We start from the raw sequence: 65,215 nt of genomic DNA, 5'->3' as shown, positions 1-65,215 counted from the left end.
AAGGGTCAGACTATCGAATCAGTCTGAGCCAGTCTTGAAGATTTTGAGATTCCGGCCAAATCATGAGAAATTTTGAGCTGAAAGTTTAAGGTAAGTTTTCAGAGTAGAGCTGCTGGAGGAAAAGGCTCAAAGGAACTGGGCTGAAGGTTGAGAAGAAGGCAGAAGGGTCAGACTATCGAATCAGTCTGAGCCAGTCTTGAAGATTTTGAGATTCCGGCCAAATCATGAGAAATTTTGAGCTGAAAGTTTAAGGTAAGATTAGACATTTTAGAATAAGTTTGTAGAAGGAAGTATTTCCAAATAAGGTTCGGAACTATGAGTAATCTAAGTTGTAAGTTGATTCTGGATTCTAGGGGGTGAAAAAGGAACTCGAGAAGCTACTAGAGTGAAAAGTTCCCAAGAGTTCGAGGTGATTGGCTAAAATGTTTTCGAACTAAAATGTTTTTAAACTGTTTTGATTACAAACGTTTTACAGAAAGCATGTTTGCAAAAATAATTCTCATGCCTACTAGTTTTCTAAAGTGGTTTTCAAGCAAGTTTGAATTGTGATTTGAATGCATGCATATTGTTGAAAAACTATTTACATATGTTAATTTTATCCAGCATGCGTTACCATCTTTAAACCATGTTGTATATGTGTTATACTGTACATGCTTTAAAGAGAAAAGTTGTTTATAAATAATTTTGGTAAAATGTGATGCCAAAGTACAAGGAGAAGGCATCCACCCAACTAGATACTGAAGTATAAGGAGAAGGTATCTATTAGTACTAAAGTACGTTTGAGAAGATACCAAGCCAACGGGATACTGAAGTACATTGGAGAAGGTATCCTAGTAGCTCAATACTGAAGTACAAGGAGAAGGTATCTGAGCAGTAGTACCTAATGTGGTCACAGGTGAATAAAGTTAGAGATTGAGCAAAAGGGTTCTCTCTGGACTAGTAGTTAGTGTTGGGGATTATTTTACCAGTTATAAAGTACTTTGATTTGAGAAATGATTTTACTGTTTTATGTTTAAAACAGTTTTATATAATTTACGTTTGGAAAATATTTATGCTGCAAAAGTTTATATTTCAGATAAAACTATTTTCTGAAATTATGCATGAGAATTTACTATATTTTCTCGGTCACTCACTGGGCGTAAGCTCACCCGTTTTCAAAAATGTTACCCCCCGCCACTGCCCACAGGATAGGCGGTCAAATCCTCTGAAGATAGCTCAAGTATCTGCTCTGCCACTAAAGGACGAAAAAGACTTGTAACCGTTTGCTAGTGGTTACTGTTAATATTGTTACACATGTTACTATTATTTCAATAATAGGGACTAGGGTTTGTGGGTTTTGGAACTTATAAATCTAATGTTGTAAATACTCTAAACATATTAAGTTTCTAAGTTAATAAATGGTGGGCCTAAAGACGTCCCGTTGCATATGAATTATAATTGGTATCAGAGTTATTCCACAAGAGTTATTAGGCAGTAAGTGTCAGCCCAAGGGTTGGTAACTACTGCAGTCACGCCTTTCTCTAGGCTAAGAAGGTGGTCTGGGGCGGGGTGTGACATGAACGCCACCACAGCTTTCGTTCATGGTGAATTGGAGGAAGTGATCTACATGGCTCAACCTAATGGCTATGAGGTGAAAGGAAAGAAAGACATGGTTTTTTGTCTTCACAGGTCCATCTATGGACTGAAGCAATCATCGAGACAGTGGTATATCAGGTTTGACACCTTTATTCTGAAGCACGGGTTTCACAGGAGCTCATATGTTGCCTGCGTATACTGGAAACTATCTCAGAAAGGTACATATACTTATCTACTTCTGTATGTAGATGATATGATTCTGGGATATGCTATGAGTATGATAAGTGGTTTATGTCAAATCCTGGGAAGGAGCATTGGAATGCAGTTAAATGGGTGCTTCGATATTTGAAAGGTAGTTCCAGTGTATCATTGTGTTTTAGCAAGGATTGTGATAAATCAGCACTATAGGCTTCACAGATGCAAATTATGTTGCAGACCTTGACAAAAGAAGGTCTCTATCAGGTCACATTTTTCGTTTGTTTGGTAATGTGGTCAGTTGGAAGGTTGCTCTACAGTCATTTGTTACCTTGTTTACTATTGAGTCAGAGTATATTTCAGTGGGTGAAGTTGTGAAAGAGGCAGTGTGGTTGAAAAGGATAGTTGGTGAGTTGTTGTCGCAGGAGTTCATTCCTATCGTCCGTTGTGATAGCTAGAGTGCTATTCATCTTGCGAAGAATCCATTTCATCATGAACGGTCTAAGCATATCGATGTCAAAATTAATTTTATCAAAGAAGTTATGGCCTAGAAAGATGTTGAACTGGTCAATGTTCATACAGTTGATAATTTGTCAGATATGTTAACCAAGGTTCTTCCAGCCTATAAGTTTAAATACCTATTAGATGGGCTGAATATTAAATCTGGATGATAGGAAGATTGAAGAATCAGCTTGGCACTTAAATATTCTTGTTATGAGGGAGATTTGTAGAAAATTACAAGGTATTTAAGTGGGTTTTATCGTGTATTTTGAAAAAATTAAAGGCCCAATGGTACTCTTGTAATTAATGAGCAGTGGCATTTTTGTAATATCCATTTCTTTTCCAAAATAGGGCTGAAAATCGTGTGACTCTTGTGAGGGGCTGCTGAACTGAACAGAAAAAGAAAAGGGGAAGAAGCCGCCACAATTGAAGGGTTAAAAACACAGCCGCTTAAGAGAGGAGCGGTCTGAACCGAAAAAGTGGAAGCTGCAGCTGTCTGTGGAGCAAGGGAGAAGCGTGCGGGCGGCTTCATGGAAGACCAAAGCCGAGAGTGCCGTTGAAGCCGCCGGCTACTTGTCGAGCAGACGCGGCCGTTTGGTGTTCGGACGTGCGGCAGCGTGCAGGTAGGGCGGCGACTGATTTCTGTTTGGCGGTTCGGTCCGGTCTGTCGGGTTCGAGCGTGGTCTTGCCGGTTCGGTTTCGCCATGGTGGCTGCATTTGGCAGCGGTTGGTTCAGGACCGTTGTCAATGAGAGATACGCGTGGGTCTGTGCGTGGTCCGCCGGTCAGAGGCGGGTAGCACACTGTTTTGGGCTGTTTTGCAGCGGGTTGTTCTTCAGAGGCGACGTTGTGTGTGGATCTCTCGGTTTCAGTGCATACTGATGAAATTACAGATTGGTAATTTCGTTGATTATCTGTAATTTGTAAAATTTCTTTATTGCTCATTAATAAATTAATTCAAGCTGGTTCTCAAAGTGGATGTAGACCAAACTGGTCGAACCACTATATATGTTGGTGTTCTTTACTGCTTTCGATTTATTTCTACTAATTGTTTGCGTTCTATTTGGCCATCTAAGTTAGGTTTAGAAACTCTCACAGCCTAAGGGAATGAAGTACATCAATACATTTCTGAAATATTCTAATCTCTTTGTTTCTCTTAATCGTACTTCTTTCACTGACTTCCCTACCTAGCGCTGAATAATTATACTTTACTTTAAGAGAAAGTTACAAATATATCAATCAAATCTAAAGTATTTGCAAATATAGTACATTGCAAAATAATTTGCAAATATGACAGAACTTAGATTTAGTTCTCAAGTCTATCAGCGATAGATCATATCATTAGTAGGAATTTATCATAGACCATATCTTTGGTAGAAATTAAGAGCAATAAAGTGTGTCACTAATAGATTTTACTTTGCAATTAATTATAAATGGTGTTATACACTTATTTATTATCCCTTGCAATTGCCCTTAATTTTTAATTTAATTTTACCTTTTCATCTTGGAATTTTAAGATTAGAACTTTTTTTAAAAAAAATTTAAAATTTATAAAGGAGTTACAAATATTGGCTTGCTATCAATGTGTCAAAGGAGTTGCTACATTTAAGTGTGTCTACTCATCCCTTGATTTCCGTTAGTTGTTACCTATTCAAAAAAAGAAAGTAGTTACAAATATTAATCTTCATTTTGTGCAACTTCTTAGACGGTATATTGCTTTCCAATTGAAATTTATTAAGTTTTTTTTTTTTTTTTTTTCCCTTTTAGAATAGGAATTCATAAAGTTATAAACATGGATTATGGCCATTATTTAATATAAACATTCATGGGTATTTTTCTGGTAATATTAGGCTTCTATATGGCGAAGAAGCCAGAGAAATATGGTACAAAAAATTAACACTTGAATCAATTAGTTATAAAACCACCTTCATGTCTCTTAACTAAAATGGACATTTTGATTTTGTCAAACCTGAAACCTGATACCTATTTTTGACTTTTGAATGTGATGACTAAATTATCAGCTTGATTGACGACGACATTGGCCATCATATAATGCATTATGAATTGTTGAATTTGACGTACACTTTTTCAAAATAAATTAGGTTTTAAAATATATTAAAAAAAATATGTAATGAAGTTTCCATAAGATGGGAACACTTGCATGCTCTTTATATATCAATGATCTAGTTGGCCTAGATTTTTAATACACTTTCTTTTAATTCTTTTCTTTAATAAATTTTAGCCAAGCTAATACGGATTTAATTATATAAAATATTCCTAAATTTTGAGAGTGATTTCTATTATAAAAAATTTCAAGTGAACATTTGAACATTGAAATTGATAAAAAAAAAAAATACTATCCTTTAGAGGGATAAAGCTATATGAATGAATAAAGCTATATGAATGAATAAGCAATGACAATTAGATGTTTGAAAAATTAGAACAGATGATATCATTATTTTGGAAAAAGATGTGAAAGTTGATGTGTCTACAAATTTATTGATTAATGATAGCTTTTAAATAGAAAAAGAGGGTAAAAAACCAAACTTAATTAATTCTTAGCTTTGTACGCCTTTACATTATTACAATTAGTTGTCAATTTTTGTCCTTATTTTAACCAAGAATTTGTTTTTTTAAAAAAAATGGAAGAATGTAAATGTTTAAGGGTCATAATGGATCATTTCAAATTCTAAAGACGACATTGAAATATAATGTAAATTAGATAATTTAAGTTTAAATATAAACATCAATGAAATCATTTCTATGCATATCCTAGTTTTATGGGGTTGTTTCAACTTTTCGTCCAAGATTGGCCAGATATGGACATAATCATTATTTAATGTGTATCTATATATTGCCTTTAAGTTAAACTTCTCTTTTGAATTTTGTATAGGAAAAATGTTAGCACCCATCCTTATGCAGTCCTCTATTGCATCTAATAAAAATTTATCACGTGACAATTAATTTTTAAAAAGATTTTTAAAAAATTATTTTTTTTGTGTAGAGAGAAATTGAGAGGATGGACTTGGTGCAACCTAGACTGCACCTAAGTATTATACTTTGTTATCAACTTTTAATGATTGATTGATACTTTGAAAAAAATTGGGAAAAGAAAATTTTAAGAAAAAAACTATTTATATTTGTAAATAAATATTACAAACTTTTTAAAGAAGTTAAAAACGTTTTATTTAAGTTAATTTTATAACTTTTTTTTGTTTGTGTTTATGATTTTTTTACAATATATTGAAAATATTGATTCACTCATCATATCAATTTTGAATTTATAAAAATATAGAAACATTATGAAAATATCAACAAGTTGATGAAAATTTAATACTATGTTTACATTATTTAATTAATGGCTAGTTTTCTAAAAGAAAATAATTTCTTGTTTAGAAGAAGATATATACGTAGTGTGGAGGTACACCCGAGTATCCCAACTAAGTTTACATAACCCTAACATCTTCATCATATTCTACTTTTTCCTTCATTGATACTCCATAAACACATGGGAAAATAGTTACAAAAAGGTTAGAGGGAAGCCCGATTAATTACATAAGAGCAACTTGATTGAGAGCGATCGAGGTACAATTGTAGCTTTGAAAAGCTTAGATCTAAATGACTAACAATGCTCTTGAGCACTTAGGCCTTAGGCTTCTCACTAAAGTATGTTATACCAATTATCAATGAGTTATGCTTATGTTGGTATAAGACAACGGTTGACTTTTTATTCTTGAGTACAATTGCAAGGTGGGAGATTAAATCTCCAACCTCTAGGGATAAATGTCATGTCAATATCATTGAGCCAAGCTCATTTTTAACAATGACGATTGATTTTAATTTGGTCTTAGACGGCGTAATAATTTTGGAAAGATTTATTCGAAAATTTATTATTTAATTAGATTTCTTTTTAGTTAGTTTAAAATTTAAGCTTGTATCTAAGAAATCATGGTCGTATCACATTTAATGTAACTAATGTAGTATCAGTCATTAATTTTTCCCATGAATTTATTAATACACGTGTGTATACATGACATTAGTCGTCACCCTGAGTTCAACCCAACAAATTAAGGTATTAATTCTCTAATCAAGATATTAGAGATTCAAATGCTATCAACATCTCATTGTTGAACTAAAAAAAAGGAATGAAATTCACTCTATCACAAGAATCTAAATCAATTTGTACCCCCTTCATGAAACAAACCAATAAAGAATAATCAACACAAAATCTAGTCACACAAGTGATCATATTTTGGGCTCCCCTATGATCCATTTAGGCATAACCACACATGCCATAGACACACAAACTTCCTCTATTGCACTTATTGTTGCAACCTCCACAATGCTTTCTATTGATCATTGGATTCACACACTTTCCTTTACAACATACCTCCGAGTACTTGCATTTCTTGCCACACCTTCCACAATTATATTTGTCTGTCTTCAAATCTACACACTTCTTCTGGCAGCAGTTGCGGCCAGGGCTGCCTTTGACACGACACACTTTTATGTTTCTATCGCATGTCATTGTCGCTTGGTAAGGCCTAAACCTGTAAGGGAAGAAACCCCTCCTCCCTTGAAGCGATGTTAGCTTAATTAAATCTTCCATTTCATGTAGACTACTCAAATTTTCATCGTTCTCTTTGGCTGCATGAGATGAGAAAAGAGATGTAAACAAGGCCACCACGAATAATAACTTTACAAAACACATCATTTTCTTGGGAATGAGGATTGGATAATAGGTAATTGGAGGCAAGAATATATGAAAAAATGTAAGAGAGAAGAATGGTTTGAGATTATTGTTAGAGATGAAGATGGGTATATATAGTTGTAGTTGAAGGAAAATAATGATAGTGGATGAGTCTAAAACAGCGACCATGAAGAATTGGGTTAAAACGTGTTAGGTTTTGTTATGTGTGCATTCTTTTTAGGCAAAGGAAAGATGTGGACTCCATGTGGCTGTTTTTGCTAAAAAAAAATTAAAAAGACGCTAAACATGCACTAACTTTTACATTTATTTTATTTCATTATGTCTTTGACTTATTCATCGTTTTTATATTGTTTGAATTCTTCTCTTTGGTTTGCTTCTCTTTATACTAACTTTTTTGACCTTGTAATTTGCAGGGTATTTGAGTTTTCTTTTCACACACATTTTTTTAGTTTTCTTTTCTTCTTAAATTTCAATGGTTCACAAAAAGAACATGCATGTTAAAAAATTTAGCCACAGTTTCTAGATTTGCAAATATAACATAATAATAATAATAACAATAATAATATAATTTTTTATGATTTTAATATTTCAATTTTATTGTCATTTTTTATCATATTTTATAATTGATATATTGCAAATATAACAAAATCTTAACTTCTATTAATATCTATCATTGATTGTGATCTATTACGGATAGACTTATCTATGATTGATATGTTTTACATTCAGGCTATCAAAGGTATCGAACAAGGGAGTCCTCTCTCTCCCTTTGTGATTTGTAGTGGACCATTTGACTAGCCTTATTAAAGACGCTCAACAAAAGGGTCTTATCAAATGCTGGAAGCATATGATGGATACCAACAAATAGATAAATAACCAAAAATTATTTGAGAGGAAACAAAAGCACTTTTATTTGAAAGAATCTTAAAACATTGTTCACACTTTTAATTGAACTCTCTTTGTGTACTCTTCTCTATATATTTGGTTGCTTTTACAATACCAAATATCAATCTTATTTATAGGATTACTATGGACAAATCTAAATCTATAACTCTCACCTTAATTAAACACATAACAAACCTTTAAAGTCCTATATTTAATTTATTAGTATATCTAATTCTCTCCAATACATGACCTTACCAATTCTCATCAATTAAATTACTTAATTAACACACATTTTTTAACTCATCTCTAACTTATTTAATTAAAACATGTTTAATTTTCAACATCCCCTAAACATGTTTTCTAAAAACTCCAAACAATGTTCTCGACCTATTAAACACATTAACTTTGAGTAGCTTTGTGAAAATATCTGCAATTTGATCTTTAGTCTTCACGTATTCAACTTGAATCTCCTTTTTTGAAATGCAATCTCTCATAAGGTGAAATATTGTATCTATGTACTTACTGCAATCGTGAAACACTGTATACTTCACTAGGGCAATTGTTGACTTATTATCTACATAGATCACAGTTGCATTATCTCTCAAAATTTCAACTGTCTTCACCAAATTTTTACTACTACAAGATTGGACTTTAATGTCGGTTTAAAACTGACATTATAGGGGTACAATGTCGATTAAAAACTAACATCAAAGATCGTGTAATAAAAGGTCTTTAAAATAAAATTTTCATCCAAATCAACTCCATAAGGTTTCGATAGCAAATCCCTACATATCGACCATGAAGTATACGTATATATTCTACATTGAACAAGTAGAGTATTCATGCTAAGTTGCACACAAGAATAGAATTCAAAATAAATGAATCACAAAATTGTTAAATGATTAAAAATAAGTTGAAGACAAATAAGAGGAGTGTTCAAAAATGTCTTCCCAAGTTTCTCCGATATCAAATTTTGGAACCTAGAGACTATTCTCCCACTTACAAAGTAGATAAAACAACAATCTAAATAAATAAGTAAAAAAAACATAACATAATATTACCCTCGCTGAAAAGTAGTAGAAAAATTAGTGTGATAATAAGTAAATGCAAGCTTGCAAAACATAAAACTATGATGATAATGTAAAATAAATATACAAATCTTATGTAATTTAAGCATATAAAATACAAGTGAGCTTTAGAGTAGTTTTGAATGAGTTTAAAATGACTTACAAGTATTGTTTTTATGTGAAAATCTTGCCTATAAATACTTATAAGAAAAAGTACCAATTAAAGTACTCCAAAAACACCTTAAAATGCATTGAGTAGTTTAGAATTTTCCTTACCTAAAAAATGCTTCTAAAATAATCGAAAGGGTAATTTTACCCAAAACAACCTTAAACCTCAATTCATATACCTCAAACCAAGTCTAAATTATAACTAAAGCATATCCATGTATTAATGACTGACCTACAGAACCTAAATCTAATCCGAAAGGGTTTAAAAATAGTTTTTAACAACTAAAACTCACCAAAATAGGACTCACGTCCATTGCTTTCTTCTGAATTCAAACTGAATTGTGTAAATAAACACTTCAAGCTACTAAACAAAAGAGGAAAAAAAAAACCCAACAACAATCAATCTAAATGCATCGACAGAAGCTTAAATAGAGTAAAGAATATGTACAAAAAAGGATTCTCTGAGATTTGAAACATCCATTTCTTCCATTCTTTCAGTTAACCATAATATAGAAACTGGAGGCTACATAAACATCTAACCTTCACTAAAAGATAATACAATCATACTAAAGCAGTTCATTACTGATGACTAATCCAAATCCATGGAAGTTATTGTTCTAGCCTTGCTCCAACTCTCTTGGCAACTCCCAACATATTCAATGTGCCAATGACATTTGTCTTTCTTGTCTAAACACCATATTTGCAATATGAACACAACCAATTTGATCTTCCAAAGAGTTTGTTCAAACAATTAAAATTAAAATGTGCTTCAATAAATATTAATACAACCAATTTGATCTCCTAAATATGAATATAACCAATTCTAACATAACAATAATAAAAACACACTTCCAGAACTATTCAATCAAATTTCTTCCAAAGCTTCTCATTCAATTGTCAAGAACACATCCAGTGTGATAGGATCTATCCATTGGCAACAATCACTATGCCGAATTTAATCAAAAAATGTACAATACCAAGCCAAGATAAACAAACAAAAAGACTTCAATCCAAATTACTAACGTTATCATATTCTTGTTCATAATAAAAAAAAAATAAATAAATAAAATGATTTACCGAGGGTCCAGATGGAAACTTGGAAGGTGAGTATTTTCCTATAAGCATACCCAATCCTAAAGGACTGTAAGCGATTAAGCGGATGCCCAAGCAACCACATGTCTTCTTGATCTCCAATTAATCGTCGCCTATGCTTAGTAAAGAAAATTGCACCTAAAATGAAATAGTTAAGGGTTCCCCATGAAGTCATTGCACCTAAAATCACAACTTCTTAGAACTAAAACTTTGTGGCAGAAAAAAGGTCGTAACACAAAATGCTAATGATCTAATTTTACAACATTTAGCATTTGAAAACGTACAAAAACCGTCTTAGGTTAGCTCAGTTCAAATCTTATGGTGGGTATCTCCCAAGAATATTAAAATCTTACAAATTTCTTAACAACCAAATGTTGCAGGGTGGTTGTAGGTTTAAGTGATTGGCGTGGTGCATGGTGGTTGGTAACTAGCTACTTGTTCTTACTAAATATACCTGAGCTGAGCATAAGGCAACTCCTCGGTCTTTTAAGCCGTCATATATCTTTACCAGTTGCTTCGGTCCATAGTTGCTTACGCCAACTGTTTGACCTAATCCCTGTAAATTACTTAACTTTATGAGTATAACATCAAAAGCAATGCAAGTTTAGAATGAAGATAAGTAAATTTGAGAAGAATCATACATTGCCACAAGTTCATCCCAAAGAGCCATCTGTTGCAAAGGAGCATAGTTTGTTGTTGACCAATGTAATTGTCCTATACCAATTTGCTCAATCTACATTTGATCCAAAGATCCCCTAAATAAAGTTCATTGTCAACTAACATGTGTGGTGTGGCAATAACATATGTAAATTTTGTTTTCGTGGTCATGACAAAAGCCCATCAAGAAAAATACCTTTCTTGATACAATAAAAGTTTATATTTAACTTTACATGCATGAATATCAAGAGAAATACCTTTCTTGACATTAAAAAAAAAAAAAAAGTAACCTCTATCTGAATAATGAATTTTAATTTTTGAATTCTTTGATGGCAGAAAAAGGTCAAGAAAAACACTTCTTGATGGGCAATGCCCATCAAGAAAGATATATTACTCGACGGACAATTTAAATCAATAAATCTAGCCGCGCAATCCAAGCTTAAATTCCTATGTGATTTTAAAATTAAGGGTTAACAAGAAGAATAGAAAATTTTAACTTTTCCCTTGTAAAAATGATAAATCAACATGTCATTCGTAAAAATGGCAAAATGAATTAAAAATAAGAAAATAAACGAATTTGTTAAAGTCTAAACTACCTTCAATTGACTTATTAAGAACTATTCATAATTACACTATAATTAAAACAAACATCAAGAGACTATTGGTTGGCCAGAATTTAAGCATCGCACCGACTTTTTCTCCAACCAAGTTGCTGCCATTTTTCTCTCCAAAATCGACTCATTTACCAATAGTGACAACACCTCCAACTTCAATTTTGTCTTCATTCCTTGCTTTGTTGAGCATGGCTCCGTCTTTTTCTACCAAAACTTCACCATCAACTTCGACTTCGGCTCCTTCTCTACCGCCTTTGCTACTTCAGAGCCATTAGTGATCACTCCAGTTTCATCTTCTTCCATCTCAACTACTTTGACACAGGCTTCATCACCAACTTCAATCCCTAACAATGGTGTTGTCGTGGATAGAATCACTGTCTCTGAATCTATCATCACAGCCATAATCTCTTATACTCTACTACTTTAAATGCGATTAACTTGTCTTCACTCTTCACTCTAAAATTTCAAACTAACTAAAAAAAACTTATATTTGATTGTATAAATTCTTCAAACTAATTAAAAAAATCAAAATGTAAAAACATTAAATAAGTTGAAAAAAGATTGAAAAAAAAAACAAAGCAAACAAATAAAATGATATTTGAAAAAAAAATGGTTTAGTTTTGATATTTGAAAAAACAAATAACAATGTGATATTATGATTTAAAATAGGGGAGATATTTTAGGAGAAAATAAAGATGTATGATAAAAGAATAAAGGTTTTGTAGTCTAAAAGGTCTTTTGAAAGTTTTTTTGGGAAACTTACAATGAGATATTTACGTGACTTACAAATACATTATAATTAATCTCCAACAAATACATTAAACTTAAAAACAAATATATTGCAACTGAAAATCAATTAGCCAAACTATCCAAATCGTGTTTAAACTTATCCAATAGTTTTGTAACAATATTTTTTCTTGTTTTAGACAAAAAAAATAATCACTTTTGAAAGTTTGGAGTATGAAAATTCCAATTAAAAAATTGTTAATTGAAATTACTAATCAATTATGATGTGGTGTTGATGAAAATTATGGAGATCTCATGAATGTAAGAGAAACAAACAATATTCGACGACATACTTCCTTGATCGAATCTGTCAAGGTGGGTTTAAGACCCTCAAAACAAATTTGTTAATACCAACACTTGGCCTACCTTTTTACAAGGGCTCGATAGGAATCACTTTGAAAAGATGAGACTTTGCATCTTGAACTCTTGCTTGATGGCGAGCATTTCATCTATGCACCAGTGGATTTGATCGATTAAGTCAAGCTCCAAAGTAGACTAGTTGTAAATTGAGAACAAAAAATAAAATCAGCAAAAAAAGATGAAAATTGAAAACAAAAATAGATAAGATAAAATTTGAAATTGAAGATAAGATAAGATATAATATTCGAAAAAAAAAATACATTTGAATTTTAAAATTTGAAAAGTGTAAGGAGATAATTTTATAGAAAATCAAGATTCATGCTTAAAAAATCTACAAATAGCATAATTAGTTGTAATGTAACTAAAATGAAATTTCTATTTTTGCTATTGGTCCCAATGGAATCTTTAAAACAAAAAATGATATGATTCAAAATTTTAAAATAAGACTAATTAATAAAAATGTGATGTTTTATGATATTTCATGTTTAAAGCAAATTTATAATAAAGATAACATTAAAAACAATTTAAAAAAACGTATGTTTTAGTTATGATTAATAGAAAATCTAATATAAATATAAAAAGTTAGGAAAACTAATATAATATAAAATTCAAAAATCCAAAATAAGATAATCATATAAACAATTTAAAAATAGATGATTTAGTTAGATCAAGAAAAAGTACAATATAAACATAAAAAGTTCCTTTAGAAAAGGATTTAGAAAAATTCAAAAGATTTTTTTTTGGAGATAGAAGATAGTTGTGATACAAATTTTAATTATTTTCTAATTAAATCACAAAATTTATGTCATATTTTTCGCGAAAAGAGGTACTTAGTTTCCATTGAAAAAAATCTCAAAAAAGAAATCAATAGTGTACGCATTATAAATTTGATAAATTAATTATAATGTAATTAAGAAATATGCAGAATTAATTACAGTGTTGTAAAAAGGCTGGTGAAAGTATTTTAGTATTAATGGAAAACGATCTACGTGTGTGTCACGTAATTTGCCATATCTTAAAAGAATTCTATAGTTTACTCATTCTCCAAATGATAGTGTAATTGCTGGTATATGCTTGAATATTCCGACTATTAATGATTTGAAAAGCCCAACAAGAAATGCCCCAAAACCGTTTGGCTCTATGTTGAGGTCCAAAACGTTGTTTTGGGCTTCAAATTTCAATTCCTCTTTAGAATTGATTTTTCGCCATCGTGAAGATCAGACGGCCATCAGCTAACACATTCAGCCCTAACACATTTTCAATCTACCGCCGCCCATCAAGTTTCTTCAGCCCTAACGCATTTTCAATCTTCCCTTTCTTTATTTTGATTCAGAGGACGATCACAAGATGAAAAACCTCATCATGAAATCTATCTTCCTTCTCTTTCTCTTCTCCACCCTAAATGCACTAAAATCTCAAGGAGATTTAGATGAATGTTCTTTTGTTGATGCTATTGATTCTTTGTTTTCAACTATGCAGGACATGACGCATAAGGAGGAGTAGGAGGAAGGGGAAGAAGAAGTACTAGAGAAAATTGAAGAAACAAAACAGGTTGATGCAGTAGCAGGAATAGCAATTCCAGTAGCAGATCGTGAAATATCAAAACCACTCAAGCCATCGCTAATTGAACTACCTGAGCTCGAACTGAAGCCACTACCAACACATTTAAAATATGCATATCTAAGTCAAGATAACACATTACCAGTAATCATTGCTATTGAGCTAACGAAACAAGATGAAAATTTGTTGCTGATAATTCTAGTTAAGTGCAAGCAAGCGATTGGTTGGATTATAGTTGGCATCAAGGAATCAGTCTCTCCTTTTGTATGCATCCAATCAACTTGGAAGAAGAAGCGAAGAATTCAGTTGAGAGTCAAGGCAACTAAATCCAAGTATGAAAGAAGTTGTCCTATCAAGTGGCTAAACGTCGGAGTGATCTACCCATTTCAGATAGTACATGGATTAAGTCTCGTATAGTGTGTATCAAAAAAAGGCAAAGTGACTGTAGTGACGAATGAGAACAACGAGCTCATCTCGATGCCAATAGTAACAAGGTAGTGGGTCTGCATGGGCTACTACAAGCTTAACAAGATTAGGAAGAAGGATCACTTTCCGTTGTCTTTCATAGACCAAATGTTAGATCAGTTTGCTTGCAAAGAATACTATTGTTTCCTTGATGGGTATTCGGGATATAATCAAATCACGATTGTGCCAGAGGATTAGAGTAAGACAACGTTCACATGCCTTTATGACACCTTTGCCTTTCGACAAATGTTTTTTGGGCTATGCAATGCGCCAGCAACATTTCAACAATGCATCATTGTGGTATTTTCTAACTTGATAGAGCGAACGGTCGAGATTTTTATGGATGATATTTCGGAGCATGGCAAAACTTTCTACAACTATTTAAAGAATTTGGAGTAGGTATTGGAGCACTGCAAGGAAACCAATCTGGTTTAAAATGGGAAAATGTCACTTTATGGTGATGAAAGGAATCGTATTGAGGTATAAAATATCAAAATAAGAGCTAAAGGTGGACAAGGCTAAAGTTGAGCTTATCACAAAGCTCCGTAGCCCCACAACTGTAAAAGATGTCAGAAGTATCCTAGGCCATGCAAGTTTCTACAGACAACCTTTATGTAGAATCAATGACAGACCTTTCTGTGTCTGTCAATGATTCTAAGTCATGCTTCCTCTGAAAAACTTTGCAAGTTAGTTTCTCTTGGCAATTTAAATAATGTTTCAAAATTTGATTGTTTTCACTGTTTTAATTGTAAACTTGCGAAACAGTCTGCATTATCTTTTTCGACTTCATTATCTTCTTGTGACCTTTTGGGCTAATTCATTATGATATTTGGGGTCTTGCTCCCACTCCCACTGTCAATGACTATCAATATTTCGTCTTATTCATGGATGATTATTCTCGATTTACTTGGATAAAGCCAACAGAACACTCTTGTTCAATGTCCATGCCCTCACACCTCTCAACAAAATAGTTGAGCCATATTTTGGATTTTGTTTGTGCCCAACTTATCTGTCATTTTGTCTTGAAAAGTTTTGGAGTGAGGCTGTTCTCGCTTCTTTTTACATCATCAATCGTCTTCCATCATCTGTTATTCAAAATATCTGTCTTTTTGAACATTTCTACGATAGTGCTCCTTCATACTCTCACCTTAAGGTTTTTGGTTGTACTTTTTTTGTTCTTCTACATCCTCATGAGCATACAAAACTTGAACCTCGTGTCTATTTATGTTGTTTCCTTGGTTATGGAAATGAACATAGAGGCCTTGGTTGTTGGGATCCTATCTCTAAATAGTCACGTATTTCTCATCATTTTTTTTGGAGCATCGAATGTTTTTCCAATATCTCCTCTTTCCATACTTCTTTATCTAATTCACAAACTTTCTTTATTGGTCCTTCCAATTCCCTATTTCCTAAACATGACCCACCAGCCCTCGTCTCTACTCCCTCAAACCCACATCGAATTTCAATGATGCTTTTTCAATTTATCCCCCACCCATCTCTCAACTTACTCAGCTTCTATCCCTGCTCACCCGACATCTATGAAGCACGGACACTTCATATGAGAGGTGATATCAGTGTCGGACACTTGTTGGACATGGATTCGTCTGGACACGTGTCCGACACTCCAATTTGCTTTTTTTTATTTTTTATTTTTTTGAATTTCGGAGACGCTGGGACACGCTGAAAAAAAAAATAAAGAAGAAAGATGTTTAAAATTTGGGCCCAAATTTAAAGCCCATTAACTTCCTTTTCCAAAAATATAAAAAAAATCATCCCCCACCTTGTCTTGCACTTCATGAAAACGAGCAGTGGTAGCACAAACGATGCCTTCCCAGTTCTTCACACCGGAGAAGAAGTTGCTGCCAAGCCAACACTGCTTGTTGGTTTTTGCTTGCCATCGATATTATCAAATATCAAGTATGTTTTTTTTAGCTACTGCCTACTACTGTTTACCCATCCATCATCAAAAACCATTTTATTTTTTTAGCCACTGGCCACTGCCTTTTACCCACTCATCCATTTTATTCTTTTCAGCTACTATCATATCAGTACGCCGTTTACCCTTCCATCTTCAAATCCTTTTACCTGTTTTATTTTTTTTAAGCTATTGTCGTTTACCAGGGATCCAATATATTTTTCTTTTCATGTTTTTTTGTTTTCCTATCTTCAATGTTGAAACTCTTATATTAACTCGACAGTTAGAAATTTTATGTTTTTTTAGTGTAGTTCATTTAGTATTTTATGTTAAATGTACATATATTCTAAAAAATTAATTAAAATAATAGTGTATCCCCAATGTATTCGTGTCCTAGTATTTAAGATATTGACGTATTGTTGTATCCTGTCGTATTCGTGTTTGTGTTTCTTACCTTGACATCAACATCTATCTCCACTACAAAATTTGAACCAACATCGTTATCCTAGTTCGTCACTCGATTCGTGTAAATCAACCTCCTCATCTTCAAGACTTTCATTCGCTACTACAAAACTGGGTTTCAATGTCGGTTTAAAATTGACATTATATGGGTACAATATCGATTGACAACTGACATCGAAGATCGTGTTATAAAATATCTTTAATGTCGATTGCCTTTAATGTCGGTTTAAAATCGACATTATAGATGACCAAGATTTCAATGGCATTTTTCAATTGGCATTGAACATCATCTTTAATGTTGGTTTTCACATATTTTTTATCAATAACTATCTGTTATTAAATGTCTGTCATGATTTTGTTATTGAAAAAATAAAAATACAAATACCCTTTTTTTGCTTACGCAGTGCAAATCAGTAATGGTTTTATTTTATCGGTACATGCACAAAATAAAATATTAATTGCTATTGTATATACAACTCAACTTTAAACAATAATTAATAATTCACAAGAAAGAAATTGACAAATTGTTTAATTAACCTATCAACAAGTTATATTGACAAATATATACATAAAGCTCTAAAGTTTAAAGATTTAGAGAGTTAGTTGTCTACTTTTGAGGGTCATATATATACATCCAGCAAAAAAAGAACAAAACTAAAATAATTACACAATTGAATCTTGTCATACCAACAAAATCCTGAAATATGGAGGTTTTCCCACAAAAAAAAAAAAAAAAAAAATTACTTTTTTAGTATATTGAAAACTACGATTAAAAGGTAAACATCATTGCAAATGTTGAATAGATTATTTAAAAACATGAAGCCATAAACTTATCAACAACAAAACTATTTATAACTCACATTTTTCCAATATCAAAATTAAAGACAACTTATGGCCAACATTATTTTCAATACATTTATTAAAGTCTTTTAGCACACTAATTATAAATCCAAAAACAATATGACTATCAACCATAACCAAACTCACTAACAAAGACATTTACCTAACAACTCTTTTTTTCAACAAACCAATGACTATCAAACAACTATTATTATCAATAGAAACCATAAACAATTTAACAACCCAAGTATGAAATTAGGAATTTGATGTTAAAGCCAAAGACAAAACTAAAAACACGAAGCCATAAACTTATAAACAACAAAACTCTTCATAAGCCACATATTTCAATATTAGAATTATAGACAATTTATCACCAATATTATTTTCAATACAATCATTCAAGTCTTCTAACACACTAATTATCAATCCAAAAACAAATATATGACTACTACAATTGTAGGAAAGCCATATCAATTCATTTATAGAAAAAATTTGAAAGACATTACAAAAGTAAATTTAGAGAATGAGAATGGGGAGGCTTACTTTTGTGTTGGCCACGATAGTTGGTCTTCTCAGTTGCAGCAAAATACATAAACAAGAAACATATAACCCTCATCAATGTTTGCATTTCTCTAAAAACAAACATGAACAAACATTTATACAAATAAACAAGCCAAAAAGAAAGTATCTCAATGGGAAAAAGAAATTCACACCATGAAAACAAGCTACTGGATTTTGACTTCCTACTGTTCTTCTATTACAACCAAATATAACACACATGGAAACAAATCAAGGTTACCGCAGAATACCTTCACTCGAAGCAAATTATTCATTTTATGCCCTCAGTCGAAGAGACCGCACAATTGAGAACAAGTTTAAGATTGTTTCACAGAAATTTCTCAAAACATTACATTGAATTGTTTTCTAAAAGCACAGGGTGTAAAACCAAATTCAATGGCCAAGATTAGACAAAAGCGTCAAAGCAAATCAAGGCTACCCCAGAATACCTTCTTTCAGTATAAATGTTTAAAAGCCATTGGTATTCAAATACCTTTTCTATACTAAAATTTAAACCTTTTTTTATTAAAGCCAATTATATAACCCAAAAGAAGACTCATACTTTGAACATATTGATAACATGATCTCAAACCATTTTCCTTTTGAAATTCTCACTAAAATATCAGTAATATTCCTAAGTATATTTTTTTCAAAGATAAACGTCAAGAACAAATTACAAGATACTATTTTGTAATACGTATGCACTAACACAAATGTAAGAATAGTAAAAACGCACACAAACTGGATCGATACTCAAAGACATTAAAAAAAATACTCGAAGGTCCAATTATCAAACTAAGAAAAGGTCATGAAACTAACCACTTGACGCTTATGCTTCCTTATCATTCATACTCATTCAACATGGAAACCTTTGAAATAGTAAAAAACTATTTATAAAATGGAAAAAAGTAATAAAGATCTCAGAACCACATGCAACCATCAATCAGTCAAAGGCATGACTCCACTCAGGAAGAACAATAAGCATTGTATATTTATAAAGCCATCTTGATCGGATGAAAAGTGATTAAAAGTATCCTCAAAAGTTGTACCTTCATCACGAGAGCACTTCGATATCTGAAACAGAAAATGGAAGTCTAAATCAGACTAATGCATATTAGACTTTTCCCAGATATTAATAATCAAAAGGAAGCCCCAACGGACAAAGAAACATAATCATACCATGAAGAATTCATAGACATGATACTCGAAAACTGAATGATTTGGAGAATAAAGATCAGCAACAAACTTGTTCAGAGCCGAGACAAAATTTCTGGATACTACACAACAAAAGAAACAATCATTCGATCAGAGTACTAAGAGAATAATCGCGTGCATCAATTCATTAGCATAAACAAAATTTTCTGTTCAAATCAAGTACATGCTAGAATAAGTAGACATCTTATCACATGCAATGGTTGTGGAAACGTTTGTCATTATTAAGCTTTATTTGTGGTATTTAGTGTGACTTTTGGGTTTTGTAACTTTTAGTTTTTTGTAACCAATAGTGATTTTTAAGTTATAAAAGTTATGTGAGTTATGAGATTTTTGTAACCATTGACATTCCTATGGTTATGTTTGTAAGCCTATATAAAGGCATGCTTAGTTGAATGGAAAATATATCTCTCATTTTTCATATTTGTCCCCCACGTTTTTTTTTCCTAACATAGTGGTATCAAAGCTAGTAGAAAATATTGAGAAAAATGGCCAACGGTGGGATAAGTTCACTTCAATTACCAATGCTTACCAAGCTCAACTATGACAATTGGAGCATCAAGATAAAAGCGTTACTAGGAGCACAAGATGTGTGGGAGATCATGGAGAACGGTTTCCAAGAGACAGAAGCTGGAGCCAATCAAGCGCAAAGAGATGCGTTAAAGGAGACAAGAAAGAAGGACAAGAAGGCCCTTTATATCTTGTATAAATCGTTGGACGAAGAAACGTTTGAGACTATCGCCTATGCGAAGACGTCAAAGGCGGCATGGGACAAGCTCCACTCGACTCATAGAGGAGCCGATTGTGTGAAAAAGGTACAGTTGCAAACCTTACGTGGTGAGTTTGAATCTTTACAAATGAAGGAGATGGAGGTGATAGCGAAATATCGCACAAAAGTAATGGCTGTCGTCAACCAATGAAGACAGAATGGTGAAGAAATCACCGATGTTCGTGTCATGGAGAAGGTTCTACGAAGCCTAAATACAAAGTTCGAGATTATCGCCACGACGATCGAGGAGACATAGGATCTCGAGAACATGACAATTGAACAATTTATATGCTCGTTACAAGCCTATGAGGAAAAAAAGAAAAAGAGGATGGAGCATATAGAGACCGTTGAACAACTTCTCCAACTCAAAATCAAAGAGGAGAATAGTCGTGGACGTGGAAGAGGTCGTGGTGGTTGAGGCCATGGTGGAAGAAGTGAAGCTAACACTGATGTTTCTCAAAACTCGTCTGAATCCTCAAGAGGAAGAGGAGGTCGAGGTCGTGGAAGACGTGGTGGAAGGTCCGGGAGAGATAAATCTCAAGTAAAATGTTATAATTGAAACAAATATGGATATTATGCGAATGAGTGTTACTCATCTCAAACAGAGTCGATTGATCGAAAGCATCAAGACCGATCAACCGCTAGCACATCAAAAGCCCATCAAGGGCAATCCAATTATGTAGAGGAGAATGGAACCTTATTTATGGTTTCAAAGGGAGAAGAAGAGAGTCAAGATAGTATGTGGTATCTTGACATAGGAGCCTTGAATCACATGTGTGGAAAACGTGAGATGTTTGTGGAGTTGAACGAGATGGAGAAAGGTAATATAGCCTTTGGAGACAATTCTTTGGCTGCCATCAAAAGAATAGGTAAAATTCTCATTCGGTTAAAAAATTGAGAAAATCAATATATCACAAATATTTATTACATTCCCAATGTAAAAAATAATATATTGAGTGTAGGACAATTGTTAGAGAAAGGTTTTTATGTTCAAATGAAAAACAATTGTTCGTATTTGAGGGATAATCATGAGACTTATTGCTAAAGTCTCCATGACCAAAAACTGAATGTTTCCTTTGAATATATGTAATGATGTTCCAAAATGCTTGAAGACGTGTTATGAAGATCTCTCTTGGCTATGACATCTACCATTTCAATTTTGGAAGTTTAGAAGATTTATCGAAGAAGAAGATGGTGCGAGGTTTACCACACATTCACAAGCCAAACCAAGTGTGTGAAGGGTGTTTGCTTGGCAAACATCATTAAAGTAGTTTTCCGAAGGAGTCTATGACAAGAGCAAAGAAGCCTCTAGAACTAATCCATGCCGATGTGTGTGGAATGATCAAACCAGTCTCATGGTAAAAGTAAATATTTCCTTCTCTTTATTGATGATTTTTCTAGAAAAACATGGGTGTAGTTTTTTAAGGAAAAATCAGAAGTATTTGAAATTTTCAAGAGATTTAAGGCACGTGTGGAGAATGAAAGTAACCTTACAATCAAGGCCATGAGAACCGATCGAGGTGGTGAATTTACATCAGATGAGTTCAAACAATTTTGTGATAAAAAAGGCATCCGACATCCGTTAACAGTCCCAAGGACATCGCAATAAAATGGCGTTGTGGAGAGGAAGAATCGGACAATCTTGAACATGGCAAGAAGCATGCTAAAGACAAAGAAGATGCCAACGGAATTTTGGGCGGAGGCCATAGCTTGTGCAATTTATTTGACAAATCGAGCACCAACCAAAAGTGTGCTTGACAAGACGCCTCAAGAAGCATGGAATGGAAGAAAGCCCGGAATTGGTCACTTCAAGGTGTTTGGGAGTGTTGCATATGCTCATGTGTCGGAAGAAAAAAGGACCAAGCTTGATGATCTAAGCGAAAAACTCATCTTCATCGGCTGTGATGCAAGTTCAAAGGGTTATCGTCTTTACAATTCTTTGAATGAGAAGGTAATTATTAGTCGTGATGTTGTTTTTGATGAGGAAGCATCTTGGGATTGGAATATACAAGAGGAGGAGTATGATTTCCTTCTATATTTTGAAGAAGACGATGAAAATGAGCCGACCAGGGATGAAATGGGTGAAGGTTTGCCCATTCCAGTGCCACTTCATTCGACCGATCGATCATCATCTGAAGCTTCATTTAGCGATTCGGAGAACGAAATTGGCCCAAGAGGAACTTGAAGTCTACGGGAACTTAATGAGGTAAATGAAAATCAAAATGACATAATTCTCTATTGTCTTTTTGGTGATAGTGAGCCTATTAGTTTCCAAGAAGCCATTGTAAGCAAGAAATGGAAGGATGCAATGGATGAAGAAATTTGAGCGATGAGAAAAATGGCACATGGGAGTTGACCAAGCTTCCAAAAGGGCACAAACCGATCGGAGTGAAGTGGGTATACAAGACAAAGAGAAAAGTCAATAGTGATGTTGAGAGGCACAAGGCGAGACTAGTGGTGAAAGGGTGTAGCCAACGACATGGCATCGACTATGATGAGGTATTTGCCCCTGTTGTTCAACTATTCGTTTGATTATTGCTTTGGCATCCCATAATCATTGGAAGATATATTAAATGGATGTCAAATCGACATTCTTGAACAGAATTCTTGAGGAAGTGGTCTATGTGGAACAACCATTGGGTTATAAAGTCAAGGGTGAAGAAGATAAAGTACTTCGATTGAAGAAGGCACTTTATAGTTTAAAGCAAGCACCAAAAGCATGGAATTCGAAGATTGAGAAGTACTTTAAAGAGAAGTATATGAAGTGTCCTGATGACGGGCAGAAATGCATGTTATTACAGTGCTAAGTTCTTAAACAATGCTAGCTTGTGTTGATAAAATATGTTAGATTGCGTCCAAAAAGCATTAAGTTCATAACATTGCGGTCGCATGTGTTCGTCGCATAGAAACAGTTAACTTTTGTGTTTTTATGCATAATATGCATTGACGCAAAGCGAAAAGCACGATCACAAGAAATCAACGGACGAGCGCAGCATTACTGCAAGGCTTTGCGGTGATTTGTGCTCGCAAACATCTGCTCAAGAAGGATTTCCGCATAGAGTCGTCGAAACTTGATGGGCGCATCTGGGTGAAAGGCATAATTAATCATGATGAGATAGAAAGCTGATGACGATTGAATCTGAATTAAGTTGACAAGCTACTAACAATAACAACTACACTCAGTTTTTTGGTGACAAATATTCGGTGCATCAGTTAGAGTATTAAAGCCATCCCATCTGTTCAATCATAAGAGAGAGCCGTCTTTCACCCCGAAGGCTCTATAAATACCAAAGGCAACCTTCAGAAAGAAGTTCAGCCAGTTCATAGTTTAGCCTTGTCCATAGTTTTCCTTTTTATTTTAAGGCGGAGTGAGAGAAGAGAAGAGACGCCGGAAGATCGCTCAGGGCAACTCGAGAGAGAACCTAGAGGCGTAGAAAGCAGAGAGAGGGCCATTCTCGCGAGAGCGAGACTATCTTTTGAACAAGAGTAGAAAAGATAGTGTAAAAGCTTGGGAAGCAAGAGATTGCTACCAGGCTTTTTATTCTCTTTTTGCGTTGTTATTTTGTACTTCAACTTTATATTTAGACAGTGGAAGCTCTTATTTTACATCTATTCAATCTTTTAGCACGCATGAGTAGCTAAACTTATCGAATGAGTTGAGAAGAACTAAGTTAACATGACCTAGGATCTTCATCGCATGTGATTATCTTGTTTTATGTTGTGTCCAACACCCCTTTAGAGCTACTCAAGAGAGAGTCTAAAGAAAGAACCTAAAGACTCGAGAGAGCTAGGTTAGAATCTAGACTCGAGAGAGCAAGATTAGATCTGCATAAGTAAGAGATAGGGACTTAGAGATAAGCTCTGTTTGTCAACCTGCATCGCATGCACCCTAGAGATAGGTATGATATTATGTGATCGCCTTATTTATGTGTGTGTCATTTTGTCATCGCATAAATAAGAATTGAGGCTTATGTGTAGGTCCTATAGACTTATCACATATATCGCTTGTGTTCTAGCATTAGAAGCCGTAGCATTCGCATTGAGAGATGGTTTACTATTGTATGTATGTTGTATGGTCGCATAGCATGAACACATCCTAGGAAGTGTTAGCCGAATCCCTTCTCAACCCGTTCACCACATACTCATCGCATTTTCCATATTATCAACTCTTTTCAAAACTCGGCCACATTTGTTTATTTTTATTACCGCAAACAACAAACCAAACAATTAATGAGTTATCAGTTACCGCAAAGTTTTCGTGAAAAATTATCACTGCATACCGTTTTTTCAAGTCCCTGAGTTCGACCCTGGACTTACCAGGAAACTCAGTAGGGTTTACACTTAGATTCCACTGAGAAAACATGAGTGCTCAACACATTTTCATCATCGCATTTCATCCATAATTCCACCTCATAAAATAACGCATCAAGTATTTGGTGTCGTTGTCGGGGACTTCGGCAAATCAGTGTGCTAATGGTAATTTTTCTGATTTCTTTGCAGCTCTCAATCTCTTGCGAACTACGAAGATTAAGAGAACATTTCGACGCACACTAAGAGACAACTGCCAACAACAAGACAAAACCCCAAGAATGGCGGAACAACCGGAAGCAAGGGTCGCAAACGTGAATAATATATTGGCCAACCCCATCCTTCTGGCGAATGACCGCAATAGACCCATTCGGGACTATGCGTCACCCAACCTCTATGATTTCTCTCCAGGAATCATGAGGCTAATGTTAGATCGATCGATGTTTGAAATGAAGCCAATAATGTTGCAGATGATCTAGGCTGCTGGGCAGTTTGGAGGGTGGCGTGGCGAGGACCCGCATGCCCACCTTCAGAGCTTCATAGAAATCTGCAACACTTTTGTGTTCCCGATTATCTCTACTAAAGAAGTTCGACTAACTTTGTTTCCATTTTCTTTGTGTGATCAGGCAAGAAAATGGGCATATTCTCTCGAACTGAGAGATATAACTTCGTGGGAACAAGTCGTCGAAAAGTTTATGAAGAAATATTTCCCACCAACCGAGAATGCCAAAAGAAGGAAATTAATAATAAATTTTGAACAAGATGATGACAAATCGCTTAGCGATGCTTGGGCGAGGTTTAAGCGGCTGATAAGAGATTGTCCACATGGCTTACCAAACTACCTGCAGATGGAGATTTTTTACCAAGGACTGAATCTCTCTTCGCAGACCGCTGCCAATGTGGCAGCTGCTAGTGATCTGCTAGACAAAACATATGAAGAGGCTAAGAATATCCTCGATCGCATCTCTAAAAATCACGAAGATTGGAGAGAGCGATAAGAGATTAAGCATAAAAGATAATGACGCAAACAACGAGGCCATTACATCCCTGCAAAACCAGATGACTGCGATGATGAGTTTGATTCAAGGCATCGCAATTAACAACACGGAAGCGAAGAAAGGGCAAGTCAACACAATTGCTCAAATGACCGCAAGTTGTGTCATTTGCGGAGATGCTCATTCAATGGAGGAATGCCCAAGAAATCCGCAGTCAGTGTGCTTCATAAAGAATAATCCCTATTCTGATACATACAACCTCGTATGGAGAAGCCACCCAAATTTTGCATAAAAAAATTAACAACAAAACTTCCAACCAGTGGCGCAGAGAGAAGGGCCACCGAGATTTTTCCCAGAAACAAACGGTCCAACGTATAACCAAGCTAGCAGCTTACAAACACCGCAATCTTCATCCTTAGAGAGCTTGTTGAAGCAATACATCGAGAAAAATGAATTAGCGCTTCAAAATCAAGCAACGTCCATTCGAAATCTCGAAATTCAACTAGGAAAAATTGCAGACAAGCTGAAAAATAGACCACAAAGAGAGTTGCTGAGCTCAACTGAGCTTCCTCGTAACGCTGGGGGTACTGGGAAGGAACAATGCTTAGTAGTCTCCATGCTAAGCGACAACATGACTGCGGAAGAAAGGGAGGAACCCATCGCAACCAACTTGAATGCAGTGACAACCGAAGACCCGTTGACCAATAGTTCGAAAAAGCCCAAGAAAATGAACCCCAAAGTTGCATCCACCCTCAAGCCTCCAGTACATGAGATAGAAGAAGTCCAGCCACCACCAGCTCCGCAAAGATGGAAGGAAAAACAAAATGATGAAAAAAAGATCGCAACAGTGGTCGCAATGCAAAATGTGATGATCCCATCTAAAATGGGCGACCCAGGAATCTTCACGATACCATGCTCCATTGAAGAGGTCTACATTGGCCAAGCATTATGTGATCTTGGGGCGAGTATAAACGTAATGCCGCTATCAATATTCAAACAATTGAATATTGGCACACTCACGCCCACGACAGATACTCTCCTACTTGCAGACAGATCCCGAAATATATCCTGAAGAAGAGTTGAAAAATGTCGCAATCTCAATCGATAAAATTCATCTTGTCGGTAGACTTTATCATTTTGAATTGTAAAGCGGACGAAGATGCACCCATCATATTGGGACGACCATTCCTTTCAACCGGTCGCGCTCAAATTGATGTGCACAAGGGGGAGATTGTAATGAACATTCATAGGGAAAAGCTTCGAATTAAGGCAGTCAAGCTCCCAGAGGACAAAGAAAAGAGGAAAAAGCCACCATGGACGTGAAAAGACCAGCTTGGAATAAGCAGTCCCTGAGTCATTATGCGAATCAACCTCATCAGGGACGTAACTCTTTTGAATATCCTTTCTCTACATCAATACTTCATGAACTTTCATCACTGTGTTGTTATTGTTTATCTACCTGCATTTTACTTTAAAAAAAATTGTGATCGTGCTGAACGATTGCGGTAAACGATTTTGTTTTGTTTAAAAATTAGTTGACCCTCTCAATGTTTTCTATGCAAACGATCGAGGCAAACGATTGCAGAAGCGCTACACGAAGACGTAACTACTTTATTCTGTCACCCCAATCCAAAGAAGATAGATCGCCGTAAAGCAGAATGCGTCAACAAACGATGCAGGTGACAGCGCAAATTTGGGGGTTGTATTCTTCCTTAACTTTATTCCAAATTCTGCACTCTCGCATCGCATTTTAATTTTAAATATCTTATCACCGCATCCTCTTTGATTATCGCAATCATTTAACATTGATAAATTTAGTCAGCCGCCGCATGCTATCTTTTTGCCAATTATGATTTCAATGATGAAACACATGCTTCTATTTTTTCATATATACTAGAATCAACTTAATCTTAGAAAATTCACCTCATGAAATATTTCTAAAAGTTAGAGGTCTGTTAGCTTTCTTTCAAACTCTCTTTACGTAGCTTCCTAAGAACGTCGCATGACTTCTTTCAATCTTTTGGCAATGAGGACATTTTCACATTTTAAATTTGGGGGTGAAGTATTTACTTTCGACCTTGCTATTTTTAGCTTTATGAAAGAAAAAAAAAGAAAGAGAATTTTTTTTTTTTTTGAGAATAACAACTGCACTGTCAACGCAATGGGAGTACCCATGTTGATAAGAGTTAAGTTGTGAAAAGCACTTACCCGTAGTTAGATGTCCGCATGACATACGTGGGGGCAAGCCAAAACGAAAGTAAGTCCCCAGGATCAACGCATAAATAAATGACCGCAACTTCGCTGCCAAATAGGTATGAGTTTAGTCTGAGAAAGAGCGCATTGCTCGTAGTTAGATGTCCACATGACACACTTGAGAACAAGCCAAAACGAAGGCGAGGCACTTGGACAAGCACAAGGTCAAAAAAAAAAAAAATAAATAAATAAAAATATAATAATGTAAAAAATAAGCAAGGATAAAAATCATTTGACACCCCGATGGAAAAGTTTTTTTGAACTAAATCATGCGATGTCCTGGAATTTAGTAAAGTCCTTTTGAAGGTTCAACTTGTGGTCCCTAGAACTTAGAAATATTTTAGGAGGTGACTTGAATAAGAATTAAGGAAATTTTGGTGTATAGGATTTGAATGAAGTATCCTTGAGAAATCTAGGAAAAGAGATTTGTGGTCGACTTTCTAAAGGAAATCTTTAGCTTATGCTTGAGGACAAGCATTGTTTAAATTTGGGGGTGTGATAACGGGCAGAAATGCATGTTATACAGTGCTAAGTTCTTAAACAATGTTGGCTTGCGTTGATAAAATATGTTAGATTGCGTCCAAAAAGTATTAAATTCATAACATTACGATCACATGCGTTCATCACATAGAAATAGTTAACTTTTGTGTTTTTATGCAGAATATGTATTGACGCAAGGCGAAAAGCACGATCACAAGAAATCAACGAACGAGTGCAGCATTACCGCAAGCCTTTGTGGTGATTTGTGCTCGCAAACATCTGCTCAAGAAGGATTGCTGCATAGAATCACCGCAACTTGGTGGGCACATCTGGGTGAAAGGCATAATTAATCACGATGGGACAAAAAGCTGATGACGGTCGAATCCGAATTAAGTTGACAAGCCGCTAACGATAACAACTACACTCAGCTTTTTGAACAAAAGGGCTGACTCTCACGAGAGCGAGACTATCTTTTGAACAAGAGTAGAAAAGACAGTGTAAAAGCTTGGGAAGCAAGAGATTGCTACCAGGCTCTTTATTCTCTTCTTGCGTTTTTATTTTGTACTTCAACTTTATATTTAGACAATGGTAGTTCTTATTCTACATCTGTTCACTCTCTTAGCACGCATGAGTAGCTAAACTTATCGAATGAGTTGAGAAGAACTAAGTTAACATGATCTAGGATCTTCATCGCATGCGATTATCTTGTTTTATGTTGTGCCCAACACCCATTTAGAGCTACTTGAGAGATAGTGGCTTAGAAATAGGCTTTAAGTAGGATATGGTGGTATGCGGTCATATAGAGGCTTAGAAATAGGCTTCTCGAAACTATCGCATATACATTGCATGTGTCTACGTCAAGTATGTATAGCATGATCGCATAGCTTGCATTGGCTAGGGTTTCCCTTGCAGTCAAGCTTAGTGTTGCAGTGAAGACATCCTCACCTTTTCATCTATTTTCCATGCATTTACTATGCGTTAATAGTTGTCGTGTCTCTACCTCTCAATCATACTTCTGTCGCTTAATCTGTTAGTTAGGAGTAGGAGTAGTGTATAGCTTATCACCCTCACCATTCTTTTATTCATTCGCCGCAAACACATTACCGCATACCCTTTAGCTACAAGTCCCTGAGTTCGACCTCGGATCACCCGAGAAACTTGTGTTCTCGTTATACTTGGCGAGAACACAAGAAAACTTGTGACAGGAACGCATGGTCATTGCATATGAGATCAATGCATACATTCCATTCCAACGTATGACCACCGACACATGAGAACCAATGCATAATTTAAGACATGCATTGTATAATTGCGTTCACCAAATTTTAGTCATCACACTTCTTTCTTAACTATCTCCTTCATGGTAGGTTTAAGTCTTCTTTTATGTTCCACTGAAGGCGTAAATGTATCTTCCATCAAAATTTTGTGTATACGGATACATGGACTAATACCTTTAAAATCCTCAATAAACTAACCAATAGTAGACTTATGCTTTCTCAAGACTCTCAACAACTTTTCTTCCTCAATGGAATTCAAATCATAAGATATAATAATAGGGTAAGAATAGTCACCTAAGAATTTATATTTCGAATGAGGAGGTAATGGTTTCAAGTCTAAAATAGATTTCTCAACATTCACATCATTCACAGCATGCAAAGAAACAAGAGGCATAGGTTTATACTTTTTGCTACACATTTGCATACTATCCAACCACTTAGCATACAAAGCAATATCATAAAAAAAAAAAAAAAGTATTCACATCCTTAAAATCCAAATCTAATATGCTTTGTTCTAAGTAATCAGTAGCAAGCACAACCTCAACATGCTTAGAAATGATTCTATCAGTCACATCAATCACATTGCAAGTACTAATCTCATCATGATGACTCAAGGACTTGTAAATATTAAAAAAAAAAACATTCTCATCATTCACCCTTAGAGTCAACTTTCCTTATTGGACATCAATGAGCGCCCTTCCAGTTGCTAAGAATGGGCTTCCAAGAATTGTAGGAATTTTTTAATCCTTCTCCATGTCCAAGACTACAAATTCTGTAGGGAAAATAAATTTGTCAACCTTAACTAAAAGATCCTCGACAATACCTCCAGGATATGCCAAGGATCTATAGGCTAGCTATAATGAGATCTTGATAGGTTGTACTTATCCAATTTCAATCTTCCTGTACACAGATAAAGGCATTAAGTTAATGGAAGCACCAACTAGTAACATTTAAAGAACCAATAATGTAGAGAATAGTAAAACACCCTGAATCTTTGAGCTTTTGGGGCGACTTTTTTGCTGCACAACACTGCACTCTTCTATCAAGCTAACCATCTCATATTTCCCAGACTTCTACTTTTTAGATAAGATATCTTTCACGAATTTTTCATAGTCAGGCACCTGCTTTAAAGCCTAATCAAATGGAATGTTAATGTGCAACTTTCTTAAACAAATCAAGGAATTTAAAGAACTGGGAATCTATTTTCTTTTTCTGAAACCTCTAAGGATATGGAAGAGTCTTAGGAACAAAAGGTAAAGGGGTAGAATACTTACCTGATCAATCTGCTTATTTTACCCTTTTCTCATCATTTACCTTTTCTTCCATGATCTCCTCAGGTTCATTCTCTAGGATAGGCTCATTAGTAGTCTCATTCATCTCTTGTGCCTCATCCTTCTCATTAATCACCGGTGTGGACAAATTTTTTCCACTCCACAAATTCAAGGCCTTGCACTCCTTTTTTTGGGTACTTCTGGAGGCAACTAAGGAATTTGCCCTTTTGCATTGTTTGACAAGAAGTGGCTATTTGACTTATTTGTACCTCAACATTATGGATGGTCTTGCCATGACTTTGTACAGTATTCATCAATGCGATAGTCCTTCCTCTAGACTCTTGATGAACTCAACCATCAAATCTTCTAGGTGGGATTTCTTTTCAGTGTGGGATGGACCTGCAACACAAAAAACTGGAGGAGCCTATAACACATTCCTATTGTTAGGATCAAAAAAAATTTCATGGTTCATCAAACTAGGGTGATAGTGAGTTGGGAGTTGTTGTTGATGGCCTTTATAGTGTCCTCTATTAAAAATTTACCATCTCTATCTCATTTTGCTCCAACTTCTTTTGACTAGCTTCCTCCATAGCCATAGCTGCTAGAGATGCTATAGATGGTGGATTCACTTGAGCTTGGCCTCCTACTGTCAATTTAGAAAGAGCATTAGTAAGAGGAGCCATTTGAGCTTTAAGAGCATTTACCTCATCCACCTCATTTGAAGATGTTGTTTCATATGGCCAATTATATGATGTATTGATTAAATCCTCAAGGAAGGTATGGGCAGCTTAGGCAGTTTTAGAGAAAATAGAACCTCCTATGGCAGCATCTAGGATCGATTTGGTGGAGCTAGTCAATCCATTGTAGAAAAAATGGATTTGTAGTCAACCCGGATACCCGTGTTGTAGGCACTTTCTCAAGAGATCCTTGTACCTCTCCCAAGCTTCGTATAATTGCTCAACATCAGTTTGGTGAAATGTGCCAATTTTCGTTCTCAAACTTGTGGTCTTAGCCAGTGGAAAATGTTTTTTTAGGAATGCTTGTGTCAACTCATCCCACGTGGTTATGCTCTCCAGCAGGATAGTCTCTAACCAATCTTTAGCCCAGTCCTATAAAGAGAAAGAAAACAATCTTAGTAATTGATCATAGTAACACCATTCACTTTTATCGTTCCGCATATTTCAATAAAAGATCATAAATTCTTGTGAGGTTTATCGGTGGGTTGTCCTCGAAACGCAATATCCCTTGCTATTTGAATCAACCCCAACTTAAGTTCAAAGTTGTTTACATTGATGGGCATGTTTGTGATTTGGGGTTGATTTGTTGGGAGGGTTCATTGAAAGTAATTTTAGATTGCCCTTGGTACATCTTCCGCCATCTCACTGGTGGGATTGGTTTGAACTCTTAGATTTCTTCTAAAGGTCCTGTCAATCTTGGGATACAAAAGAAGAAGGTTAGAATGGTCATGTGGCATACACCAGAAGACAACCAAACCTCTTTTTTTAAAAAAGACAAAATAATTACTCATCAAAGTACAATCTATCAATTCTTATGAATATTAGGCAAAATACCATTCCTAGGATCCCGGTAACGACGTCAAAATCTTGATAATAAAGCGTAAGTGCATGAGTCAAGTTATAATGTAAGCTAGTTGAGTCTGAATATCATTCCACTTAGGATCCAATTTTTATGTTAATTTACCTAGTTATTCTAGAGTTGAATCAATTTTATTTGAGGATTCAAAATCGAGTTTTTGTTGTAAAAATGTTTAAAACGATAAAGAAGGCAAGTAAAGTTAAAAATCAAGAGTCAAAAAGAGTTCTAGGATATTGAATCCTTATTTAATCCATTATGCAAACATTCTAGGATTCCATGGAATTAATTGCAAATCATATGCTAAAGTCTAGAAACTTAAGTCTAATTTATTTTCTAGAAAAAATAATCTTTTCACATGCAACTTATTTTATTACTGTTGAAAAATTTGTCATTATTAAACTTTATTTGTGGCATTTAGTGTGACTTTTGGGTTTTGTGACTTTTAGTTTTTTGTAACCAATAGTGATTTTTGAGTTATAGGAGTTATGTGAGTTATGAGCATTTGATGACATTTATAGCTTTAAACCATTGACATTCCTATGATTATGTTTGTAAGCCTATATAAAGGCATGCTTAGTTGAATGGAAAATATATCTCTCATTTTTCATATCTATCCTCTACATTTTTTTCTAACATAGTGGTATCAGAGCTAGTAGAAAATATTGAGAGAAAAATGGCCAACAGTGGGATAGGTTCACTTCAACTACCAATACTTACCAAGCTCAACTATGACAATTGGAGCATCAAGATAAAAGCGTTACTTGGAGCACAAGACGTGTGGGAGATCGTGGAGAACAGTTTATAAGAGACAAAAGCTGGAGCCGATCAAGCACAAAGAGATGCGTTAAAGGAGACAAGAAAGAAGGACAGGAAGGCCCTTTTTATCTTTTATCAATCGGTGGACGAAGATATGTTTGAGACCATCGGCAATGCGGAGTTGTCAAAGGCGGCATGGGACAAGCTCCAATCGACTCATAGAGAAGTCGATCGTGTGAAAAAGCTACGGTTGCAAACCTTACGTGGTGAGTTTGAATCTTTACAAAATGAAAGAGACGGAGGTGATAGCGGAATATCACACAAAAGTAATGGCTGTCGTCAACAAATTGAGACGGGATGGTGAAGAAATCATCGATGTTCGTGTCATGGAGAAGGTTCTACGAAGCCTAAATACAAAGTTCAAGATTATTGCCACAACGATCGAGGAGACACAGGATCTCAAGAACATGACAATTGAACAATTTATATGCTCGTTACAAGCCTATGAAGAGAAAAAGAAAAGGAGGATGGAGCAAATAGAGATCGTTGAACAACTTCTCCAACTCAAAATCAAGGAGGAGAATAGTCATGGACGTGGAAGAGGTCGTGGTGGTCGAGGCCATGGTGGAAGAGGTGAAGCCAACATCGATGTTTCTCAAAACTCGTCTGAATCCTCAAGAGGAAGAGGAGGTCGAGGTCGAGGTCGTGGAAGACGTGGTGGAAGGTCTGGGAGAGATAAATCTCAGGTAAAATGTTATAATTGTAACAAATATGGACATTATGGAATGAGTGTTACTCATCTCAAATAGATTCGATTGATCAAAAGCATCAGGACCGATCAATCGCTAGCACATCAAAAGCCTATCAAGGGCAATCTAATTATACAGAGGAGAATGAAACTATTTATGGTTTCAAAGGGAGAAGAAGAGAGTTAAGATAGTATGTGGTATCTTGACATAGGAGCCTCGAATCACATGTGTGGAAAATGCAAGATGTTTGTGGAGTTGAACGAGATGGAGAAAGGTAATATTGCCTTTGGAGACAATTCTTTGGCCACCATCAAAGGAATAAGTAAAATTCTCATTGGGTTAAAAATTGGAGAAAATCAATATATCACAAATGTTTATTACATTCCCAATGTAAAAAAAATAATATATTGAGTGTACGACAATTGTCAGAGAAAGGTTTTGAAGTTCAAATGAAAAACAATTATTTGTATTTGAGGGATAATCATGAGAGACTTATTGCTAAAGTCTCCATGACCAAAAACCGAATGTTTCCTTTGAATATATGTAATGATGTTCCAAAATGCTTGAAGACATGTTATGAAGATCTCTCTTGGCTATGGCATCTACGGTTCGGGCACCTCAATGTTGGAAGTCTAAAAGATTTGTCGAAGAAGAAGATGGTGTGAGGTTTACCACACATTCACAAGCCAAACCAAGTGTGTGAAAGGTGTTTGCTTGGCAAACATCATCGAAGTAGTTTTTCGAAGGAGTCTATGACAAGAGCAAAGAAGCCTTTAGAACTCATCTATACCGATGTGTGTGGAATGACCAAATCAGAGTCTCATGGTAAAAGTAAATATTTCCTTCTCTTTATTGATGATTTTTCTAGAAAAACATGGGTGTACTTTTTGAAGGAAAAATAAGAAGTATTTGAAATCTTCAAGAGATTTAAGGCACGTGTGGAGAATGAAAGCAACCTTACATTCAAGGCCATGAGAACCGATCGATGTGGTGAATTCACATCAAATGAGTTCAAACAATTTTGTGATGAAAAAGGCATCTGCATCCGTTAACAGTCCCAAGGACACTGCAACAAAATGGCATGGTGAAGAGGAAGAATCAGACAATCTTGAACATGGCAAAAAGCATGCCAAAGACAAAGAAGATGTCGAGGGAATTTTGGGCGGAGGCCGTAGCTTGTGCGGTTTATTTGACAAATCGAGCACCAACCAAAAGTGTGCTTGACAAGACGCCTCAAGAAGCATGGAATGGAAGATAGCCCGGGATTGGTCACTTCAAGATGTTTGGGAGTATTGCATATGCTCATGTGTCTGAAGAAAAAAGGACCAAGCTTGATGATCGAAGCAAGAAACTCATTTTCATCGGCTATGATGTAAGTTTAAAGGGTTATCATCTTTACAATCCTTTGAATGGGAAGGTAATGATTATTCGTGATGTTGTTTTTTATGAGGAAGTCTCTTGGGATTGTAATATACAAGAGGAGTATGATTTCCTTCCATATTTTGAAGAAGATGATGAAAATGAGCCGACTAGGGATAAAATGGGTGAAGGTTTGCCCATTCCAATGCCACCTCATTTGATCGATCATCATCTGAAGGTTCATCCAGCGATTCGGAGAACGAAATTGGCCCAAGGGGAACTTGAAGTCTAGGGAACTTAATGAGGTTAATGAATATCAAAATGACATAATTCTCTATTGTCATTTTAGTGATTGTGAGCCTATTAGTTTCCAAGAAGCCATTGTAAGCAAGAAATGGAAGAATGCAATGGATGAAGAAATTTGAGCGATAGAGAAAAATGACATATGAGAGTTGTTGTTTGGAAACGCTGATAGTTATGATTGATGATGTTCTATGCTATGTGCGAAATGATGTGATACTACTGCTAGATATGCATTAATTATGGATGCTCACGTAGTATGCCATGCGTTGTCACAAGTTTCCTTACGATGGAACCAAGTGTTATTCCACCGTAAGTTTCTCAATGTGATCTGAGGTCAAACAAATGGATTGTTTTAGGTTATTGTGGCATGGTTGTGATATATGCGACCGGGTTTTTCAATCTTTAAAAAGGTTGTTTTGTGTACAAGTATATAAAATTGCGGTAAAGTAAATGAAAGCAATAAAGATGCGATAATGAAAATAAGATACAGTAAACCTAAGCTAGATGGTACAAGATACAGGCTTCTTGATACACGATGCTGGGGTCAAGGTTGGCTGTGAAGGTTATGCAAAGAACATAGGATGCGACGACAAGTCTTATGAATAGAATAGAAAGAGAAAGATAAACAATATAAACAATGTAAGTCCTTAATTGCACTGAAGATATAAATACAGTTCCGCTCTTCCCTTGGCGTACACCTTTCAATGATTGGCCACGCTCCCACATGTCTATGGTGAGACAGAGACTAACATAATGAACGCAAGGTTGCTTCATGTCTGGAAGTACTACTCGATTTAGTTAACGCATTCTTTTAATCTTCTTTCGATAGATCAGAATGGCATCTTCACTTATGCTCTCGCAGGTGAGGATGTCGTCTAGCATGCCTTAGTTAAACGCATTTTATATCTTTAACACAGATTAAGTACTTGTTTAATTCATATTAACTATCAAGGAATTAAGAAAACATCATGGAAAAAGTGATCAATGGGTGAACGTTAATAGACAGAGAATGGAATATGAAAGCTATCGAAACATTTAATATATCTATTAAGCGTTTGATACATGGTGTGTGAATGAAGAGATAAAGAGAAAGTGAAATACAACGATGAAAGAAATAGAACAGATACAAACAAGCGCCAACGTCTTGGATGGAGATCTGCTTGCCGGATTGGATGGATCTGATGATAAGAAGAGTTTCCCTCTCAGGCTTGCTCAACCGGTAGTAGGGGTCTTTACACAGAGCTTCAAATCGGGTGTTTGGCATAATAGATCTGAGACTCACCTCTCGGCCTTGTCTCGTCTTCTTCCCGGATTTCTTCAATTAAGCATTCAGCTCAGCCTTTTCTCTCAACAATTTAGCAGCAATTTGCCCCGTATCAAGTAGTATAAGTTTTCTCTGAAATCTATGGGATATTTATAGGTGCAGGTTTTTAACTCCGGCCTTGTGGTTCCCACTAATTGTTATGGTAATTCCAAAGATGGAGGGATATTATTCCTTCTGTTATGAAATCAGATCGTCAATTCTGCACAACTATTAGTTGTACACGTGTCTCAATCCTTCGCTTTTGCATTGCTCAGTTGTATCTTTCGATCGTGAGTTCGTATACGGTGTTATTTTTATTACCGCATGTGGTTGAATGTCAGCTCTGGATCGACTGTCCCATTGCGTCGTCATTGCGATAATCGTCTCTTCATTGTTGATTGATGAACGCAATGTGACAGAGATGCGTTGATCAGCTTCTCGTAAGTCTTGAGCACAAAGGTGACTTGGTTTCCTGCAAAACAGAGTAAAATCGGCACATATTCACTAACTTTTGGTCGCAATATCTAGATAAGGTGACATAAATAACTTGTATTTCTACAAGTTATCAGGAGTTGACCAAGCTTCTAAAAGGGCACAAATCGAACGGAGTGAAATGGGTATACAAGACAAAGAGAAAAGTCAATGGCAATGTTAAGAGGCACAAAGCGATACTAGTGGTGAAAGGGTATAGCCAACGACATGGCATCGACTATGATGATGTATTTTCCCCTGTTGTTCGCCTTGAAACTATTCATTTGATTATTTCTTTGGCAGCCCATAATCATTGAAAGATACATCAAATGGATGTCAAATCGGCATTCTTGAACGAAATTCTTGAGGAAGAGGTCTATGTGGAACAACCATTGGGTTATGAAGTCAAGGGTGAAGAAGATAAAGTGCTTCGATTGAAGAAGGGACTTTATGGTTTAAAGCAAGCACCAAGAGCATGGAATTCGAAGATTGACAAGTACTTTCACGAGAAGAAGTATATAAAGTGTCCTTATGAGCATGCCCTCTACATCAAAATGCAAGGTGAAAGCATACTAATCATTTGTTTATATGTTGATGATTTAGTATTTACCGGAAACAATCCTAGCATGTTTGATGAGTTCAAAAGAGAGATGGCAAAGGAGTTTGAAATGACGGACATTGGTCTCATGAGTTACTATCTTGGGGTCGAGGTCAAACAAGGTAAAGATGGAATTTTTATATCCCAAGAGGTCTATGCTAAAGAAGTGCTCAAGAAGTTCAATATGAATAATGCTAATCCAGTTGGAACACCAATGGAATGTGGAGTCAAAATCACCAAGCAAGATGGAGGAGAAAAGGTAAATTCTACATATTTCAAAAGCTTGGTTGGATGTTTGAGATACTTGACATGTACAAGACCGGATATTCTTTATTTGATTGGAATATTTAGTCGATTTATGGAGGAGCTGACAGCAACACATTGCAAAATGGCAAAAAAAGGATACTTCGCTACATCAAAGGGATAATTGGGTATGGCCTTTCCTATATCTCTTCTAGCAATTTTGATATTGTTGGTTATTGTGATAGTAATTGGAGTAGTGATTTGGATAGTCAAAAGAGCACTACGGGGGTTTGTGTTTTTTATTGGTGAAACGGCGTTCACATGGATGTCAAAAAAGCAACCCATAGTCACATTATCAACATGCGAGGTAGAGTACGTCGCACAAACTTCATGTGTATGTCATGCAATTTGGCTAAGAAACTTAGTGAAGGAGTTGAAGTTTCAAATGGAAGGTCCAATGGAGATTTTTGTTGACAACAAATCGGCCATTGCCTTAGCCAAAAATCCGGTATTTCATGGAGGAGCAAGCACATTGATACCCGAATTTACTACATTCAAGATTGCATTACGAAAAAAGAAGTGGAACTCAAATATATCAAGTCACAAGACCAAGCCGTGGACATTTTCACAAAGCCCCTCAAATTGGAGACTTTCATCAAAATGAGGAGTTTACTTGGTGTAACAAATCAAGAAATTCATAAAAAGTGTTGAAAAGTTTGTCATTATTAAACTTTATTTGTGGTATTTAGTGTGAATTTTGGGTTTTGTGACTTTTAGTTTTTTGTAACCAATAGTGATTTTTGAGTTATAGGAGTTATGTGAGTTATGAGCATTTGACGACATTTATAGCTTTAAACCATTGACATTCCTATGGTTATGTTTGTAAGCCTATATAAAGGCATGCTTAGTTGAATGGAAAATATATCTCTCATTTTTCATATTTGTCCTCCACGTTTTTTTTTCTAACAATTACTAACTTTTTGAAAACAATTTAAATTACATGGCATTGAGTTTAATCCTTCTCAACCTTCACTATTAACCTAACTATTTCTATGAGAGATTCAAAACGATTCATTATTACAATTCCGGTTAAACATGCATTCTATCGAATTGAACTTCTAACCTAATATGCATTGATGGCCAATCAACAATAATTAAACATAATAACAATGAAAAGCATCTTATTCACAACAATCCATGAAAAAGTCTAGAACATTAGCATAACTTTATAAATGATTCATCAATACCCTAAAACTAATGAGTCTAGCCATTTATGGCTTTAAACAACATTTTAACATACAATCTCAATATGAAAAGAGTATGCAAAGAAAGATTAAGAACACTCTACTGTCCAATAGCCCTTTGTTTGAATGAAAACATCCAAACTCCTTTGATTAGCACCTCAGGAACTCAAACCGCCTCCAACTTTTCTCTCAATTCTATTCTCAAATCTATTCTCTCTTTTTGGTAGCGATCTCACACTTTTCTGCTCTCCAATTTTGTGACTAGGGCTGCAGATCACATCCCTATTTACATTTCCTAAACTTATAGCCTAAGAACTTTAAAAAAAAAAAAAAAATTGCAGAATTTTTAATTAAGCAAAACTGGCAATGTGGCGTTGTTCGTCATGAAAGGCTGCCTTCGAGGATAGCCTTGCAGCACTGCCTATAGCACCGTGGCACTCTCGACTTGCTCCAAATAAGTAACTCTTTGGAGGTGCTATGCTTGGTGCTGCCTTCTTCCAAAATTTCTTCTATTTTCTTTCGATTTTGGCTTGGTTTGATTATTTTGGCTTTCAAAACTTATTTTCTTCATAATTACCTAAAAACCACAAGCAACCATATTAACTTTAATTAAAAAAAAAATCGTAAATTTAGAGCAAATAAAGCACTTTTCAAGTGCCTTTCATCTACGCTCTTCTGATAAACATGGTCTATTAAGACAAGTTAGATGAAGGTAAGTGCAAGACTAAAATTCAAACACAAACCAAACTCGAATTTGAGACTTGGAGAAAGTAAACAAATAACAAGCAATAATTGTTAATTAGTAACCAAAACAAAATTTTCTCACCTAGTAAAAAGTTGAGCAAATAATGGAAGTCGTCAGGCCCTTCAATGTCACCTCACCAGCCAGAGTTACTCGTTGCTGGAAGTTGCTTACCTCGTCTTCGAAGTCGCCTTGCTTGTTTAAATCTTGCCACCGCACTGTCAGCCGCCACTATCTGATGCCACCTCACCCCATGGCTACCGTCCGAAGTTGACTCGCTATCCAAGAAACGGTTGTCCGTTCAAGGCCACTTGTGGCACAATAGAAGTCGATGTGATAGAGAAAATGGGAAGATGGAGATTTCTGTATGGATGACCTATTCTTGGGTGCATTTAAGTTTCATGACGTACCTCCACAATCTTATGATTTATAACATTCTGCTTACATCATAGGGCAATTTGTTTTAGACTTAACATTCACATCGTGTTCATGGTTTACCATCAAGTCTGAGTAATTTTCCATAGCCCTAGCTCGATTTAATGAATAAAAACATGATGACAATTTAAACATGTTTTCCCTCCAAAATCAAATCATGGTAGCAATAACGTTCTAGCCGATGTTTTCTCTAAATCCATGATTCGATTTCATAACACAGTGCGACACAAACTTTTTGTTTAGACACTGTTTTCATTTGGCATCACTCACAGTAGAGATGTCATGACCAACTCGATGAATTGTCCACAACCCTATCACGATTTTGTATTTTTTTTTAAGAAAAAAAAAAACCAAAATGAGAAACACATTTAAACGTAAGCCCTATCCAAAGTCAGACCAAAGAGTGTATGTACATTAGTTATTTTTATCATCGTTGGTCAAATGAAAAAGTTCACGTTCTGCTATTGTGTCCTAAATTTCCCCACCTGGTGCATCTATGGACTCGGACGTGTTCTCCTATTGATGGAATCCGATTGGCACGCTGCCTACCAATAGTAGGTGATTTTTTTTTTTTGGTAGGATAACACATTCCATGTGTCCAGGTGATGATGTTTTGTTCTTCTGCTGATGGAATTCGATTGACACGCGACCTCTTCTTTATATTTCAAATCCGGTGCTTACCTACATTTCATCCAAGAAAACAAAATTCCAATATGAACACATATGAAGAAGGAATTAATACCTAAATTACTATGCCTTAGAATATATACAGATATTTTAAGCATGAACGTAATACCCTTCTCAACTTCCTCTCACCCTTCTTTCGGACAAAAAAGAACCTGACTATTTCCAAACCGAAAATTCTCATTCTACGTGTGTTTTTTTCTACAGCAGATGAAATAATGAAAATTCCGATCATCGGCCATTAACTCAGCAACTCCCGCTTTAAGGTAATTCAGGTTCACCATTTAGAAAAACGATCTTTACGTCCATCTGATGTACTACGAAGTTATAAAGGGTAGCGAGAGAAAATAGTACAAAAATTGAGGTAATTCTAGTCACTGGGAGAAAGTGTCAAAAAAGTGTATGTTTTCTCTCTGTCTAAAGCCCTTTGCTACTAACCTAGCTTTAAACTTGTCAACTGTTCCATCAGCTCTAAGCTTATTTCTCAAGATTCATTTGCACCCTATTGTTTTGTAGCCTGGAGGTAGGTCTACTAAGAGTCAAGTCCTAATTGACTCAAGAGAGTCCATCTCATCATTTATACCTTCTTGCCATAAGTTGACATCTACAGAGGACAGGGCAACTTTTAGGTCTTTAGGATCTTCTTCAACATTATAGGTCTGGAAGTCATCTTTAAAATCCTTGAAAGTTTTAGTTCTTTTGCTTCTTCTAGGTTCTGGTTTGGTTTCCTCTATAGAGGTAGGATTTTTAACTAGGGTTAGACTACTGGATCCGAAGCCCCACTATTTCTCGATTTAAAGGAAAATCTACCCTCATTGAAGTCAGCATCATTTGACTCAATGGTCACTTGGTTTACTAGGTCATAAAACCTATAGGCTTTACTATTAATGGCATAACCTATAAAGACACACTCATAGGTTCTACTAGCAAGCTTTCTTTTTTTGGGGTTTGGAATTCTTACAAAGACTAGACACCCCCAAGTTCTAAAGTATGACAAGTTTGGTTTCTTATTCTCAGGGACTTCGTAAGGTGAAGTTGTGTTTGTAGATTTTGGTATTCTATTTAGGACATAACATACGGTAAGGATGATTTCACTGCATCAATAAAATGCAGTTCCTAAATTGAGTAAAATAGCAACTTCTAGCTCAGCTAAAGTTCTATTGTTTCTTTTAGCTTTTCTGTTTATTTTAGGAAAGTGTGGTTCAGTCTTTTCATGTATTATTCCATGTGAATTAAAGATTTCATTAAAAATGTCTAAGACGTACTCAGCTCCCCTATCACTACAAAATCTTTTAACCCTTCGGTTATACAAATTTTCTACTTCAGTTACAAACAATTTAAAAGTGTCAAACGCATCACTTTTATTTTTCAGCAAATATACAAAGGTGAAATTAGAGCAATCATCAATAAAAGTAATAAAATATCTTTTACTGTTCTAGTCAAGATGTCATCAAATTCACATAAGTCAGAATGAATTAAATCTAGATGCTCAGATTCCCTAAGTACAGATTTATGCGGAGTCTTAGTTATTTTAACCTGACTACAGTATTCGCATTTATCAAATTCATTCATGGATATCTTAGGAATCATTTCTAACATACTTAGATTACTAATTATCCGTTTATTTACATGAAAGAGTCTAGCATTCCAAATATTAAATGAACACAAGATATAAATTGAAGATTTTATCTTATTCATTTTAAGGGTAAGTTTAAACATGACATCAGTTGCATAGACTTTTCCTATGAAAACATTATTCTTAGTTAGAGTATATAAGTCTTGCCCTATAGTCTGAGTAAAGTCCGCCTTGTTGAGGAGATAGCCTCAGACTATATTCTTCCTTATCTCCAGAATCTGCATGACTTCCTTCAGCGTGAGAGTCTTTTCATTAGCTCCACCTTACTGGTTCCAGAAACTTTCATTGAGTGTTGATCCCCTAACAGTATGTTTTTATCTTTAGTTTCAGTATAAGTTTTAAAAAGACTAAGGTCGTGACAGATATGGCGCGCATCACCAGCGTCTATCCACTACCCTCAAAACCACCAATTACATTAACTTCTGTGATCATGGCAACTAACAATTCTTCTGTTAGGTTTGCCTGGCCAGCAGGACGACGCCTGTTCCTACAGTTCCTAGCCATGTATCTAGGTTTATTATAGTTAAAGCAAATGAACTATATTGTTTCTCCCAAGGGGGGTTTCTGCATCTTTTAATTGTTTTGGGTACTGGATTCACGGTTCTGACCTTTCCTCTTGGTTCCCTTTTACTTTTGGTTAGACTTTATCACGGCAGGGGCAGATCTCCCAAGTGTTGGGATTGATATCCTAAATCTAGTATATCTCATGGTTTGTAGTTTTGTTAACACATATTATTTATCTAATAAAATTAGAGGTATCTTATTTAATATTTAGACAACATTAATTAAATCAATAAACTAAGATCCAAGGTTATATGATGTCGCTTGAACAATATGTAGTTGACATAGAGTGGTTCATGTTCAAGTAATAACCTAAAAGGTCTGCAGTATATGAATGAAGGTTGGGTGCTTTATCATGGTAACACTACGGATATGACCCACTTTGTAATTGTTACATAAGATGTAAGTGTTACAAACAATATGAACCATATTGTTAATGTAAAGACATGTGAGTGGGGGTATCTTGTATAAAGGAGTTTATACATAGACCGGACCACGAAATAATTAGTTTTTTTTTATAACACCGTTACTTGAAGAAACTAATATTTCACTTGGATGACCATAAGAGACTTGACCTTAATCCTGAGTGAGTTATGAAGTTTTGTATATGACGGCAGTTCTTTGATCTATATGAGTGAGAGTGGCCATGATAGCCGACTCAATAAGCTTACCATTTTGGGGATTTGTCTTATTAGGGAGCTAGAAACATAGCTACACAAGATGAAATTTACTCATTTCCATTCTTTGGGAAAGTAGATAAATTGTTCCCTTAATAGCTGGTTCCGGGTCTTGAACAATGAGACCTTAACCTCTCACTGGCTCGAGAGGTTTTAGTTTATAGTTGTACTATAAATTGTCATTAGAGGAATCGGTTGTACATAAGGAGTTAGATGTAACTGTAAAGGTCAAACAGTATTTTGACCCAACTGTAGTTATGAGTATTTTTTAAGGTCATCGCTCTGTTGATTGATTATATCCATGGACACAGAAATATATCTACAGTGTGAAAAGTGCAGTTATTGGTCTTTAGTGGAGTGATCGGTAATTAATGAATATTAATTAATTGGATTAAAGAAGTTTAATCAATTAATCTCATATCATTGGAGCTTCTAATCTATAGGTTCATAAGGTCCCCTTGTTAGCTCACTAAAGAATAGTAATGAGGAATGATTTAAATTGATCAAATCAAATAAGAGGATTTTATATTAATGAGATTAATATATAATGGTTAATTATAGATATGATCTATAATCTAAATTATGTAAGAGAGATATATTTGAATAAGATTCAAATATTAGATTTATTTGAATTGAATTCATAAAGAGATATATACATATAAATATGTGACTTTTATATGTTAATTAACTCCATATTAAATATGATTAATTGATTAATTAATAGTTAATTAACTGATTAAGAAATAATGGAGATTGAAGGTTAGTATAAATATATGATATTTATGATAATTAATTAAATTTATATTAAATAAGATTTAATATATGGTCATTTAATTAATGTACCAATTAATTAAATAAAGGTAATTTAATTAATTAGCATTAAGGGTATAAAAGAAAATACTTGGAGAAGGGGTTAACCATTCTCCATATAAATATATCATTATAGGCCAATTAGGGCAAAGGGTTTTTATTACACAAAAACCTAGCCTCCAAGCCTCCACCTTCTCTCTAACTTCTCTCTAAAAATTCTATTTCCTTTTTTTGCTCAAAAGTTCTTGGAGACCACTCTTCCAAGTTCTTTGGAATCCTAGAGAATAATAAGATAACTTTGTTGGTGGTCTCCTTCTTCATTGGTGAAGTTCGAGATAGTTGATAATGGTGGAAGAGGAAAGCTAGAAGAGTCAACAAACGTGAGTTATGATTTATTCTCTTCTTTCTCTTTTCTAGCATGCTTATAATTTTGTTTGAATGTTTATCCTACAAATTCATGTTTTATTTTACTATTTTTGTTTCCATAAAAATCGAATGTCTAAATGCAAGACGTTCACACGCTTCCGTGAGAATTCGATTCTTTCATCAGGAACGATGTTCACCTCCTCCCTCTGGTCCTGCTTCTGGGCTTCTTCCTCAATCCTCAAGCAGGTGATCAGACTCTCCAAGGAATACTCCTTGGTCTTATACCTCAAGGTGTTCTTAAAATCCTTCCACATAGGAGGCAATTTATCGATAATAATGACAACTTGGAATTGCTCGTTTAGGGTTATACTTTCACTTATTATTTTGTGGGTTATCTTCTGTCATTCATGGAATTGGGCCCCCATAGATTTGTCATCCATCATCTAAAACTTTAAGTAACGGTTGATGTCATACTTTTTTTACCCGACCTCCTCGATATCATACTTCTTCTGCAGTCCCACACACCTTTTGTTGTCTTCATTGTACTGTAATAATCATATAAATCGTCAGTCAAACCATTTAAAATAAAATTTTTGCACAAGAAATCCTTTTCTTCACAATTAGTTGCATCTTTTATTTGTTGTTCAGTCGGATTTTTCTTTGGGGTAATTGGCTTTTCCGTATTACAAACGTCAGCAACCTTCTTGATTGTGAGGTAAAACAACATGTTTTTCTTCCACCGTTTGAAGTTTGCTCCTTCGAACTGGAATAGATAGTTGAGGTTGGAGGTCATAATGTCATTCTGATTTCAATAGACCATCACAATAGCGACAGATGGAAAACGTCTTAAAAATGTTAGAATGCCTACCCTTCGATGGACAAAAGATGACAGCAAAGAACAATCATGAACGACAGTCATAAGAAAAATAGAACCTACAAAAAAGAAATTCGTTACAGGTTGAGTTGTGGATCTTGCTCTCTTAAGATGTTTCGCGGCCCTGCCCAAATGTGCAAGTAGTTCTACAGAATTGTCACGTTGTCCCCGGGATAAAACAACCCAGAAAAAAATCTGTCTGGATTGGAGTGGCACGGTAACTGATCAGAAAACTCACACCCTTCAAGAACGATATGCTCGAAAAACTACACACGTGAAGCAAGAAGATGAATCGAGAGTGAATAAGGATTCTGTGAGAATGTGTTGTGTAAAACTGATAAAAGGCTCGAGCCTTTTATAAGACTTAAGGACCAACTGTGGTGCGAAACTAACGAAAAGAGAAGTGCACATAGACGTGGAACGTGCGCGAGGACCACACGTGATATGCAAAAGTTCCACGAACTGCAGAAGACTGGTACAATTGAAGGACCTTTTCTTTTATTTATAATTAAAAATAATAAAATAATTAAAATAAAAATTATTTTAAATAAAAATAATCATTTACATGCGTTTCGCTTGACTTAACAAACGACGACAAGGGATGTCCACCATACCTTACCCCTTGGGGTCCAAACCCACAACTCAAGGTGAGAGCATATAAATGAGGTCTCACTTCCCAGTCAACAATGTGAGATTCTCAAACAAGCTTTTTTTCATTTAAAACTTAAATTTTCACTTAACATATTTCATTGTTTTGTTAAGATATATTGAAAATGTCGATTTACTCATAATTTTGATGTTAAACTACAAACATTTGAAAATATCGACATGTCAATATAAAGTTTACATTGACATGTAAATATGACCTGTAAGAATTAATGCCTTCAAAAGAAAAAAAATATAAAAATCACGATGCACCTCTCTATCTACTAGTTAATAATGTAATTAAATGATTAATGTTTTTTGAGGTCAGATAATTTACCACAAAAACAACTACTTGCCAACATCTAGAAGGAGAAGAAAATTATTAATATCTAAGACTTCGTTCGATAACTATTTGATTTTTTGTTTTTATCATTAAAAATTAAGCCTATAAATACTACTTTCACATCTAAATTCCTTCATTTGTTATCAATTTTTTACTAATGGTTGAAAAAATCAAGCCAAAATTTGAAAACAAAAAAAAAAGTAGTTTTTTAAAATTTGTTTATATTTTTGGAATTTGACTAAGAATTCACAATTGGATTTAAGAAATATGCAAATCATTTTAAGAAAATAAGGAGGAAATAAGTTTAATTTTCAATAATAAAAAATAAAAAATGAAATGATTACTAAATAAAACGTAAACTTATAGTTAGAAGTCAACTAATTACCAAAATTACAAAAATTGAAAAAAATTAAAGAAACACCCGAAAATCCCGCGAGTTAAAATGAATATTAAAAACTTTGGATTTTGAGAAATATAGAAAGTCGCAACATTACAGAAAGGTGGAGATATGAACAAAGACTTTGACGACCCAGAGTGATTCTTGATTAATGAGAATGTGAACAGACAACAAGAAAAAACAAGACTATTGATTAATAATAAGACAGATGAAATTTGAATATTCTCACCTAACGTTCATAAATATCATTGCCTAACGTCCACTTACCCTTGTGTGAAAAAAGAAAAAATAAAGTAAGCCCATTACCCTCACCTAACGTGCAATAAAGAATTCATATTCAATTCTTGATGTAATTTATTTGTATTGAATCTTTTCCAAAATATATATATATATTTGTAAATTCAATAATTTATATTAAAATTTTGAAAGATAGAAAAAAAAATGTCAAATTATTTAAAAAATAACAAAAAAAATATATATTAAGACCTCTATCCGTATTTATAAATGAGGATAGATACTTATAGACTTCTATCTATCTCTAATAAAGAAGTTTAAATTTTGTTATGCTGTGTAAATCATTTCCTTTATTTTTCTATTTTTGGAAATCTCCCTAATTTATATTCCAGTTAATATTCTTATATAGTTTGGAGAATATATTCTTTTCTCCTCAAGTTAATCCACATAAATCCAAATGAGCATAGCTCAATACTTGTATTATAAACCTCGAAATTAGAGGTTTGATTCCTCCCATGCCACGCACTTAATATAAAACCTTGGTAAAAAAATAAAAAAATAAAGTGTAATTAGTGAATTGTAACTCAATTGGAATGATAGAAACATAAAAGGATGTAATTCAAAATAAGAAAAAGGAAAAATGAAAGCTTTATTATCAGCCTTGTTGGAAGGTTTGGTTGTAAAGAAGCGAACATGTCTTTTGATTACTACATTAAATTGACCTTTTTGGAAGTTTTCGATTTCCTAGTTTTCTCTTCTCGAACTATTAGAGAATAAGCTTGGTCCACGGTCGGAGATGGCCTCACAAGAAGGATTTGGGAGCAAAGGGAGGAATAAGAATCGTTTAGTCCCAAAAGAAATTGCATTAGTTTCTCTCTTTCCATGAGCTCAGTCTGCTCCACAATTTGATCGGAGGAAGATGGATTGGTTGGAGCAGCAGCTTCATCCCATAATGCCTTGAGGTTTCTGAAGTAAGATTTAATGGTTGAGTTTCCATGACGATGAGATGCAATCTCCTCATATATTTTACATAATATTGTCGGAGCATTGCTTTGAGAATTATATTGGTCAATTGTGTCTGAACTCACCGATTTGTGTATTGATTTTCCACCATCATCCTTAACTACACAAGATTTTCAAGAAAAAAAAAAAAAAAAACAAGTACAATATTTAGTACTGACCGACTTTGTGTCTAAAAAAACAAAATGATAAATAAATAAATAAATTAGGTCCTATGACACTGGAAAATTTAGTGGGTAAATTCTATTTTCACTTGGTGGTTTTTTTGTGTTAAGGCCAAATTTTTTTCAATTATTATTATTATTACAATTATTGGGATATCTAGATCTAAAAGAGATGCATTTATCAAAATCAAGAGTTATATTTAGGATGAGCAAGGCAGAAGCTCGATAAACAAATTGTGAGTAAGAAATATGAAAATAAGAAATTGGGAGAAAATAAGTATAATTTTCAAAAATCAAATAAAAAACAAAATGCCTACCAAATGGGGTGTCAATAAATCAAATCTCATTTGATAACCAATTGATTTTTGAAAATTGATTTTTGTTTTCTTACAACGATTTTTTTACCATTGTTTTCAAAGTCAAACACACTTCAGTATTTCTTTGATTGAATCATCCAAAAAGAAGATGCATTTAATTGGTATAAGTGATAATCATTTATTTTCACAAGTCTTTCTCAAAGATAGTTTTCATTATATTCTCATAATCTCTTTTATTCAGATGTTATATATATGTTCATTAAGATATCCAACCTGAATTCAAGTGTTACAAAATCATAATAGATTTTTCTAAAAAAAAAAACCATAATAGAAAATTAAGAAAAAAAACAAACATAAACTTAAAAACCAGAAAACTAAAATTGAAATCGTTATCTAAGCGTAATTAGTTTTTGAAGAATGAGATCTAAACTTTCACCGTCGTGTCTACCATTAATCTATGAATTTTAAAACAATTTAGGAACTAAATAGATACTAACCTCAAAATTTATAAATTAAATCAGACGAAAAACTAAAATTTGACGAAAGGTAGTAAATATGGTAGGATCATGAACATAGCAAGAAGAAGAAAGGGAAAAAAAAAACTTGGAAGTACTATGTAAGCGATGGTTGATTTAGCAGGAGAGAGGCAACCACACCTTTTCCCTTCTTGGTTGTGCGGCGAGTGGGAGCGGGAGTTGCTGAGTTAAGGGCTGATTCAGGGGCAGATTTGGAGCTGAAAATACCCTTCTTATTTGAGGCTGCTACTTCTTGTTGCAAATTCTCCGTCGACGGGGATTTTGATGGGTTCAAACTTGAAATAGTGGAAGATCTATGGTTCATTTTGTATTGATTTTTTCTTTCATCACTTCCTCCCTGCTCTGTTGCCCCCGGTCTGGACCTTCTGGGACTCAGAAATCCTCTCGTCGCCATATTTCAAACTTGGTTAAACTTAAACACACCTGTTTTCACTTCCCCTCCTGATCTCTATTATAAGCTTTCTCAATTGATGAACTTTGGGTAATTTCAGATGGGAAATTAAAGTAAGGGTTTCTCAGATCAAGTCAACGGTTGTGTCCATGATGCCATTTCCTAGAAATAATAATTCCATTCATCATTTCACATTTCCTTTGGATAATATATTGTTTTATTATATACGTCCCCTACAAATATCAAAATGCTTATTCCAGCCTGGTCGACAACCAAAAAAAAAAAAAAAAAAAAAAAAGAAGAAGAAAGAAAAGCAGAAAAGCCACGTGACACGGGCTGTAAACAAACGATGGTACCACACCAGAGATGGGAAGGAAAATACGACGTACTGAGTGTTAATTAATTGGGAATGGAAGACTTTTGGAGTCAACTCATACAATCTTGACTAGAATTATTATTGATTGGAAATTAATTTAAGTTTTGTACCACCCTATGTTTAAGGATCCAATGTCTCTGACACTACACTAATAAATCAATCCGGATTCTTTCAATTAATAAAACACACTTAACTTAGGATTTTTTTTTAATTGAGTCACTAAAAAAGAAGGTGGATCTCGTTATTATAGATATTAGTAATAATGAATTCTCGTTAGCATTTCTTAATCCTTTTTAGGATCTCTCATTTAAAAGAGATCTTGATTCATTCATTTTTATATCCCTCTTTTATTCGAGCATTACTAGTAGCTTTTGAGGTTGTCATTGCACCAATTTAGAATCATGCTTCTAGAAGTGCATAGATTTGAATTTGGGCGAGAATTTCTTTGTATATTTTTCTACATGCTTTCACAGGCATACTGCCATTTATACATTGCAACCCTTTCATCTAGGGTTGAATAAATTCTAAATGATAAAACATAGAACATAAGAACTTACACATCGGCCAATTAGATTTAAGGGAATAAATATAATTCTAAAAAAGTTGTAACAAAATGATTTTCTAAACTTTTCTCTTGAGGTGGCTTGAGCTATCGCTGTTGACTTGTTGACTTTGTTCACCTCATCAATCTCCCTAATATCCCTTTCAAACATAGGGTAATTTAGCAACATCGAGTTTGGATCGTAAGCAGAAGAATTGGGAGTGAGTGACTGGCCTTGTTAGGCAATAAGCAAGTTGGTCAGTTGCTGGAACATAATGAACCTCAAGAGCACTTTATAGAATTTGATCACAAATGAAATAAACATCCTATCTCAATGTGCTTGGTTCAGGTACGGAAAACTGGATTTATAGCTAACACCACTACACTAATATTGTCGTACCATAGAACAGAGGTGTATTTGAATATAAGCTGCCCAATTCACTTAGGAGGTGCTGAAGCCAAATGATTTCAAAAGAAGCATGAGTAAGAGCTCAATATTCGTACTTGGTGCTACAATGAGCAACTAGCATTTTTTTTTTCTTTGACGACCAAGAGAACAATATTAGTGCCAAGGAAGATAAAATAAGTTGCAAAAGAATTACGATCATCGATGTAAGACGCCTAATCCAAATTTGAGAAGGTAGAGATACTCAAATCAGATCTAGGTTGATATAGAATCCCTTAGTTTTTAGTTCCACTTACATATCGACATGCTTCTTTGCAGCTTGTTAGTGTGAATCAGTAAGTTTTTGAAGAAATTGACTGAGATTACTGAATCCATAAACTGAGTCAAATATTAAAAAGCACCAATTATGCTGTGATATATGAACAGATAATCTTCTGAAGTATACGGATAAGATTGGGTGCTTTATTCTAGTGACACTATGGATACAACCCATTTTGTAATTGTTACAATTGCTGTAAAATTTTACAAACGATTTGATCTTAATCGTTCATGTAGTGATCAACTTAAACTCTATTGGGATTGGTATGCTAAATATTTTTGTTCTCATAGTTTATAGACTTGTATAAACAAATTGTTATTAATAAAATAAAATTTATTTTATTTGTGCATTAACTCAATCGAATGAACAAAGATCCAAGGTTATTTCACGTAACGTAAACATATATGTGGTTGACATACAGATAGATCATGTTTAAGTAATAACCTAAATGGTCTGAAGTATATGGACAAGGTTGGTGAAGGAAATCTAACACGAGGATTTCCATGAGTAGTGGAAGGATCATTCCAAATTACAATCGTATACAAACATTACAATTACAATCACAAACGGAAACATACGATTATGCAAAATACATAAATTACAACATGCTATACAAAAGATCAAGGACAAGAGCAACACACTTTTGCAGACTCATCTTCCAGCTCCTTGATCACGAACGCTCGATCACAGCAACACAACAACATACGAACGCTTGTCCAACACAACTGCTACACTGCACGAACACCGCGCACTCGAACTAAGCGATCGCTAAGGTCACGAACACCCCAAACACCACGAACGACCTCCATAAAACCTCGACAGTGTCAAGTTGAGTATGACACCACCAAGAAGGTTACCTTGGTATTCTCTGTGTGAGAATCTAGAGGGTGGGCTTTGTGTGGACTTGGATTGAGGGAGAAAACGGGAGGAACCACAATCATGTAAACGATTGAGCAAGTGGAAGTTGGAAGAACCTATTGTATAGGTCGATGCCCAATCATTTAGGAAAAGCTATGCGATCACTTAACTCATCAATTAGCTGAGTGTCTATCGCTTAAGAACATTCCATGATCGTTTAGCTCATCCAAGTTGTTGCTTAGTAAATCTAATTTACTTGACAACTCTTCGTGAGAATTTTCTGAGATTGGAACTCCTTATGTACCACTGAATCCTCTAATGAACATAAGTCATAGTTCTACTATCACTGAGTCCTCTCTTCTAAAGAAAAGTTGTGGCCACTATGTTTAAGCCCCGAAATCAGCCCTTAAGGGAGCAATCTATCTATTTACCCTTGCTTTGAGGAAAGACTGAATTCCATCTCGTGTAAGTGAGTTCCCAGCTCCCAGATCAGACAAGTCCCCAAAAAGGTAAGCATGTTGAGCTGGCAATCTGGCCATTCTCACCCATACTAATCAAAGGACCGCCCTCAAAGGCAAGAGTTTACAAAATACTCACGATTGAGGTCGTGTCACCTATGGTCGTTTAGGTGAGATATAAGTCTCTAGTATCAATGGCGCTATATACAGAGTCTAGTCATATCGTGGTTCTGTCTTATACAAACTCTTTGTATAGGATACCCTCACTCGCATGTCTCCACATGAATGGTCAGGATATACCATATGTAGTAGTTTGTAACACTTGCAAATCTCTACAAAGCGGGTTGTATCCATAGTGTCACCAAGATCAGGTATCCCACCTTAATCCTTATACTACAGACCTATTTAGGTTATCACTTAAGGGAAGATCCACTTGCATATCATATATACATGTTTAAGTTCACATAAGATAACCATGAAGTTTTTTTTATTGGATATGAGTAAATGCCATAATGAAATAACAATTATTTTATTCATAAAATAATGTGTATAATTACAAACAATGAGACTCTGGGAGAATTATGACACTAATCCAAACAATCTCTCACTTGTCCTAATGCATCGGGAGACTAATGTACAATACATTATAAAACATGTACAATATACAATAAACTACGACATACCCCAATATCATCTCCTACTTGCCCTAGACAAGATGACGTATGTCCCGTAAACCCAGACCCTCCAGGTGACACTCGAAAACTTTAGCTGTGAGAGCGTTTGTAAAAGGACCAACAATGTTGTGCTCTGACGTGATCTTCATGGCTATCACATCATCGCAATGCACAATCTCTCTGATCCATAGTGGAATTTCATCAACAAAACAACATCTTTAGCTACTTGACAAGCAGCTACGTATTCGGCTTCCAATATGGAGTCTGCGATGCATCCTTGCTTGATGCTTCGCCACAGTAGCCCTTCAATTCAGAGTGAACATTGATCCCGATGTCGATTTGCGAGAATATCTATTAGTCTGAAAGTCAGAGTCCGTGTATCCTGTAAGGATCGTATCCTTATCTCCTACATGATCACAGAGTTCTTCATTCTCCGAAGATACTTGAGGATCGTCTTGACCTTTGTCTAGTGATCAAATCTTGGATTGGACTGATACCGACTGACAATCCCTACTGCATAGCAAATGTCAAGTCTGGTACACAACATTGTATACATAAAGCTTTCTATAGCTAAAGCATAGGAAATCTGTCTCATCTTCTCAACTTTTTGAGGTGTGTTAGGGTAACAAACCCCTCTTGGATCCTGGATCCTGTACCTAATCAACATTTGATCGATGTACGATGCTTGAGACAAGGCTAACCTCATGTTCTTACGATCTCGAATGTACTGTGCCTTACCCAAATCTTTCATTTGGAACTGGGCAATTAGCCATTTCTTAATATCAATCAGATACCCTACATCATTCCCAATGAGTAGGATATCATCCACATACAGTAGCAGGAAAGCTACTGAGTTGTTGATGATCTTCTTGTAGACACAAGGCTCATCAACATTCTGATTAAACCCAAATGACTTGACCGCAGTGTCAAATCTGATGTTCCATGATCTAGATGCTTGTTTCAGCCCATAAATGGACCTATTACGCTTGAAAACTTTTTACTCTTGATCTAGAACTATGAACCCCTCTGGTTAAGTCATATAGATGGTCTCCTCAAGATTACCATTAAGAAAGGCAGTCTTGACGTCCATTTGCCATATTTCATAATCATAAAATGTGGCTATGGATAGGAGAATCCTGATAGACTTGAGCATGACAACAGGTGAGAAAGTTTCCTCATAGTCAACTCCCTCGACCCTGTCTCTTATACACATCTAGATGTGTATAAGAGACAGGGTTTCCTCATAGTCAACTCCCTCGACCAGGGTATAACCCTTTGCCACGAGTTGAGCCTTAAAGGTTTGCGCCTTTCGATCTACATCTCTCGTTCACTTAAAGATCTACTTACACCCAATAGGTCTTACCCCATCAAGTGGATCAACAAACTCCTAGATGTTATTGAAGTACATAGACTCCACTGCCTGGTTCATGGCCTTAATCCATTCATCTTTGGCAACATCCTCCATTGCTTTCTTAAAAGACAATGGATCCTCGACTCCATCATCCGAAATGACGTTTTGGGCTTCATTTAAACCCATGTAGTGATCCGGTAGGTTCATAACCCTTCCACTACGTCGAGGCAGTCTCAACTCTTGAGCTGGTTGACTAGATGTATAGACCTTAACAACTCTTGTTGATCTGTCAGCCTGTTCAAGATCTCTTATTGAACCCTAAGTAGTCTCGATCTCACTAGAAATCTCGCGCAAAATGAGCTTACTCTGTGGCTTATGATCTCGAATGTGGTCTTCTTCCAAGAAGATAGAATTTGTAGAAACAAACCCTTTGTTCTCATTCGGATCATAGCAGTACCCACCTCTCGTTTCCTTGGGGTAGCCTACAAAGAGGCAAACCTTTGAACGCGGTTCCAACTTCTTTGGGTTAGTCACGAGCACATGTGCCAGACAACCCCAAATCCTGATGGTGTAAACTACCTTTACGACCTCTCCACAACTCAAAAGGTGTTTCAAAAACACTTTTCAAGGGAACATTGTTCAAGATATAGCATGTAGTCTCCACTACAAAACTCCAAAACGATTTTGGAAGATGAGCATAACTCATCTAGACCGAACCATGTCCAACAAGGTTCTGTTTCTCCTTTCTGATACACTATTTAGTTGAGGTGTACCAGGGGCCGAGAGTTGGGATGTAATCTCATGTTCTATCATATAGTTATGGAATTGGAGGTCCATATACTCTCCACCACAATCAGATCGTAGTGTTTTTATCTTCTTCTTAGCTAACAAGTTTTCAACTTCAGCCTTATACTTCTTGAACTTGTCAAGGGCTTCAGACTTACGTTGCATTAGGTAGAGATACCCATATCTTGAATAATCATCTATGAAAGAGATGAAATATTCATACCCACCCCGAGCTCTAACATTCATCGGACCACAGAGGTCTGAATGTACAAGCTCTAGGGCTTCCTTGGCTTTATAACCTTTTCCAGTAAAAGGTCATTTGGTCATCTTGCCTTCGAGGCATGATTCACATACCGACAAAGAGTTTTCTTCTGAACTCTTTAGAAGTCCACTTTTCACCAACTTCTCAATCCTATTGAGGTCGATGTTACCTAACCTTAGATGCCAAAGATGAGCATTTTCCTTAGGAGAACCTTTGGTCTTTTAGCTGTTGTTGTCGTACTAACATTTCAGTGTTAAATAAGGCTTTTATGACTAACGACCTTAGTACATATAAGTTACTTGCCATTGAACCATAACCAATATCTGTTCCATTCTTGAAAATAAACATTTTATTCTCAGAAAAAAGAGACGATATACCCTTGTTCAATGAGACAAGAAACCATGATTAAGTTCCTTTTAATATGAGGAACTACGAAAATATTATCCAGTAATAAGTAACGTTTCTTATCAATAAATAACTTCAGCTTGCCTACAGCAACAACTAAAACAACCTCACCAGTACTAACTTGTAGAGTCATCTCTCCTGTGGCAATGTTTGCTAGGAACTGAACCCTTGGTAAGAGGAACTGACATGATTGGTAGGAACCAAATCTAAGATCCAGGCATAATCATCATTCTCTACCAAACACGTTTCCAAGACCAATAAATCAGATTTACTGTCTTTCCTCCTCTTTTGGAAAGTAGTGGGATCAGTATCTGAACAATTGATACTACTAGTTTTGTCATCTATCCTTTTATGCTCGAAAAGTAAGAACTGATGTTCAAACAAATCTTGCAACGAGCCCCATATTCACCGTGGCAATGACCATTTTCTCAACTCTTTGACAAAAACATTTAGGATGTTAGCCAAAATGTGAAGTCGAGCAAATGAATTAGCCTTCATCAGCACCTCATATGCATTGCGACACTTCGCGGTGCATCAAGGTCAGACTTGAGGACACTCCTCAACCATGAAAAATTTGAGGTCGTTTACCATGAAATACGTTTTACACAGATTTCTTTCCACTTGTATTAAAAGTCATATTATAAAAGCACTAAACGGAAATACTAATGAGTTGGTGAAAGAAGAACACATTGACCTACATTAGATTTTAAGCAAATACTCATTGAAAACAAACAATATCCAATAAGATTTTAGCAAAAACTAAATATAACCCCATGTGACATCTAGTGTTGCAATGACACTTCAAAGGTTTAGAAAAAAGCCACCGAAGGGGGTCAATTATCCCTCCTCCAAAATGAGAAGTTCTAAACCAGTCATTAATAGTAGAACAACTCTCTTCTCTATAACAACCCGGCAACCACGCCATAAACTTGTGCACTAAAATTCAATATGGTCTTTAAAGCATATGGACAATGTGATATGAATCATATAAGCTCATGTCCCTGGCAACTGCGCCATAAACTTGTCGGATAAAATAATAAAGTGTTATGTTGTGTTATGTTTTGTATCGCTTATACACACTACTGATGGATAAATGTAATACAAGCTCATGTTGCCAATAAACTTGGTTGATTGTAAAAATGGAATGTTATCTTTATCTATTGCACTGATGAATGAATGAATGATGCTCTATATGCGCTCAAGTGATTTACAATAAAGACATTTTATGTGATACTACGTTCTAAGTGTATGCATTGATAGTGATATGCTCGTAGTATGCGAAGAAATAGTGCGTGTCACAAGTTTCCAAAAAAGTTTTTTAGAATGATCTGAGGTCGAACACGGGATTGTTGTCATTAAATGCGATACTTATGTGATATCATGCGACTGGTTGTAATAATGAATAAAGAATTTTGGTTTGTACATAAATATAAATTGTGCTAAAAGTAAAAATGCGTTGATAAAGTAAATTCCAATACTACTGTGATACATATTACAGGGCGAGGACTGGCTGTGAAGCTGTACAAAAGAATCGATGCATGCGATGGCAAGTCTTATGAATGAAGCAGAAAAGAAATGAGTAAAAAAGTAAAAACATCACAAGTTCATCAATCGCGTTAAGGACGCAACTAAGGTTCCGCTTCCCTTGTCGTACATGGTAAAACAGAGAAACGTGATAAATGCAAGGTTGTTTCCATCTCTGGAATACTTCTCGCTTTAGTTAACGCATTCTTCCAACCTTCTCTTGAGAGGCAGAAAACATCTTCACTTCTGCTCTCACAGGTGAAGATGCCGCCGAGCATGCTTTAGCTAAACTTAAGATTCCTTGACATAGATTGACTCACTCGCTTAATTCTTGCTATTTACCCTGGGGATTAAAACACATTATGGAAAAATATGATAAATGTATGGAAAAGACAGAGAGAATGATAATAATGACGATGATAACATTTAATTCTAAAATTAAGCTTTGATACATGTTTATGAATGAGAGATTAAAGAAGATGAACACATAAGATGAATTAGAGAATAGAAAAAAAATATGGAAAGAGTGTCAACGTCTTGACACAGATCCCGATCGGAGACTTGTGCTTGACAGCGTAATGAATGTGTGGAGAGGAAAGCTTCCCTCTCAGGCTTGCTTTCCGAGTAGAATTGATCTTTTGCACAGAGCTCAGCTTCGGGAATTGGAAGAATTTCTTGCTCGGAGACTCACATTCAGCCTTGTCTCGTAGTTATCCTGAATTCATTTTCAAAGTTTCCTTCAGACACTAGTTCTCTTTCCCCATTTCAATATATCTTTCAACAGAATTTTAGGAAAGCTATTATAGGCAAGACCTTTGTTCTTTGAATTTGTGGTCCCACTGTCTAATTATGGTAATTCCTACAATGGCGTAATGGAAAATTCCTTTCTGTTCCACGATCAATCCGTCAGAATTGCACAACAAAAAGCTATACACTTGTTAGAATCGCTCCGCGAATGCATTGCTCTTCACATCTTCGATCGATCGCCGTATGTGGTGTTGTTTTTTATTACTACATGCAGTTAAAATGCATTGATCGCTAAAGCTCTTGATCGATTGTCGCATGCTCTGTCATTGCGTTGATCATCTCTTCGTTCTTGATTGATGGGCGCATTGGATGTAGATGCGTTGTACATTTTGTCTTCGAGCCATTAACGCATGCGGAACCTATTTCCTGCAAAACATAGACTAAAACATTCTATTTTTCCATCGCAATGGTGTTAGTGGATGCTTTACGAAATTCATAATTTTCTATTTCTTAGCCAATTCTTATTACTATCGACGCAAATTTCCTCTTCTTTTTACCGCAATATCTAAATAAAACAGCATAAATAACTTATATTTCTACAAGTTGTCACTAGCCACCATTGATGTGGTCAAGAGATGATTAACTTAGTGTGACTCGCCATTTTAGATCCTAGAGATCTGCCCTAACCAGTCAATCCGAAGGGAAAAAATACCGATTGAGGCAAAACTTAAAGCGATCCTATCCATTTCTAGAGTTCACCTTGTATCTTGACCAACTGCACAAAACCCATCCAAAGGGGGACGCTCCCAGTGCGCCACGAGGGAGTACAGAATAATCTCACTGTGTGAACCAATTTCAAAGACCATAGGATGTGTTGACACACACCCTTTCACCCACTTACTATAAAACACTCTCCGTTCACCTTTGATATTAACTCATGTAAACACCATCCGAAGGGGGATGCTCCAGGGCACCACGAGGCCAAGCATGAATCTCACGGTTTGTGAACATATAGGGAGAAACTGAGTGAAATCATAGACATATCATATATATATCTTTCTCCCGCTGAGTATTTTATAACCTAAGGTTTAGTTTAACTTAGAAAAAACACGACTAAGGATTTTAACTAAGTGACTTTTAGGTTTTCTCAAGAGTAACTTTTACCTTGGATAGTTAAACAACTTTGGATCATCATCATTAAACTCTTTAACGGAGTCTTTGATCAATTGTCACATGCTTATATAAAATCTATCTAATTCACCTTCCAGGTAGGTTCCCAGGAAGGGTGTTCTGTTTTCGTCAGCTTAAGAACCCCAGCTTAGACAGAACCCACCTTAGACAAAAGAATCCCTTATAGATAGATTTAAAAACAAGTTCAATCTTTTATGCCAATCAATTAATCCTATGAAATCGATTTTAAAAGATTAATCTAGGTTACTAAACTCTTTTAGAACCATTTGAACTTAGGTTTATCTCAATCCAATTAAAAACCTTTTTAAAAAACCTTGAGTTTACCCTAAGTCCGCATGCAATTTTTCTTATTTGATTTTAGTTCTAATTTTCTTTATAACAATTATATACGAAAACAACCAAAACCACAATGCAAAGCTAAGACATGCAAGACATCATTAACAATTATAAATACACTAGTGCCATGCTCAATGCATTGTTCATTCATTGCTAACTTCTTTTATATAACGCTTAATACAAAACAACAATATGAAACAAGCATAACATGCTTCCATTAACCCTAAACTATAACACTTATAATAAAAGCATGATGCATGAATATGTCACTACATGCAAAATAACTCTTATATTTCATGATGCATGCATAGCTTTCATGTAATTTCTTCATGCAATATTAAACATTTATAATACATGATGCTATGAACAATTGCATAACTTAAGGTAGGTTTTAAACTATATGTCAAACACTTTGCCATATAAGCACCATACATCACATGTATATAATAAAAAAATGTTGATGAACCGGGTAAAATTGCTCAAATCCACAAAAATATAAGCTAACTATATCAAAAACAAGGAGTCTCTAGTTCAAATAGGTGAACTGGTCATGAACTTTCGGGCGAAGGAAACCGTCTCCAACACGTGTAACAAATTCTTCCGATCGTCTACACAAAAGAACAAACAATTTGCTCTATCGTTTATCAACCGCCTCAAGAGCTAAACAATCGTTTAGCAACGATTGTGTACCTTTTACTAAGCGATGAAGCTTGAGGTAGGCGATCGCTAGCGCTGCGCACAACACCAACCTTACGCGATGGTCTAAACGACTACCGATGCAGAAAAGCTCATCGCCTACACAATCGCTTAGCTAGCGCCTTCATATCGTATACCACGTGATCGTGTAGGTAGTAACTAAGCGATGAAGCAAGCTAACTTATATGATCATCTAGCGTGCGCCTTTATTAAACGATTAGCATCAAATGCTCCCACTACGATCGTCTACCTCCAGTGCCTACGCGATTGGGCAACCAACGCTATGCGATAGAGTAAACGATTTACCCTATCGTTTAAATTAGCTAAATGATCGTTTAGTAAATACTACACGATCGTATTGAAAAATCTACACGATTGCTCAGATAAATCCCAACGATTTGTACTTAGGCTACAAGAACGACCAAGTCTTGGTCTTCTTCCTCGTTGAGACCACATTCCATGCGTCGAAATTTCATACATGAACGACTCGACTAACTCAAACTCTTTGAATTACAGACTCGATTGCAAGTTATAGTTACGCCCAAAAACACAGGGCCCTTACAAATTAACACTTTGTAATTGAAGAAATCTTTAAACAAAGGCAATTATACCTGTAAACATTCATCAACTCCATGCACAAATGCATTTAACAATTAAACAAAAATGTAGAAAACCCACACAGACTGTAAAAGAAGTTCACAAAAAAATTGAAATTTGGAATATCGGAGCAACCTGGCTCTGATACCATTGAAGAAAATCTAACACGAGGATTTCCATGAGTAGCAGAAGGATCATTCCAATTACAATGTGTATTGAACATTACAATTAAAATCACAAACAAGAACATACGGTTAGCAAAATACATGAATTACAACATGCTATACAAAAGATCAAGGACAAGAGCAACACACTTTTGCAGACTCATATTCAAGCTCCTTGATCACGAACGCTCGATCACAGCAACACAGCAACACACGAACGCTAGTCCAACACGATCGCCTACACTGCACGAACACTGCACACTTGACTAAGTGATCGCCAAGTCACGAACACCCCAAACACCATGAACGGCCTCCACAGAACCTCGATAGTGTCGAGTTGAGTATGCCTGCACGAACACTGCACACTTAGCTCATCGTTTAGCTGAGTGTCTATCGCCTAAGAACACTCCACGATTGTTTAGCTCATCCAAGTTGTCATTTAGTAAATCTAATTTACTTGCCAACTCTCCGTGAGAATCTTTTGAGATTGGCAATCTCAAATACATTGTTTGCAAAAAACTTACTATAATTAGGAAAACATTTTTCTTTTTATCTCACGATATCATGAAATCACCAATAACCTCCTACTCAATTGGTTATTAGAGAAAAAGAGATAATTATCCAATAATTAATATTATTATAAATATAAATGATAACTAACTTACCATAATATATTTATAACCTATAGTTTTAATATTTAATCTCAGAAACATACAAACGATAACTTTTTTTCTATTCCATGGTACTTAATGTAAATCTCATTTACATTAATCCTTCACTATTATATAATCGAATTACCTCTTGTCAATTTAAACATTTCAAATCAACACCAAAACTGATCCTTAACTGAATCCATTGAGCTACCAAACCTTATGGACTAGCTCGAAGCTCCAACGATACGTGAATAACTGACTAAACTCTCTAGTCATTGGATTCACCATCCGTTAACTGCCAGGCACTCCACTAAAGACTGATAGTTGAATTCTCCTTACTACAGATATATTATGTGTCCATCTTAACCAATCAACAGTGCGACAACCCTTCACAGATCGCTCGTAAGTACAATTTGGCCAATAACCATTATCCCTGTAATTACATCTAACTTCTTAAGTACCACTGAACCTTTAATGAACATAAGTCATAGTCCTACTATGACTGAGTCCTCTCTTCCAAAGAAAAGTTATGACCATTATGTTCAAGCCCCGGAATCAGCCCTTAAGGGAGCAATCTATCTATTTACCCCTACTTCGGGGAAGGAGTGAATTTTATTTGTGTAAGTGAGTTCATACTCCCAGATCACAAGTCCACAAAAGGTAGACATGTTGAGTTGGCAATGTGGCCGCTCTCACCCATACTAATCAAACGACCGCTCTCAAAGGTAGGAGATCCCAAAACACTCAAGATTGAGGTCGTGTTACCTATGGTCATTTAGGTGAGATGTAAGTCACCAGTATCAATGGCATTATATACAGAGTTTAGTCATCTCGTTGTTCAGTCTTATACAAACACTTTGTATAGACACCCCTTCTCGCATGTCTCCACATGAATGGTCAATCTACCATCTGTAGTAGTTTACAACACTTGCAAACCTCTACAAAGCGGATCATATCCGTAATGTCACTAGGATCAGTATACCACCTTAATCCTTATACTATAGACCTATTTAAGTTATCACTTAAGGCACTTTCATATCACATATACATGCTTAAGTTTACATAAGATAAACATTGAGCTTCGTTTATTGGATATGAGAATGCAATGCAGAATGAAATAACAATTTATTATCATAAAACAATGTGTATAATTACAAACAACAAGACTCTGAGAGAATTAGGACACCAATCCCAACAGTTGGGTGCTTTATCCTAGTGACACTATGGATACAACCCATTTTGTAATTGTTACAATTGTTGTAAAATTTTACAAATGATTTTATCTTAATCGTTCATATAGAGACTTATGAGTAAAGATATCCTATATAGAGATTCTATATGAGACCGGACTGCAAAAGAATTAGTCTCTCTTTATAACCGACTATTCAAAAAGCTGTCCAAACTTTCATTCCCATCAAATAATTGTCTCGTTTCCTACTCTAGTTTCATAGTATTAAGGGAGTAACAAATAAAACCACTGAGAGTCAATTAATTTTCCTACTAAATTACTTATTGTGAGTAACTAGGGGGTTTGAGTGAATTGGTTTCGATTACGAGAAATTTATTAAGACAGTAATGAAATAATGTAATTTGATGCTTAAGTAAATTGAAACTATCAATGAGATAAAATCCAGCTCGAGGTAGATCGAATTTATGCCTAATTTGCTACTCAATCACCGATTTATCAAAAAAGTGTATCGTAATTTCAATTAGCTTTAACTTAGCTAATCTCCTCTAGAAAAGCTAGAAAGAAATCCTATTAATCAAATTAGTTTTTATGCTTAGGGGAAAAGCCTCCTAAACATGCAAACCAATTAGCGTTAAGATATAGGACAATTGCTAAGCCAAACAAAACAATTATGAACAACCTAATTAGGTATTTGATGTGAATTTCTTCTAAGTTAGATAGCCGAATGCTATTCGATTTGAAACTTCCACCTGATCGTTCATTTGATGGTTGTAAGGGTGTCAATGCGGTGCTGCACACCATATTTCTTCAAGAGAGCTGCAATAACCTTCTTGCAGAAATGTGTACCCTAGTCACTGATGATTGCTCGTGGAAAACCAAACCTTCTAAGAATCTAAAATCTCAAATAACCATTTTAGTGACAATGGCCTTTGCTTCCACCCATTTAGAAATATATTCCACAACAAGAAGAATATATTTAAATCTACAGGAAGAAGGAAAAGGGCTCATGAAATCTATCCCCAAACATCAAATATTTCATGAATAGCTATAGGAACCTGGGGCATATCCTTCCTATGAGATAGACCTCCAGACTTCTGACATCTCTCACATGTTTTACAAAAGAAATATGCATCCCTAAAAAGTGTGTTCCAATACCATCCTAAGTCTAACACTTTTTTAGCTGTACGCTTAGGATTAAAGTGCTTCATGCATGCATGTTCATGAAAAAAAGATAAAATAGAGAAAAACTCATC

The 65,215-nt window shown here is 35.3% G+C and overlaps 1 protein-coding gene and 2 long non-coding RNA genes across 4 annotated transcripts; all 3 read right to left on the bottom strand.

Annotated features, from left to right (window-relative positions):
- Positions 1-9,965: 9,965 nt before the first annotated feature.
- On the bottom strand, positions 9,966-10,962 carry LOC120082411. Its single transcript, XR_005483168.1, has 3 exons — positions 10,835-10,962; positions 10,648-10,749; positions 9,966-10,331 (listed from the first exon to the last, which is right to left on the bottom strand). It is a non-coding gene; the product is annotated as an uncharacterized LOC120082411 (long non-coding RNA).
- Positions 10,963-17,625: 6,663 nt separating this feature from the next.
- On the bottom strand, positions 17,626-19,714 carry LOC120082695. Its single transcript, XR_005483247.1, has 4 exons — positions 19,590-19,714; positions 19,460-19,484; positions 18,396-18,420; positions 17,626-17,709 (listed from the first exon to the last, which is right to left on the bottom strand). It is a non-coding gene; the product is annotated as an uncharacterized LOC120082695 (long non-coding RNA).
- A 28,900-nt stretch (positions 19,715-48,614) lies between these two features.
- Positions 48,615-50,697, bottom strand: LOC120082755. Of its 2 annotated transcripts, XM_039038043.1 has the most exons (3): positions 50,159-50,697; positions 49,090-49,124; positions 48,615-48,967 (listed from the first exon to the last, which is right to left on the bottom strand). In XM_039038043.1, exons 1-3 carry the CDS (start codon positions 50,430-50,432, stop codon positions 48,944-48,946), a joined length of 333 nt encoding a protein of 110 aa, XP_038893971.1. In that variant the 5' UTR covers positions 50,433-50,697; the 3' UTR covers positions 48,615-48,943. The 2 variants fall into 2 exon arrangements, with proteins under 2 accessions (XP_038893971.1, XP_038893970.1); XM_039038042.1 differs by having other exon boundaries at positions 48,615-49,124; positions 50,159-50,692.
- Positions 50,698-65,215: the final 14,518 nt, after the last annotated feature.

The sequence above is a fragment of the Benincasa hispida genome, chromosome 8 (assembly GCF_009727055.1).
Source record: "Benincasa hispida cultivar B227 chromosome 8, ASM972705v1, whole genome shotgun sequence".
In the NCBI taxonomy this organism is placed as follows: domain Eukaryota; kingdom Viridiplantae; phylum Streptophyta; class Magnoliopsida; order Cucurbitales; family Cucurbitaceae; genus Benincasa; species Benincasa hispida.
This window is presented reverse-complemented; position numbering and strand designations above follow the sequence as displayed.

Bases quoted from the DNA above. Each gene is read 5' to 3' on its own strand.
- LOC120082755 (XM_039038042.1), bottom strand. From the start codon at position 50,432: ATGGCGACGAGAGGATTTCTGAGTCCCAGAAGGTCCAGACCGGGGGCA. The intron at 49,125-50,158 runs GTGTGGTTGCCT...AATCTTGTGTAG, and splicing joins CACAACCAAGAAGGGAAAAG to TTAAGGATGATGGTGGAAAA.